Here is a 72,089-nt window from a genome sequence, read left to right as displayed (position 1 = left end):
TGTCTCCAAGCGTAATTGAGTAGGTTAGGACAAAACAGTTGTTCCCTACCTCAAGGATTTTGGTTTTTGTTTCTCTCCAAGTCAAGTATTTTAAATTAATGTTTAACAGTAGCTGAATCATTGCATGTGCCTGAGGAAACAGCACCGATGGAGGCATAGGTGGAACATTTCCATCTTGCTCTTCTTGAAGCAACTTTGGCCTTGCATCAAGACAGAGGAGCTTTACAGCTCTGTGTTGCCCAGCGGCCCATCCTGCCCCCCAGCATTTCAGAGGCCACATCACAGAATCATAGAATCATTAAAGTTGGAAAAGACCTCCAAGATATCTTGTCCAACCATCACCCTACCACCAGTATCACCCAGTAAACCATGTCCCTGAGCACCACGTCCAACCTTTCCTTAAATACCTCCAAGGACAGTGATGCCACCACCTCCTTGGGCAACCCCTTCCAATGCCTGACTGCTCTTTCTGAGAATAAATTCATCTGAATTTCCAACCTGATATCCAACCAAATCAAGTTCAGCCCACAACCCTTCCTGCTCTCAGCAGCTCACCTGCATGGGACACGAGCTGAATTACGTACCCTGGGGGGGTTATTCCATGTTGACATCCTCCAAATATAGCAAGCTTCTAGCTGGATCAGCAATCTATCTATATTAATCTCTAACCCTCTCGCATCCCCTGATATCAACATCTGGATCTATGTCGTTTATTCTGATGGGGGACAGAAAACGAATTCAAAGGGTAGGTAAAAGGGTTTTCATTTTCTTTTCCACAGGTGGAAACAAACTTTTTGCCTTCTGTTAGCAAGATGGCGTTGCATTGGCTAGGTAATTTGTTAAACATTTATAAAAGACTTTGTGTTCATTAGCAATGTGTAGTCAATATGCACGGATTTCCTTGCTGTAAGCTAAATTGCATAATAGAACTGCAGCACAGCTAACCCAAAGCACACCACCGAGAGCTGGATACGGAACAAACTGGTGGAAGTGAAACTTCTCTATGTCTGTGGGATGTCCTATCGACTGCGAACGGACTGAGCATAGAGCTGGGCTGGGCTGCTCCCTGGGTCAATTAGGTGTTAGGCCACTACCTGTAATCAGGCTAAAGCATCGTAATTAAGTGACTCATTACGGAACAACAGAGAGACATCATCGCTTTGCCATCTCTCCCCAGCTCCTATCAACACCTGGGGGCACCCTCGGTCGGGTAGTACCAGGAGCAGAGGTGCCTATCTCCCTGAACTCGCTAGCATCTGCTAAACCTTGATGATTCCCCACAACACTAAATCCTGCCACATGCACTTTACATACAGGTCTTACGGATGTAACCTGCAGGCCTGAATTTATGAGAAATTCATTGCAACGTAAGGAATATGAAAATAGCATATCGTTTGGATAGAAATCGCTGTAGCTTTAAATGCACACAAACCACAGCTGAAAATGCAATAATAATAACAACAACAGCAATAATAATATATATATATATAAGCTGAAATTTCATACATTGCTTTTTTTCAAAACAAGCTAGTGGTTCGAGGCTTCTGGTTGTGGGTGGCTTACAGTACTCCAAAATGTCTGAAATTCTGACACTTCTAAATCAACTTCTCATAGTACCATTAAAAAGAAAAAAAAAAAAAAAGAAAAAAAAAGAAAAAAAAAAACATATTTTGAAGTAATGATTCAAAAATTTTGGTGATCATGAAAAACATCTGGATGGATTTGACACAATAGTTACTATTTTTCCTCATCTTTCTACATCTAAAAATTAACTCCCATACTCTTCCTCTCATATGGCAAGACAAATCCATGTATTTGGACTAGACTCAGAGTGCAGGAAGCCAGCCAACCCCAGAAAAAACAGCCCATGCCAAGAAGACTTACCACAATGACACCAGTGAAAAAAGAGTCCAGCTGCTTCTCTCTGCTGTGTCTTAGTCAGTTCAAACATTAAGAAAAAAACTGGAAAACCAAAGTCATTATTTTTTTATTAGTTAAAACAAGACTGTAGAGACATTTTTCACAGATTTTATTGGTTAATTAAATTGTTGCTATCTCCACATAATACTAGATTTTTGAGAGACAGAGTGTATGTTAATTGGTTAATAAGTTTAATAACATCTTTTTTACTAAAAATAATAATAATAAAAAAAATGGGTGGTCAAATAATTATCAGTCTGAAAGTATACCTGTGGATTTATTTATTAATTTCCTTAAGGCAGGCTAACTAAAATCAAAATGGAAATGTTTGTTAGAGTAGCACACTTACTATGTTGGAATTAACTCTGAGAGACCATCTCAGCCAACCCCACAGTCCAGGGCAGGATCAGCTTTTACCTGTGGCAGACCTGAGAGGTCAGGCTGACCTTTAGGATGTCCTTCAGTGCAGATTTATTTCCATTCTCCTCTTTCCTTCTCCCTTCACATAAAATTGACTGTGACCCATCACCAGGCGTCTCATTAGACAGCTTTGCTAGGAGGCTAATCTTCATGGAGGCAATTTAAGGCCATAAGTGCTGTTCTGAACCTTATACATTTATTTGGCTGTCTGGAAGCCAACACAGCAGCTCCTGGAGGGGAGGAAGGCCCTTCTTGGTCTCTAGCCTTTGCTGCCTTGCTCTCCCTGATAGTATAGTTCATAAAACAATGGGTGGATATCTTTTTTTAACCTGTATGACTTTTATAAGAAGTTGAAGTCCCTACCTCTTGTGTAGCTTTGACAAAGCTCGATAGACACCCATTTTTCTAAAGCTAAATGGACAATCGCTATTATTTCCTAAATGGACAGATAAATAAAGAAGGCATAAGTTTAATTTCCCTCTCTTATTTTTAATGTAAAAATTAGCAGCACAAACACAAAACAGAAGGAGAATGGGAGGTGGGACTTGGTGCCTTTGAGGAAACAGGTTGTTCTGCAGAAGTGGAGCACATCCCCATGCGCAAATGGGCAACTACTCGCAACCCTCTGTGCAAATGGGCTGAATAGCTAGAGGAAGATATAAATACCCATGAGAAAGAAAAATGTAGCAGAAAGAGGATGCCAAATGTACTGCATCCTTTGGGCAACAATGGTAGCATCTGTCTTCCCAATGAATTCTGAAGATTGTCACGCAATTGCTCCATCACATAAAAGTTTCCAGAATTCTTCAACACAGCAAAGCATTGAACGCCATCTTCTTTCCATTGAAGTCACTGGTAAATCTCCAAACACAAACAGCAGTAACCTTGCTTTTTAGAAGGAAAACATTCCTAGATGAAAAATACCCATCTCTAAAACTTCCTAGCACACTGCCAAGCTGTTTTTTTTTCCAAACTCAGAATGGATGTAATACATTTTGCTTTTAGAAATAAAAGCACCCCTGTCCCCCTGCTCCCCAAACATTTACACACACACAAGATGGTTTCTGTTTAAGTAATGAATGAAGTTGTGATTAAACATAATTTTTATATAAAGTGTTTGAGGTATACACAGGTTGGGGAATGAGTTGCTTGCTTGCTGATTTGAAGGTATATTTACTGTCAGATTTCCAAAAGACGGTGTTTAAACATGGTGATCTTTAAAACATCAGGATTTTCCACTTTGACTTTTTTGAGTTGCTTATCACAGGTGTTTTTGTCAAGTTTTACACCTAGAAAGACAAGCACAGTTACTAGAAAAGTGAAAGGAATATGACAGAAAGCAACGTAATTAAAATCCTTAAAATAAACAAATGACATCACCTCTGGACATTAGCAATGGAACACAAACTTGAGGAGACACACAGCATACCTGAACAAGGAACACAAGAAAGCAAGACCATAACATCAAGTGTAGAAAGAAAGTTACAGGTGTATGATAGAAAAAGTACCCTGAAAGCAGTGATGCTGAAAGAGTCTGTGGCATCTTGCTAAATAACCTACAGAGCATGAACTCTAAGCATGAAACAACAGAGAGAACTGGCTGTGCCACCAGTGAAGGAAGCAAGCATTGCAATGCTATGTCCCCTGTTCCAGGGTCCATGTACTGAAAATATATTTAAGAAATTGAAAATATACAGATGATTACTGTAATACTCACTGAAGGTCTTGGGTTTTGGGCTGCTGCATGTCCAGTTCTTACTGAATCTAAGCTGGGTAAAAAGGCTACTGCCCCAGTCAAGTCCCAGCTCCTCACCATCACTTTCCTAGTCAGGAGTTACCACTGTTCTCCCAACTCTCCCTTCCATTTCTATGCTGTTTGTGGTCCTCATTTTATTTCCCTAACTACCCACTAACCCCTGAAAAACATATTGCTTTTTAAATCCTTTTAGCTAGCCTACCTCATTATTGTTTTGACTAGAATGTTTTTCCTCACCCCTCCTGTCTGTTATATAGCTCTGCCTCATATTTGTGTGAAGAAGTCCTGTAATCTCCTTGCAATGCCACCATTTACCTTCACAGTAAAGTGTAAAGCTGTTTAGACAGAGGTCTGTCTAAGGGAATGTCTGTAAGGGAATGTCCTGTCAAGTAAGATAGGCTTGGTCATTTATATGTTACTTTAAACAGAATTATTTACAAATTTACATTCTTATTCTTTTATACTATAGCTACGTTAAGGATACAGCGTCATCAGTACTTATTATCTTTGAATCATTGCTGTTTTTTCAGAGATGTTATGCAAGTGTTGCAGAAGAAAGAATAGGCATCATTAAAAGATTTCTAGACTTTCTGAGAAAGTTTTTGTCTATACCACAGTGGATCTCAGACGGTTCTTTTAAACTTCAGGAGAAAAACAGCTGTCAAATGCCCCCACATGAGCACTAACTGTAAAGATTTTCAGCCACTGGATGTCCATAGGCAGAAAAGTTTTCAAGTTAGTGCTCACTTCAGCACAGTTAGTCTTCCAACCAAAACAGAACAAATCATTGCTTGTAGCACACCATACCAATCCAAAGCACGCATACATATTATTTCAATTTTCATTGATGACAGGTTTGCAAATATACCCATGAGACCAAAGCCTGAAACACATACTTATATAAGCAATCTTTCTACATGTGGCTGTACCAGCTGGACACAACATCCACAGACCATTTGCAGGGACTCTTGGGTGGAGCTGTATTGAACACTTTCTGCTGGTGGTATGAATATGGGTCCTTGTCTGCTTTATATCCCCTCAGATGACTCTAGGTGTGGTAAACTGAGTGAATGTGAAGGTCATCACAAATATCAGCAGGAGCAACTGCCTGTTTGCTGGCTTTTATTTTAACTGAGGCTGTAATTCCTTCTGTATTAGTCATAAGTCATGATATTAACAAAATATCATAGATCATCCCATTATGCCAAAACATTGCTGGGTTGCGGGAAAAAGAAACTACCACTTCCCATAACTGAGCTTGCTTTAAACTTCCAGGGAAAACAAACAACAAAAACAAACAAACAAAAACAAACAAACAAACAAACAAACAAACAAACAAACAAACAAACAAACACACTTTTAATTATGAAGATACTTGATTGTTAAATTTACTTCAGGTCAGGTTATGTGGTCACTTCATGGTTAGGGGTGGAAGAAAGCAGGGAAAGGTCCCACAGAAGTGCCAAAGCAGGGCCTGCCCTTCACCCAGTCCCAAACAGTCTGGCAGAAAGACATACAAATAGAAAAACAGCTCTGATCCCCATTCCCACAGGCTTTGGGCTTAGAGCTGGCCAGGCTGCAAGCTGTAAATGTGCAGGAGTGCTACTTTGGCAGAGCCAGTGGCTGCAGGGGGCACGCTGGGTGCTGGGTGAGGGAGATATTTGCTCTAATTGCACACACAAACTAATAACAGTGCAAGTATCAGAGCAGTGTCTTTCGTGCATTCTGGATGTGGGAATACATGTGTACAAATCAGTCTTCTCAAATGTCCCTCCCAGTGGAGGGAAGGTAAAAGGCGTCCCCAAGCTGCATTTTTGCAAAAGGCTGCTGTATTAACTAACTGTGTGCCTGCTCCACTTAGGTGCAAAGATTTCAAGCCTTTCAAAGACTTTGGTGTTGCTATAGCCTGTGAAACATCTTCCAAACAAAATTCTTCCACTGTCCAAGATTTCTTTAACGTACAGCATTTTGAAGACAGTGATATGCTATTCTTGGTCAAAGCAAGGATTTGTTGCCCCTTGCCCTCTTAGTGTTTTACAAGCCTCCTTTTTAACACCAATACCACTATTGCCAGCAGACCATGAGTTGTTTTGGCAGTGTGATGCTCTGGAGTTCATACACGGACCCACAGCAGCTCTGCTTCGGAAGCAGAGCTCCTCAAGGAAGCCATGACTTCATTGCTCCTCCTCGAAGCCTTTGTGGGAGCTGAAAGAGGTGGTCATCGTACACATCCGTCTGTGGCCACAACCTCAGTAGTCTCATGTGATACCAATGCTGCTGTCAAACCCTTCTTTCCAGCCTCATTGCACAATGTGTAATTTTCAGTAAGTAGCGGCATTTCATAGACTTTAAATCACAATGGCTTTTCGTTTAGCTTCATTCATCTCTCCCTGTTCCTATAAGCCTGACATCACAACAGCCAGGTTCTCAGCTTTACATTGAACAGATGATCTGCAAGTAATGAACTTGGGTTCATCAGCACTGTAATTTTGTAGTGCTAAGCACAGAACAGAGTTTGACTCCTCAACATTCTTCAGGAGTTTCTCAATTATTTTAACACCACACCCTGTTATGTGTACTCCAAGGCCCTGGGTAGGATGGGAGATTACATTCCCAACCCAGACTTCCCTGAAAATTGCCTGTTTACATGCTCACAGCCTCTTCTCAGATATTTCTCTGTGACGTACATCACCACTATTTGAAAAGAAATAATAATAATAAAAAAATCCACAATTACTTGCTTGTTCTTCTAGCAAATCTTCATCAGGACTGATGATATAAAACAAATAAAAACCGCCAAAACAAACAAAAACCATGAAGATTTTCTAGCAATTGTTTAGACATCTTGGGCTGAAGATCTTGGGCCTTTCTCCCCAGCCTTTCTATCACCAGTCTGGACTCTTACAGCTTGGGGAAAAAATGTCATCAAAGCCTGTTGGCTTTGTAGATTGTCCAGGTTGCACTGAGCTTTGAGGGAAAAGACAACCAAGATAGGAATGCCTGCAGCTTTTCAGGCTCTATCACTATGCTGCTGCCTGAGTTTCAAGCAGGGTTTATTTATTTATTTATAATAAATATTTTCGCCATCACAATTGTGGAAGCAGCACGGTTTTGAGGTGCAGTTGTCACCTCTTTATTCTTATCTGACAAAACACATTTGCATGAGCCTAGACTAGTCCCAGCCTTGTGCCATCCTGCTAAACTTATTTCATCCCATTGCTCACAGCATCTTAAAGTAAACACTCAAGGTACTTTGGCACCTATTAAAAGCAAATCAGTACTACTGGCACTCTGATGAGTGCTAGTCATTAAGTACTACTCAGCACAGTGGGAAGTATTCTGTAATGCATATCCACATAAAGTGTTACAATCCTGGAAAAAAAAAAAGTCATAAAACAAAATACTTCTAAAAACAACTTGTGCTAGAGGCTGTGTTAAATATTGTTAAATTTGCATTCTCCTGTCTCACGTTAATTTACAAGTCTCATACATTTTCTTTTTTTCTATAGAGTTTAGAAATTCTTGATCAAACAAATGGTTTCATGGCATCATTAAGGTTGGAAAAGACCTTTAAGATCATCTGGTCCAACTGTCCCCCTACCACCAATGTCACCCACTAAACCATGTCCCTAAAACCAGGTTGAACCTTTCCTTGAACACCCTCAGGGATGGTGACTCCACCACCTCCTTGAGCAACCCAGTCTAATGCCTCACTGCTCTTTCTGAGAATAACGTCTCCTAATTTCTAACCCAAACCTCCCCTGGTGCTACTCGAGGCCATTCAATCTTGTCCCCCTACCACCAGTGTCACCCACTAGACCATGTCCCTAAGCACCACGTCCAACCTTTCCTTGAACACCCCCAGGGACGGTGACTCCACCACCTCCCTGGGAAACCCAGTCTAATGCCTGACTGCTCTTTCTGAGAATAAATGTCTCCTCATTTCCAACCTAAATCTACCCAGGCGCAACTTGAGGCCATTCCTTCTAGTCCTACCACTAGTTACCTGCGAGAAGAGGCTGACCCCCAGCTTCCCACACCTTCCTTTCAGGTAGTTGCAGAGAGCAATAAGGTCTCCCTGAGCCTCCTCTTCTTCAGACTAAACAGCCCCAGTTCCCTCAGCTGCTCCTCACCGGACTTGTGTTCCAGGCCCATCACCAGCTTCGTAGACCTTCTCTGGACACGCTGCAGGGCCTCGATGTCCTTCTTGTAGTGAGGGGCCCAAAGCTGAACACTGAACTTGAGGTGCAACCTCACCAGAGCAGAGTACAGGGGCCAATCACCTCCCTGGTCCTGCTAGCTGCACTATTGCTGATACAAGCCAGGATGCCGTTGGCCTTCTGGGCCACCTGGGCACATTACTGGCTCACGTTCAGGTGAGCATTGATCAACACCCCCAGATCCTTTTCCTCTGCACAGCTTTCCAGACACTCTGCCCCAAGCCTGTAGCATTGCATGGGGTTGTTGTGACTAAAGTGCAGGATGATACTGTACTTTTTGCCTTTGTTAAAAAATTCTGGGCTGAATTTGTTAAAGAACTCATCAAAAGGTTTTCTACATATCTACACTGCAAAGCCTAAGCAGGAGAAAAAATGAAAGCTAGGATTCTTTCTCCTCCTAGGTGTAGGCCCTAACCTCAGGGCTACAGACTCATGCTGCTACCTGCTCCCCTAGCCCCAGGACTTATTTGGGGTGAAAGAGCCCCAACAAGGTGTCCTGAGAGCAGTCTCTTTTCAGAAGGGCATTCAGGTATCCAGGGACAGGCAGCCTCTCTCTAGTGCTTCCAGTAATTTCTTCAGCCAATCCATAGCTCCACACACTGGCTGGGTGCTTCAAAACCCATTGAGAATAGGATTTCGTATCTTCACATCACTGTGGTATTACATGGGACAAGCTGTCACCATTTCTTCTTCCTTCATCACATATAGAGACCATCACTGCTACATTTTTGGAAAGGTCACAAGCTGAGGAACTTCCTCCCTTTTTCCTCAAGAGAAACTATCGACAACCAGCCCAAATTTGGGCTTTCAGAAGGCTTAGCCACTAGACTGATGCTAAGGAAGCCTTGAATACTTGCAAGAGCAGCACATCTGGTAAGCGTGGTACATCTTCAGTACCTGCAGTTGCATTTTGAACATATGTTTCAAAAATCAGTCTTGCCAATATTTCAAGTAGAGAACACAGTTAGGGGCAGGGCTTTTGCTAGAAACATCCCAACAGAACAGCATAGGAGTATTGCAGATATTATATCGGAAAAGGGGAATCATGGCAAAAAGCCCAAATGAAGAAAACATCTTGACAAATTAGAGATCTGGGCAATTACCAGCCGTAACAAGAGCAAGAGTCACATTCTGCACCTGGGAAGGGGCAACCCTAGCTGTAGGTAGAGGTTGGGTGATAAGAGGCTGGAAAGCAGCCCCACAGAAAGGGATTTGGGGGATTGTATTTGAGTCACGGGATGCTCTCAAATGAAACATATTTATGCCACTTGAAATTCTGAATCTGATTTAATAAAGCATCTGACTTGCTAAATGTCTAAATTTTGAGGATTAGAATATATACTTTTTTATGGTAATTTGTGCATAGCCAAACTGAATTATGCCTCCATATCTCAAATTTCTTGACATCACTACAATGCAGTTATTTTGGTCCCCTTAACCTCTTACAAGCCCTGCAAACATGTTTTGCCCCTGTTCTAGTGCTCCTCATGTTTTCACTGAGAACTCAACCACCCGAGAAAAGAACATAATTGGGAAGCCAAAAAAAAGTCAAAGATTGGAACATGTCCCTGAACTCACAACTAAAATGATTTCACCAGATTACTGAGGCCTTAGGATATGAATGAAGCACAACATACAGAGCAGCTGCCGCTTTCTTCCTCCCAGAGCAGTAAAACAAGAAGAGCAAAGATAGATTTTCTAGCTGTAGAAAAGGATAGCTTTAGAAGGCTATTCATAGTAGAGCAATTTTCAAAATTGGAGTCATCTGTATTGGGTGACAGTCAGCCAGCATCTATTGCACAGAACAATGTTCCATAGTGTTTTCAGTACAGCCCTCTGCAGTTACATGCAGTTTCTCAGACCTGCAGTTGTTATATTTATTTCTGTTCTTCTCAATAGTACAAGCTATAGAATGATCCTTTTCTGTCTCCTCTACTTCATCCTACCCTCTCAAATATTTTTCTTACTTTCTTTTAGTCTTGTGGTCTTCATGCAGCATTTATTTCAGAGCTCTTCTAGTCTATGAGCACATGTGAATGGTTTCGCAAATATTCCTTTAGCCTTTCTATCCAGAGCTGTGTCTGAAAACGGATGAATCACTTTTCAAAAAACAAAAACAAAAAACCCACAACCAAACCCATGAGGTTTGTAAGTTCTACTGAAAATCCCGAGATCTACAGTTGGTTAGAGGTTTTATGGACTTCTTACCTCTGGGGGAAAAGAGAAACTTTAGGTCAAACATCCACTGTCCTGGCATTGTTCCAAAGAAAATGGGCAGGGACAACGACAGACACAGGCCTGGAGGGTGGAATTGCAAGGCATTTCTTGGTTTACTGGGCCCTTGTTGGTTTCAGGTGCAAATCCACCATAAAATTAGAGCTGTAGGGATAAAACAACAACAACAAATCCCACCAACAGCCTCACTGCTGTGTCTGCCAGAAGAAACAGAATGAATTATCTTCTTCACCGAGATCTACAGTGAGGTCAAGGCTATGACTGGTTGAGATGTTCATGGAAGTTACTGAATTGATCATGTCAAAATGATCCATCACTAAATGCTTTTGAAACTGAGTGAACAAAATGTTTTCTCCTACTATGGATCTACTGGATTTGCAGAGTAATCACGTAGTCAACATAATTGACCTTATTTTCAGAAAGAAAATTATCACAACAGGATGGGCAGGACCTTCATGGGCTTCCAGATGAAAGCTGGAGCAGGGGAAAGTTGGGTCTCAATGCCTGTCTGCCCCCTCTGTCACAATCTGTCCCAAACCAAGGGTTATAAAAATCATATTGAAAGAACACATCTTTCCAAATTTTGCTTGTCTAAAGTTATTGCATCAAGCAACGAAAAAAATCTTATACTTGTTATGCAAGTTATATTTTTTTTCTGGATACATCTAAACATATAATCCACTACCCTCAATTTATATGAAACTGAAAGTAAAACTGTATATTTCAAAATGCATTTATATTACAAATATATTTGTAATTAGGAGATGGTGATTTTTCACCTTTTATTGAAGCACCCAGATACCAAAACCATGAAAGAAATTTCTACAAAAGGAATACAAAACAAATTATTCTTCGTTCATCTTACGACACAACAGATTCTCAAAAGAGCTATTCCAACACCCATCTGCAAAGCAACTATTAAGAGAGATAACTGGCAAGAGACTTGTGTATATTTTCTCACTGTGATTTCAGATTTCAAATCTCAAACACTCAACCATATTCCGATTTGCGATCAGTAGAACTTAAATAACTATCATATCTTGCCCCAGCACGTGATGGCTGACCAGGCTGCAAAAGAGACATTTCCCTGAGTTCCAGCTCATTCAGGCATAGAGAGGCACACATCCATTCCTCTTGCAGTGACTAGTATTTAATAAAATTTCATCCTTTAAAGGAAAAATCCACTTTTGCCTTGAAACTTGAAAATTAATTACACCTTGTATTTCTGTCTGGTCACTGTGGTGCCAGCCTGCACTTTTCCAGGGATACAACTGTGGGTCTGCAGTAGCAAAAAACAAACAAACAAACAAGTGTGTGAAAGGATAGTTGGCTATTGCTGCTGAGACAACTGTAAAGCTTGAAGATTCACAATTCTCCACTTGGAGATTTACAGACAGATTTATAAACTAATAGCAATCATGCAGATCAGGGACGAATGCTCCAGTCTCCTCCATTTAAAATTCTCTTTTTATTATTTTTAAAAAAGAATGATTTGCTGAAGACATCAAAACTGAGGATGACAAAGAATAAGAAAGCTTTAACTTGTTTTTATCAAACAATATAAAACTTATCATTTATTTTTTAATTCACAAAGACAGTTTAAATCTACTTTTTAAATAAGCATTTCTAATCTTCCAAGCTTCTTCAGCCTAATTCTCACTGACAATACAGTGGCTAGTCTCCAAGATCATATTTCTTCTTTATCTGCTTGAAGAAGAGCTGTCAAGGAACAGCAGCATACCAGACAATTATATTTCTTGCTATTACAGCGACACTTAGCAGGACAGTTCTTGAAGAGAAAGAAAAGTGAGGTCTAATTCTTTCATTTTGCTGGGTTCCAGGAACCTAATTTGGGGTTTCCAGCTCCTTCTCTGCAGAGAGAACATTCGGGCTTATGTGAGAGTGGGTGGGAGCACTCACGATGCAGATGGTAGGGAATATATTTAACTACCCTCTACACAAGGCTAATGTTCTCCCCTAGAACAGAGGAGATGCTGTGCTTGTCCCCACTCACCTCGCAGACAAAGGTCCATCTGGTGGGCAGGACTCAGGAGCAGCTGCAGTTGTAGCTGAGGCATTCACCGTGGGTCTCAAGTACAGCCGAATCCTCTCATAAGCTTGGCAATTGTAGTAAGAGCTTCAGCAGGTTTTTGAGTAAAGGCAAGAAGGTGTATTACCATTCAGACTTCTTGGATTATTCAGTTTGCCTGCTCCTTCCCACCCTTGTTACCACAGGATTATTCTTCAGGCTTCAGTCTGCATTGCCAAAGAGCAAATATCTTCTGCTTAAACATTGAATAAAGGAAAACTTCTTCATAAACCAGTCCAGGATGAATCTTGAAAAAACATTGGAGGGGGATGGGGGAAAATAAAACTGAATAATGCTGCTAGCAAATTATCTTGCTCTCCCCCTCTTTTTGCAAGGCATGCTTGAAAATGTTATATTAATAAAAACAAAGCTGCAATCTGATTCATTGTCTTGTGCTAACAAGCCTTTTAATATTTATTTTTTTTTCTTAAATCAGAAATATATCAGCAGTAGCAGAAAAGCACTGTGTTTGTGGACAGAGACATGCTTATTAAAGAGCAAACATTTTGAATTTTTGCTGTTCGGAGTATTCTTACAAGTATCAGTAATTGTGATACTTTCCCTTGCCCTTACTACCTTCCCGGTATTTGGAACAGGAGCAAAATCACTGCAGCTGTGTTCAAGCCTAGACATTCAAAACTGCCAGTGGGCAAAGTACACCAGCAATTGTATAAATAGCAAGTTATGGCATCACTTAGCGCTCTCACGATGTTCTGCTTGAGAGAATACAACACATCTTTCAAAAATGGACATTCTGGGACTTTTTTCTGGTTATTTCTGGGTTCGTAGAGTTCCTTACTGTTGCACAAATACTTGGCTTCCTTGATCACTGAATGTGTTCAGGGCACGCAAAGAACCAAGTGAATGCCTTATTATCTGCATTCTTCAGTTCTAGAAGTTACTGCAGCTTCACAAGCAACATCAGAGTACAAGGACAAAGATCAGTGTCAGGTATTTATTCTTGCAATTTTACATTGCAATAGCGCCAAGAATGGCTCTGCAGGTGGGCACCTCATCAGCGAATAATTACTCCTCACCCCAAAACAGCTTTGCGTGAGATGCTTGGACTTAATTGCAAACTGAAAGGAAAGCTGCGTGCTATTCTCTTAAGCATCACTTACCACTGCAGGTATCGTAAGAAACAAAGTCATCAAATGCTGATGTACAGCAAAACAAGAGGTCTCTGCTCTTTCCTCTCTCACTAACCTTCTGCTCCTGAAAGTATCCAATAGGTTCAACCAGGACTAAACAAAAGCAAAGCAAGTCTTTTCCAAACATGACTCTGAGCAGCACAACCAATCCTTGAAACAGCCCCAGTGATCAGTTACAAGAGCATTTGGTCTTTCAAACATCTGCTGACAGATAATGCACTTTTTAAAAAAAAAAAAAAAAAAAAAAAAAGCCTTTACAAAGCTGTCTGCCCCTGTGATTTTCAGTTCTTTAAAAAAAAAAGAAAAAAAAGAAAAAAAAAAACAGGAAAGAACAGAAAGGCACCCCTGGTGTGTGGTTTAGATAACTACAAAGAAACTATTCTTACCAGGTTCCTTCAGCAAAATGAGGAGTGCTTTGATTGCATTTTTTTGGCCTTGCTAATCTGACAGATATTGATGGATAATTTGGCACAGTCAAAATCTTTGTTCTAAAAACATTGACTCATACATGTTGTATCCAGATGTTTTACTAGGTTCTTAACAGGTATCAAAACTTTTTTTAAATACTTGGAAATTGCATTTTGTATAGTTAAGAGAGCACATATGCACAAGAGGGAAAAGACAGAGCGGAGCTCCATTAAGAGCAGCTTAAAAATGAATATTTATGCCCCCCAAAATAGGCATACTAAGCAAAACAAAACAACAACAACAAAAAAACCACACCACCATAACACTTTCTGCCTAAAGAAGATTGAAAATTAAGAGCACCAAGTTTCTTAACGAGCAATTAAGGCCTCGTGGGCTCCTCTTTCCAACAGATACAGGAGCCTGTGTATGAACACTGCAGTGCTGACTTCCCCCCTACCTCCTGCCTGGCTCAGCACGGCAGCAGCCGAGGCAGCAGCAGTCCAGCCTGCCCTGCATATCTTCCAGAGGCAAGGGCCTCCAGTGTTCCCCCTCCACTGGAACTCAGGAAAGGAAGGCTTTTGTCTTAAGGAGTATGTGGGGGAGGGACCCCAACCCGATAGGCAGTCTGTATGAACAGGAGGCATTGAATGAAGTAAGCAAGACACACAGCACAGTTTGCAGCAGCACTTCCTTCTCCCTGACAGTGCCGAAACTAGTCCAGAGAAGGGCTATGAAGCTGGTGAAGGGTCTGGAGAACAAGTCTTACAAGGAGTGGCTGAGGGAGCTGGGACTCTTTAGCCTGGAGAAGAGGAGGCTCAGGGGTGACCTTATTGCACTCTACAGGTACCTGAAGGGAGGCTGTAGCGAGGTGGGGGTTGGTCTATTCTCCCACGTGCCTGGTGACAGGACGAGGGGGAATGGGCTAAAGTTGCGCCGGGGGAGGTTTAGGTTGGATATTAGGAAGAACTTCTTTACTGAACGGGTTGTTAGTCACTGGAATAGGCTGCCCAGGGAAGTGGTTGAGTCACCATCCCTGGAGGTCTTTAAAAGAAGTTGAGATGTAGAGCTTAGGGATATGGTTTAGTGGAAGATTTGTTAGCATTAGGTCAGAGGTTGGACTCGGTGATCTTGGAGGTCTCTTCCAACCTAGACTATTCTGTGATTCTGTGATTCTATAAACTGCCAAACAGGAGAGCAGCTGAATAGATCAGGCACGATTATCTGAAAAAAAGCACCAATTGCACATGACAATAAAGACATTGACAAATCAAACACAGAAGAGCAAGAACACAGTGTGGATATGAGAAATGCAATGCTGTGCAACTCACAGAATCTCTGTCACTCAAAACCGCTGTCCCAGTCTTACTCTGACCAGCTCCTACTGGGTGAAACCTTAAGCACTGCCTATTCTGCTTTCCAGTCGCTCACTGCTGAATAAACACAATTTGCAAGATGTGACCAGATCTGCCAGGAGTCAGAGCTGAAGAACTGCTGCTGAAGTGGCTGCTGAAGTGCTGCATTTCCTCCCCGGGTACGTCAGCGGGTTCAAACAGTCACTGACAGAAGCATCGTGTTTTGCAATAGAGGAAAGGATCTCCTGGGCAAGTAGGATCAGGCTGGCTATTCTTCTCTGTGGCTGTTTGTAATAGCATAAAGACTGTTAAACATTAAGGCCAAGAAGCTTCCAAAGTCAGTTTTAGTTCACTAGTAAGGAAGCTATTCAAAGTGCTGACTGCTCTTCTAGTTCAGACCAGCGGAGCCTGCCTGGAACCAAAGAAAGGCGTCAGCACTACTAGTGCTAGCATTGCCATGGCTGCCAGAGCCCCAGACTGTTATCTGATGGCTATTCAACAAAGGTAAGTAGAGTCCTTGCCTCACTCTCAGCACAAAGGCAGCCACACAAACACAGCAGCTGGGACCACAACACACGTCCATACTGCAATTTACGTGAAAATTAAATTCCCCCTTTCAGTCTCAGAGCTGTTTTCCACATTACATAGACCACAACCATGCAGGTCCACAAGACTTATTTTTCCTCCGTTGCTTTTGGGATCCAAGAACAGCAGCACAAGTCTTCTTCCCATACTAGGGATTCTCGTCCCTCAAAAGCTTCATGCTGTGCCAAAGGATAACTTAACACCTACGTCAGCAGCCATATAGAGCAAGCATCCTTTCCTTCTAATGCTGGGGTCACAGAGGTGGGGAGGCAAGATCCATTTCTATTTCTATGTGAAGACTATCACAGGAAGAGCAGAAGAGCTGGAATTCTCTTGAGTTGTCAAGAGATTACGTTGAAGACAATAGCTGTGCTTCTAAAGACAGATTCTGAAAAAAAGGAACTACTAGAAAAACGTACTCTTTAAAAGACCTTTATTTTGGTTGCACAGTTACAATTCCAAAGTCCATTTACGCTTGCAGTTAGATTGTTCCCAAACAACATTTCATAGTTCACTATGTAAACAGTGCATTCTCTATCGGTCGAGTGTACAAGAACTTTATAAAATACAAATCAATTTTTTCATCTGTACACTTTTCAGATTAGTTCAATGTCAATTAAAGATGCAAATAGATTAATTGGCAGAAAAGTGTTCAGTTACATTTTTAATATATTAGTACAAAATGGCACAAAAGGAAAAAGGTCATTTTAAAGGCTATAAGCATCAGACTTCTTAAGCAGTTTGAGTAAGTTCAACTGATTAAGAAATTATATTTAAATATGAACATTGAACTTGGAATTTAATTTGTATTCTTTTCTTCATCTGTATGGAAGACCTCACACAACTTCAGATCTGTTCATGGAAACTGAATCCTGACAGTTTCGGAACAGTAACATTCAAGTGCAGTTAGGAAGCTGGGAATTTCTATTCTTCCCAGTAAATTAAAGAATTCACAGACTAGAACTTATTTTCATCTAGCCAAGCTCATCGATACACACTTCAGATGCAGAGATATCAGGCGTATGCACATAAAACTTTATTTTTAATGCAAAAACTGAAACAAGAAATCCAGAGAATTACATCATCCACCCTACCTACCTTTGCAGGAGGCTTCCAGGCATAACCATACTTAATGCTGAATACAGAGATATATGAAGCATCTGAAAGGTTAGAGGCAAACTGAAGGCTTAATTTGAACACTTCAGTTCAAAAGGAAGATCACACCAACTTCAGCAACCCACATTTTGTTTTTGAACCACCCATATCAAACGGGCAGGTAGGTGAGATGGAACAAAAAAAAGACAAAGACATTACTAGCTTAAAACTAAATTCTGAGCTGTGAATTTGTTGCCTCAAGCAACAATTCGGGAGTTTGTTTTGGCAGCAACATTTAGCAATATCTCAAAGATAATCCACTCCTCCCCCACCTTTCTTCAATACAATTACCAGGATTTTGATTAACCTCTTAAACCTTAAGAGGTTTTTGAGTTAACGGAACAGTTTATGGCGCTGACTGGTTTTACTGGTAAGACAGCACTCATCCAAGAGGGCAGGTAGTTACACCGACATTAGAACTGAGAACGTTATTTCTCGGGTTAAAACAAAGTCTTATAAAAAATAAGTGTGATGAAGTACAGAAGAACCATTATTTTACTTAGCTTCACAATCAGCAAACCATGACTGTAGCAATTTCCTTTCATAATTTAAATATCAATTACAACACTTACTCCAGATACTTAATTTAGAGAAAACCATATGATGATTCCAATAATCAATGCTCCAATAGCAAGTATACCAATGAGGATGCACATCTTCTTTCGAGACCTTTGCTGTAAATAGAGAAAAGAAAGTTGATTGAAAACTGCACTACAGTATTAGAAAACAACTCAAATGTTTTTATGGTCCTGCTGCTACAAACAAATCTTATGAAGTTGTTCAAGAAAAAACGAGTTACTTTATCCACGCACTTTTATAGCTGTAGTATTCAAGAAAATGATTTCAATAGTGTTTTCCGGCATAAGTAACAAACTAAGGAAAGAGAATGCAGTAACTTAGACAATGACCATTTATAACACTTGGGAAAGAAAATGCGTGTAAACAGGTGGCCTTGTACAGAGGAAAATGGACAATCCATCTGCACAGTAGGAGGCAGAAAAGGCCTTCTATAAAAATATTTAAAGAGTATAAATGTATAAACAGAAGGAGACAAAGGACTGCAGTTTTAGACTTCCACAAGATGAACTTTGCATCTATTCACAGTTATTTAAAAGTTGTTTTTGTGAAGTTTCTTAGGTTCAAATTGTTCAAAAAAAAAAAAGCATGAGTAAGAGACTCAGCTATAGAGATGTCATTACAATATAGAGTAAGTTTTAGGCACATCCAAAACTTTGTCACAACTTTCATCTCCCACACAGGCCTGTAGCTTGAGATTCCAGAGCAACCAGGACCAGGGGTAGGTTAATATCCTTTATCTGAAGCAGCAAGATATGAATTAGTATATTTTACTAGCGGGTTTTGCAGGCTTTTGCTAGTAGCCAAGGGATGACAACAAATCTTGGAATTCTAGGTCACGGCTCCAGAAGCAGAGCCAGTCTCTTCCCTTTCTTTTTAGCAGAGCTTAATCTCTGCTTTTTTGTTGTTTTTCCTGCAGAACTACACCTGTGTCAGTTTTTCACTGGAATAGCCACTTCTCTGCCCAGTACCACGCATACTACTAAGTTTCTTATCTTAGCTATCTATTCTCTTCTGCTAGTCTTGCTGTGTTGCTACTGCTTCTCCCATTGTCAGCCTAAGATTTCTTCCCCTCAGTTGTTTAATGATTTAACTTGTTAGAACTCAGCCCTTTGCTAGGGTCCCCTTTCTCTTCTCATCTGCTGGCAGATTCTCTCCCTACAACTCTTACAATCCTAGTTTCTTTTTCATCCTGGAAACCACCAATGCAGTGTTGGTAAGAGAGGTAAAGCATTTTTCCCTGTAACACTACTTAGTCAAGGTAGTGAAATAAAGACATGGAGATCTTATTTCCTTGTCCACTTAATGATCATTCCTACAAGCATTAAAGCAGAAGCAATGAACAGGGAAAGAAAGAGATAAGACAAGCCCAGTTTTGTCCCACCAGCACTGCTCTGTGCACACACCTCACATGGCAGATGGGTGCTGCAGACCTCTCCCAAGCACAAACGTGGGTCGTGAGGGTACCAACCACATGCAGCCTATTCCACACCAGCATGCCTAAGCCTCTTCCAGTTCCTTGAGGAGGTCAGAGCATATAGATACACTAGCTGCAAATGATTTTTCAGTCTTGGAACAAGGCTGAGCTTTCAAGCAAAGAAACGTTCAAATCCCAAGCATACTACCCAATCCTTTCAAACACAAGCCATTTCTCCTGAGTGTTTCGTCTCTGCTGCAAGGCACATGTGACAGAAGCTTGTCAAAAGCCTTGATAACCTTCCTTTCAGGTCAGAAGTTCATCCTTTCCTCTTCAAGAGGAATTAGCACAAAGTTTTTCATTTTCAATTTCATCCCCAAAGCTAACACCTTCCATGGAAAATTTTGACTGCTGCTACTATTTATTTTTCATTTTGAATTTTGTCAGTACCAGAATAGCCACCAGTCACAGACAATGATGCATTGTGACAATTACTACCACCTGGAATACAGTTCAAGGATGTGTCCATCCCTTAATTCTCCCACTGAGATCTGCAAGCAATCCCTCAGACATTTTGTCATTAATGTAGTATCCTAGCTACTACTCACACACAAGAGGATTATTAATAATAGTAATAATAAAATCATCTAAGGACTAACTTTGACTAAAGAAGGAAGATTTATTAGAAATAATCTTATTAGTAACAAGTGCCAAAAATGTTAGGAAGAAGTCACATTAAAAGGCCTTTTCAAAGGGGCTTTTTCAAAAAAGAGTTTGAGAGTTTGAAATGCTTTTTGTAGCATCACCATAGCAATTAACGGAATCAGGACATACACAGCTTCAAGAAGATTTTATACAGCAAAAATTAATGCTAGCTGGCAGCCTCTTCAGAGGACGTCCCTACTCCTCCACTGACCTTTAGAGACTCACTCCCCACACAAAGTAGCTTTTTCCTTCTTGAGTTGTTAAAGGATTTTGCTTGCTTATTTTTAAGTAACAGTAAAATTCCAGGTGCTCTGAAACAACCTAGCTAATTTCACAGGAAACCCAGAACTTTCAGAGGTCACTGACTTTTGTTTCAGTGACCTATCGATGCCATCATAGTCTAACACACTGTAGTGGGTTTATGTGACAAGGTTTTGGTAGCAGGGGGCCATAGGGGTGGTTTCTGTGAGAAGGATCTAGAAGCTGCCCCATGTTTGGTAAGGGCCCCAGTGCTGACCAGAGCTGAGCCAATAAGTGATGTTGTTTGAGCCTCTGTGAGAGCAGATTTAAGACAGGGAAAAAAAAATGCTGCGCCACACAGCAGCTGGGAGAGTGAGAGGAGTGAGGAACAGCCTTGCAGGCACCAAGGTCAGTGAAGAAGGAGGGGGAGAGGTGCTTCAGGCGCCGGAGCAGAAGTCCCCTGTGGCCTGTGGTGAGGACCATGGTGAAGCAGGCTGTCCCCCTGCAGCCCATGGAGTACCACGGTGGAGCAGGGTTCCACGCTGCAGCCCGTGGAGGAGACCACGGTGGAGCAGGTGGACCTGCACCGACGGAGACTGCGGCCTGTGGAAGACCCCTGCCAGAGCAGATTCCGGGCTGGACCTGCAGCCCGTGGAGAGGAGACCACGCAGGAGCAGGTGACCTGGCAGGAGCTGCTGCCCGTGGGGGACCCAGGTTGGAGCAGTGTGCTCCCGACGGATGGACCCCGTGGTACGGACCCATATCTGGAGCAGTTCTTGAAGAGCTGCTGCCTGTGGGAAGCCCACGCTGGATCAGTTCAGCAAGGACTGCATCCCGTGGGAGGGACCCCACAGCACAGGGGATGAGAGTGACCGAGAAGGAGCGGCAGAGAAGAATTTCTATAGACTGACCATAACCCCCATTCCCCCGTTCCCCTGCGCCGCTCGGGGGGAGGAGGTGGAGGAGGGTGGATGGGGGGGGAAGGTGCTTTTGGTTTCTTTCCTTTGTTTCTCACTTCTCTAGCTCGTTCATAGTAGGCAATAAATCTTACTATCTCCCTATGCTGAGTCTGTTTTGCCCATCACAATAATTACTGCGCAATCTCCTCGTCCTTATCTCAACCCTTGAGCCCCTTTCATCGTATTTTCTCCCTGTTCCTCTTTGAGGAGGGGGAGTGAGAGAGCGGTTGTGGTGGAGCTCGGTCACCCACCCGAGCGAAACCATCACACACACACCTTCAGTAGAGCTTTGAGGAAAATGAAAATCAAATTATGAACTGCAAGATTAAATTTAAATCGTGACTATTGAGAAAGGACACTTACACAGAACTAGCAGTTGGTATTGACATTACCTGGTAGTTTGCTGCTCTTGACAGCTGCTGGTTTGCTTGTTGCACATGTACATCTGCATTTTCCACATTGGCTTCTATGCTGTCTATATTTTAAAAGAAAAGATTTCAAATTTTTGTTAGTCATATCCCAGTAAAAGGTTCCGAATGCTGAAATAAACTTGGGAGCACATGTGACAGCTGCCTCCACCCCCCCCCAAATGTCGATTTCTTCAATATCCTTATGCCTGACTTCATTTCTGAAATGCCCAGGTTGAATTCATCTGAGTAAGAGCCCCCTGTTCTAGAAGCTAGGCTGAGACTTGGAAACCTACCAGAAGAGAAACTTTCTCTCAGTACCTTTCTGTCATCCAACTTGCTACTGACTTCTACCCTCTGCTCAAATTAAAACAACAACAACAAAAAAAGACTTATGAAGTCAGAGGAAAAACACACAAAACCCCTAAGAGGCATGAATAGAATATGATATCCTATCACACTGATGCATTTTTTTTCCCCATGGAAAAATCTGAGGGGATCTTGAACTTAATATGGAGTAAGGTGACAAAAAAAGCCCAGCAAATGTATTCTCGGTTTAGAAAACAGCATGGCTTAGCAGCGAACTCAGAAAACAAATTTTATAATCACGTTTATTTAAAAGAATGAAGCACGTCTGCCTGGAGGGTAAAGCAGGAATTTTTGCTGAAGCTGCATATCACTAGTCAACACACTAAAATTCCCCCCATGAACTCTAATCTCATGAACACACAATTCCAAAAACTAAACACTTATACACATTTAAAAAAGACACAATTAAACATGCATTTAAACTATGTTTTAGAGACACTTTTTAAAGTGGATCCCCCATCACCTCAGTCACTCTACCCATTATTAGGTTGTACCTGATTTGCTTTAGTGTTAACCTTCACATTACAGGAATGTTTCCAGCAAAAGAATGTCCTACACTGCTGCTCCCCAGAGACAGAGAGTAACAACTCTTCAGAGAATATTTGGGTTGGACTTACCTATCACATCACCTTGCTCATGAATCATCATACCTAAGTCTTTGAAAATTTCATTGATGTCCATAATATCAGCCTGAAAGGGAACAATCATCACATTAGTTGTCATAGCATAAAACAGGATCTCTGTACATTTAGATAAAAATACTGCTCCTTTTCCTCCTGAATATGCGCCCATGATTCTTTACCCTAAATTAAAAAAAAAAACTTAGTATTTATTTGGAAGACTTTTTTTATTACGAGTAAAAGCTTACTATAATCAAACCAACTGAAGATGACTGTGCACAAAGCAAACTTCACATCACTTCACAAAGAGGATCTCTCTGCTGTGGGCTCATCTACATACAATTTTGTCTCAGGTTAACTGAAGGAACAGGTACATGCCAACTTGGCTTAATAGACTAATTTTGATTAAACTGGTATAAAAGCATACGCATCTTTTTTTTTTTTTGCATTAGTTTTAGCACACCCATTAAATACACATAAATGTCATAAGCGACACAATTTACAGAAAACGCCTCTATGCCATGAAATCAGGATATTGTAAGCATATGACATTATCCTATTGACATCTGGTCACAATGAATTCATTAATGTCACACTGCCACTGTGCATATGATCTCTTCTCAACTAACGACTGATAGATACTTAGTTCATTGTGTATTAACGTATGAGTGACAAGGGAGAAATTGTCACAAAGTTATTTTTAGAACAGAATGGAGGTTTGGATGTCTTGATAAATCCCAGTTATAGCATCTTAGTTGTTAATGGTAGAGATGTGCGTTCCAGGTCAGCTGGAAAAGTTCCTTTTGTCTTCATCACGCATGACAATTTGGTGTACTTTACAACTTGACGCTCATTTTTTAAAATATTTGAATGAGCCCTTAATTACAACAGTTTGGATGAAGCAGCACAACTCTGTTTCCAGAAGTAGTGTTCAAAATACAAATGAACAAAAAACTTAGAAAATGCTGAACAATACATTAGGAATAACTGGATAGCAAGGCACAGCTTTCCTTCACTTATAGTTTAAAAAACAACAACACACAACAGCAATCTTTTTCCTCCTAATCACATGACCACTTTCTTAATCCTCAACTGAACCACTGAAGTTAAGCACAGTATCAAAACCTGGCTTTCCTACAGCAGCTTTCTAATGCACATTTCACATACCATATAAAGACCATATTTGTAGATTTGAAGAAAAAAATACCCACAAACAATGCCCAATCCCCCAAGGATTTATGCTTGCAATTAATGCTTATACCAGTGTGAAACTTTGTTGTCGTTGTTTTTTTTTTTTTTATTCTGAAATCTGCTGTAAAACCATTCACACTTACCTCAAGCTGCCTAATGGAAGATTCCCTCTCCTCAATAAGACGGAGGTCATCTTCTGTAATTTCTTCATCTTGCACTTGTGCTTGAGGTTGACTGTCAAAACAAAAACCAGCCAAATAAACCCAGAATTAAATAGTCACCATGAGAAATAACTCAAAATAAGAAGAGTAAGATGACAGTCAAATACATACAGCACCAACTTTATCAGTTAAGAAAATGCACTTTTTTAGCCTTGCATGTCTAGCCAACAGGGAAGGTCTAACAATCACATCTTTGACAGAGGAAGCTGCTGCTGTAGCAAATCTGCACATAGCATTGAGCTAGCTCATTGGAAATTCCAAGTATGAGTACAAGGGCAAAGTTTCATCTGAATTACAAAGTGCAGAGTTTAAATCCATTTTAGGCAAAAATAAGCTGACCAATACCAACAGAATCGGAGACTGCCATGTAGTTCTTGCATAGTATGAAAGCAACAGGAGATCCCACTTGACCAACCACAACTCAACAGTTTTACTCTATTCACAGACTGTGCTTACCTAACTTTGGGCATCCCAAAGACCAGGTGTGGACTTGGGGCAGCTTAAGGAGATGTTTGAAACTGAAGTTTGAAGAAAAAAAAAAAGGGGGGGGGGGGGAGATAATGGGAACTGCTTGTTTTTCTTCCCACCTATCCCAATGAGAAGACTTCTCCACACTTGCCCTGCGGAAAAAAGCCCCTGACTAAAAACCAACCTATTCCTACTCCCTCGTGAAAAAGGCAACTGATCAGAAAGTCAGCAACTCTTCCCTGCAGGCCATTTATTAATTTGAACTAGGTTAAGACTTAAATTCAGCTTACATGTCCCAAGAGACAAGTGTTCCTTCTTTGTAGGTGTCTTCAGGAGCACCGCCCTATATTCGGTGTATGAAAAAAATAAATAAGTAAAGACATTGTGGACCTGAAAGGAGCACTGTCAGCATTTCTACAATGAGAAAACATTACAAGATTTGTAAGTTAACTACAAACTGAAACACGATTTAACACGTTCATTGCCCAATTTTGCTTTATGCATGCATAAAGCTGAAATACAAGCAAAAGCATTCAACTCACTAAATGCCTGTTAAAATTTACAAGTACAGCAACATATATTTGGTACAGAGTAAAAGGGAAAAATTGGTATGCTAACAAGGAATAGCTCAGCTTCTCAACACTTCTCTACATCAATACTGCATAGAGATCTGGCAGGCAGTTCTTCCTGGTAGGAAAAGTCCTGATACCTAGATGTCCAGCAAGAGTATTTCAAGATGTGCTAAAAATTGCTTTTGCAAGACACAAACATAGGAGCAGTCCATGCTTTTGTGATAAAGACAAGGAAAAAGTAACAGATTTCAGAAGTTATCATTGCAATGCAATTCAGCCTTTACTATAAAATGAACTATGTAATTCAGCTATGCATAGAAGTAAGCAAAGAAAGCCACTACGCTTATATTGCGCACGTTCTGCAGTAATTGCAGGGCTCAAATATGAGTCCTTGTAAAAAGTATTACAGAGGCAAGTTTGACATTGAACACCAACACTACCACTGTAAACAGAGTATAATAGTGTATTTCCCAATACTTACAGATACCCTCGAGCTGGCTCTTACTCTGGCTACAAAGTCTTTCTCTTTCTCAGCAGCTTGCCTTTGCAGCCTTTGGAAATTTGTTAGTGCTGTGGTGAATTCCCCCACAAGACGATCTTTCTGTATTTTTCTTTGACGCTAGAGGAGAAAAAGTTTTACAAAGTCAAATGACCTAAGGCTCTTCAGAACTCTGCCATTTGCAGGCTGCACAATGCTAAGCCACAGACTCTTTTTTCCTAAATGGGTATTAGGGAATGCTGCCTCCAAAACCATTTGCATGGACAAACCTTCCTTCCCTCTGGGAACATGCAACTCTGCCACAATTTAAGCCTTTTAAAGAGGAAACCAATGTTGTAGTTTCATTGAACAGCATGGGCAGGGACAGGTCATACAGTGCTCCATACGCTGATACAGGGAAACCTTCTACCTTCCTTATTATCTCTCAATTATTAAATTAACTCAGTTAAGTGTGAAACATTTTCATAATGTGAATTCTAAAATATGCAAAACAGACTGAATGGAGGCAAGGGTACAGAAAAGAAAAAAGGGCAGGGACAGAGCACTACGCATGTATTTTACATAAACACTGGAAATTTGTATTGAATGGCGTACTGAAGTGGGTTCACACTCCCTTAGAAGTCCTTAAAAACTGTTCCAAACATACATGTTCTAACTTCTAATTTTTTTTTTTTTTTTTTTTTTTTTTTTTTGAGGAAGATGTTAGGGAGGGAATACGAACACAGGGCATTCCAGAGAGCCTCAACTGTGTTTCCCTAATTACATACATTACACCAACCCTTCCTTCCAAATTTGTAAGAGGCCATAACTTTCCATTCATCAACCCAACATTTATGTATTTGACTGAGAGTTATCTTCAGTGAAAGCACTCATTATAAAAGGAGTAAAAATCAAACAGTAAAGCATCCCACCGTCAACTTTTCAGTTTCAAGACAGAGCATAAAGCCTGAAAATGCCATGAAGAATAAAAATTAAATGTCATAAAGCATAAAACCTCTATGCATGAACTAGAGGTTAATACTAAAACCAAGTTATAATACCATTAGAAGTTCACAACTTGACAGGCAGAACACGCACAGTCTGCCATTTGAAAACAGTTTTGGGACAATTCATTTTCCTAAAGGCTCCTTGATAACAAGCCACAGACTAAGCAAGTGGTTTTAGTGACAATAATCTACATCTATGTTTTCTGGGATCCTGTTGCTCTTTCCTTATTTAAGCTATGGATTTCTTTACAGTAAGAAATAAAGGACGGCAGTCAGGAGTGTGCTAATGACAACTGCCACTTCAGAAATAACCTTCTGCCCGGATTTCACACAAACCTGGGAAAGAAGCAGCTTAAAGACTGCAGAAATTGGTTTAGTAACAGCTTCTGTCCATTCTTCCTAAGTAAGGAAAAGCCCAAGAACAAGGCATAGCATATATGCTGATCTGAGATATGCAGGGCAGAAGTTATTTGTGCACAAATTATTTGGATGGTGTGCAAGTGTGTCCAGCCACCTGCCTCACAGTTACGGCAAGCAACAACTCCTTGCTACTGGAAGCATTCAGAGCACCCAGTGAGTCAGACCTAGCATCACTGCTACAAATTACTAAGTGGCCAGCTACCAGAAATCATAGGCATGATGTGTTGTCTCTATTCCTACCCTTTCAGTCAAACTACCTCATTCCTGATACTTAAAAACAACTTTTGAACAAGTCTGGACTGCAACAAAAATACTTGCGTTGTAATTGTCTCTGTTATGCAAATGTCATGACCAGCTAAACACTGCTTTGAAAGCCTGAAGTCACTCAAATACTCTACATAAGCCAACATGATAGTCAAACAAGCCATGCTCTTTGTTTTTATACCTGTTCACTTGTTGCAGGCAAAGATCCAAACTCTTTGATGTATTTGTCAGTTTCTTTGGCAAGCTGGTTTGTGTACTGCTGCTTTTGTTGCCTAAAACCAAACGCAAAGTTTCATTAGAGGCTGTTGGTTACTTCTGTCTGAATTTCACTGGTTCTCAGAAACAGTGGAATTTCACTGAAGTACATGAAGCCATCTTTATTCTGTTCTTCACCGCAAAAAAGTGTGACAACGGATCACCACAGACTTCAGATGAGACAGATACTGAAGGAATGTTTCTTGGTTTGACAGTATGATTGCTCACTTTCATCACTTTTTTTTTTTTTTTAAGGTTTCTTGATTGTTCCTCTAACATGCAGCAACAAAGTCCCAGTTATTGTGAGCATCTAAACATGAAATGTGCTTTCCCATTGTCTATTTGAGGCTCTCAATAATTTGAAAGCACAAGAAAGACCAATTCCTGATAGTTACTGGGAAGTTTTTGTGAGGAAATCTGTATTCGTCTATGATACAGCAGCTGTGAATTTAGCTGAAAACTTTGTTTACCAATAGCTATAATAGTGCTTTAAAAAGCCTTGTCCTCAGCAGCATCACTATCTGTTTTCTGTTTCTCTTCAAAGAAACTTGCTGTTATCACACACTTCTTCACAAGTATCACTTTTTCCCCCCTAGAGTTACTCAGATTCTTTACCTGCTTTCTGACTCTGTTCCCCCGCGTATACTGAAAGTCTTTTTTTTTTTTTTTTTTAAGAAAAAAATCTGGAAATCTATTAGCAAACACTCAACATCAATGTTTAAAGTAATTAAATAACTCTTCCAGGCACCTGCAAGCACGAAAGGAAGGGCCAAATGTTCAGAAAAGTGAAGAAGTGACATATGAAAGCTCAAGGAAACTTAGCACATATGTTACCTTCATAAACTGACTGGGAAGAGTCCTTCAAACATTTTCTAGTCTTTTTAGTTGTGAAATTGTGTCAAGATCCTGCCTGGTTACTGCATAAACCGTGTATGTTGATTCAGTCCCCAGCAGGGCTTCCACTGTGGGTTGTACCTGGCTAATGTTATGAACCTGAACTCAGGCTACCACGAAGCAATTTGGCTGTTCACACAAAATGAATGCAATGCCTTCAGTCCAATACACACTTCTTCCTACTATTCAATGGCCACAGTGCAGCATTAGCCACACTAAAGACTGCCAACTTTCTCACCCACAAGGTTTGCACAACACATCATTTACTTGCATTTATGATGCTGAGATTAATGTGGTAAAGGAGGTCGATTAAAAAAAAATCATACTAGTTCATTAGACTGAGCTGAGTAGAGAGCAGCTGACAGGCATATTCATGAAAGCCCACTTTTAGGTGACTGAAGTGTAAAGCACAGCATCTGTGCTTCAGTTTTATTTCTTTTTAAAAAAAAAAATATTCTACAGTATCATTTCTTACTGTAACTTTCCTCATGAAAAGACATTCCCCTTTCTCCTGCAGTACTGTATCTCAAAAAAACACAAAAAAAAAACACAAAAAATGAATACATCACCTTGTGAAACTGATACAGACAGATTTGAAGAACTGGCTGGGGAGTGGGGTGGAAGGTTGGGGGAGTGCTTGCTTTTTCAACAGTGATACTGCTTTCTGGTCCTGCTGCTTTTCCTTTGCTGACATACAGCATAAGTTTTGTTCATGTTTTGATACTGCAGACAGCGTACATGGGTAAGCTATCTGACTAGTGTACAAAGGCTATCCAAAATTAATTTAAAGGAAAAAGAAAAGGCATCTCAACATTTAGATTTCAAATATTTCTCTATACACACCTTACTCAGTGAGATCAAGCACTCTAACAAAAAAACACTTGATCACCTTCCACAAGATTGTTTACTATGCAATGAAATTAAATGTTTTCATGTGAAGTACTCACAGCTGTTGCCTCAATTCATGTGTGTCCTGTGGTGTCCCGAGCTGATGTAGTATTCTCTGTATTTCAGCAGCTGTTTGTGAAAAGGAAGAGAAATTTTAATGGTGCACATAAATTTCCAACTTATTTTTATGCATTTTTGCTTGATGGTTCTAAAATTGTAAGAGTTGACAGAAACCGATATTCAAGACTTTTTTTTTTTAAACCTACTAAAAAGATTCCACTAAGAAGCCCCAGAACAGCTAGTAAATGTTTGTGTCAACTCAAAAACAAAGCCTAGGGTTTCTTACAAAGGAAGGGAACATATTCAACTGTCTAGGTAGAAATAGGCAATTTAAAGGTTAGCAGTTTTAATGCAGTAAGTACAAGTCAGGCATTTTAGTTATAATTTTGTAAATAAAGTAGCACAATGTCCATTTCAAGACATTGAGCTTTTATCACACTACAAACTTAAAATTCTCAGCGTGCTCTACCTTGGCTTAACACCCTCATATACTCCAACAAAGAGAGAATACATATACAAAATAACTTATGTTTGCTCATCCACAGTTTGGATCAGACTTGTTTTCCTTGTATTTCTGTGGTGCTTTCCAGGCAGACTGGTACACCACCACCACTGTGCACATCCAGGTAATAAAGATACAAACAAAATGGGGAAGTTAGTAGTCAAGTTTTATATGAGTTTAAAATCAAGTATTTCTAGACAGAAGCATTTGGGGGAAATTGAGAGGACACAAACTACTAAAAATGTATTAGAAAAATGGCACTGAAAGATGGGTTTCACACAGCTTTCACTGTTGTTGAGCTGAAAAGCACCAAAATGGAAGTGAAAATTCTTGAACCCTTTCTACAGTCAAAACCTACCGCCAAGCATCAGCTTCTGCCTGCTACCTGCTGGGGCAAGGAAGCTCTGTGCAGCCTCCTGGACCTCAATGCTTCTGCACAGCAGCTTGAGCCCAAACAGGCACCAGTGGCCACATGGACTGGTCAACAGCTATTTTGACTAATTAAGCTTTCTTTTTATGTTAAGTATAATGCATTGTTTAAAATTTTTTTTTTAAAAAAAGGTGACTGTCCTGTTATCTTTTGAATTCAATGATAAGCTTTAGCATCTATAGATCTTCAGAGTAATTTACTTTCAGTCACAGACATTCTCCCCTCTGATTCAAGAGTCAAGGTGCTCAGTTAGTGCTGATGTGTTTTTACAGGGAGAAAAAACAACCTGAAAGCACTGTCATAACATCTCTTTTTGCAGATAGAAAGAGTAGCATGTTTTACTGCCACCTAGAGGAACAGCTATTTAACTATCAATGAAGAAATGAAAACTTTTAACAGGGCTCAAACCTGAGAAATACTCTGATGCAAAGCCTGTATTTAACGTATTTGCATATCTGCTTCATTAGATATTTACCCTACTTCTAAAAATGAATATAAGTAGATGATTGAGGGGAAATTAAAAGCCAGAACAGCATAGCTGGACACTACACAGTTCTAAGCAGAGGGAAGCTCATCTGAGTTCAGGTCTTGTGGTTCAAGAATTCAGCACAAAATTAGAACACCTTTTACCAAGAATCCTGTAAGCAGCATCAAGAAACATCAAACTAACCAAGTGCTAACAGGCTTTGTAATCTGTCTGGGAAAAACAAAATAAAAGAATGTACATATCAAGGACTGAACTGACACCATTTTTTCTGAGCTTCCTTTAATTTAGGATTTTCCTCCTTAACCTTGCACAAGGATATTATTTAGGAAAAAAAAACAACAACAACAACAACTTATTTTTCAATTTTTCAGTCATGGGAACTATACAGCACTTTGAAACATGAAACACTGCTTATACAAGTAAGCAAATAGAAAAAAAGGTAAAGTGGTAAAAGTAAACTTTTGCCAGTCTTCAGCAGCAGTCTTGACACTGTCTTCGTAAGAAAGGCAGAAGCTTGTTGTTTTGTACAGACACTAAACAAAAGTAGAATAAAAGCAGGGAAAGTAGAATATAGGAAACAAAGCTGACCTGACCTTCCTGCAGAATTTACAGTACGTACCTGCAGGTTTACAAGGTAAAGAAATCCATCCTTTGCACTCTTTCACATTAATATAAACATGCTACAGTGTATACAGGCTTAAAAATGTATTTCTTATATTTTCTTGTAGATTTTGTTATTACAGATTTCTTACTGTAGCTAATTCTCACTTAGACATTTGATAAATTACAGGTGTAACCATAAAACCACCTAAACCACAGACATTTGTCTGGACTCATGAACTCGTACAAATTTATTGATAAAAACAGAATTTGAAATAGATTCAGACAGTGCCACCTGGATCATAGAGGTGAAGCATCTTGTTCCTTCAGACATACACACAGTGATCTTAAGAGAATTTGATTTAAAGCAAGAACTAGCTTCAAAACTTTTAGGTATAAGTCAACATCCCTTCCTTGACAGGAAAGCATGGTAGCCACAGCCTCTCCTCCTGAAAACCAGAAACACCTCTGCTGTCCTGTTTCAAAAGCAAGTACCGAGATGGCCTTGGCACTGAAGAGGAAAAACAAAACTGCTGGAGATCTAGCATTACTTTTTGTAACTGAGAGGCCCCTACATTCCTAGCTTTACCACTGATCATAGTATTTGCAATGCGTTCCTTGTTTAACCATCTTTTTGCCCCTGTGCAGGGAATTCAGGGTGGCACATCAAAGCATCCAGCTGCTCTGTAGGTGGCTCTCAGTTCATCAGCTTTGACGCTCGAGTGTCCCAGAGAGCTGAAGGCATAGGCCTAAATCACAAAGCCAAAGATTTGTGCCATAAATACACCGACAGTCATCAGAAACCAACGATGAGAGCACAGGTTCAACTGGCTCCTAAGTGAACTGATCCCTCAAGGTTTTTCTTTCCCTACTTCTTGATTGTTCCCGCTTCCCACACCTCGTGGCAATGACCAGGAACTGGAATGACAAGAGGAATAATCCTCCTACCAGAGGTCCTTTCTGCCCCTCTGGGCAATATCAATCCCATTACAGAGCTTGAATGTATCTTGTGCACGACTTGAATCCATTCCAGTGCAAAGCTTCACGCCTTAGCTCGTGCTCCTTGGATATGCAGAAGTAGCTGCTGGACTTTGCTCCGGAACTGCAGAAGCACACACGCTGCGTGCACAGACATTTTTTCAGAAGTCGTCAGAGGCAGGCTCACTGCTGCGGCCAGCCCTGTGCTGAAGGTCAAGGTAGGTGTTGGCACATAAGGACGACCAATGGTTCTTTCAGAGCTCAAACAGGAACCCCGGCACCTTGTCAGCCAGGGACTGGCAGCAAGCCACTGCAGCCGGGAAGTCCTGCAGGAAGCAGGGTGCACACCACCACTCCATCCAAATGCATTTTCTCCAAGCAACTGCCATCTCACCTGCCAAAGGAAGCAATCTCACTCTTTCCACCTCAGAATGAGTATTAGAAGAAGCAACACTGTATTAGTAAGAAGGCTTTTCATTTCTCTTCCAGCATTCCTAATCTATACTTCCTAATATGTAATGATTACCTGTTGAAAGCTACTCGGCCACTCTCTGAGCAGTCACATGCTCAGGAACAGGTCAGCCATGGTTAATGATGAGCCAGAGGAACAATTAAGACCTAACCTGAATTCCTACGGAGAAAATTACTTAAGAGCCAACTCGTGTTTACTTTTACTAGGCCAAACAGTGGTTCCATTTATAGGCAGTGGAAGCTCTTCCTACAGGTAAAGAGGAAAAAAAAGGGCACAGAAAAGAATAGGAATGCTGCTTTGTATAAAACGCCTCATTTTCCCTACATGAGTTGCAGGAGTAGTGAGATTTACAATTATATTCTATTTAACAAAGGTAGGATTATTTGAGAAACATGCTCCTGACCGATTTGCAGTACCTGGTATTTACTCCATAGATTAAAACATTTCAAATATTGGATCACACCCTCTTCTTATTAACCGCTGGCTTTTAGCTGGCTGGGGAAGAAGAAAGTGTTACCTCCTTTCTCCTTGTCTTCCCTTATTTTTCAAATGGCTCTGCAAAATTTTTTCCATTACTACAAGTAAACCCACATCATTGATTGTTCTGCTGCTTGCATATGAAAATGTTTAAGATCACATAGGAAGTTTCAACTTAAAATAAAAATAAATAAATAAAACAAAGATCAAATGTAGACAACTTCTTGCCTCTAACAATAGAGGAGCAAGCACAACTATCCCCAGCTGAGAACTAGTCACCACCAGGCAGGCTGTTAAGACCAGTGTATTCTTGCAGAAGAAAAGGAAAAAAAAAAAAACAAAAAAAAAACACACAAAAACAAATCCTCGAGCAAAATCCTAATGTTGGAAAGGCCTTCATCCACTGAGAGGAAAATGATGGACTAGTGGATCGTGGGGAATGGTGGGGGACTGCAGGTCACCCACCTTCTCTGGTAGGACTGAGAGATGTCCAAGCACTACGCTCATCTCCTAGCATGAGACAAGGGACACTGAGGATGGTCCTGACTTGGAAGACTAACCAATAACTCCAACTACAGGAGAGATGCCTTCCCAACTTACCTATAATCAGCCACCTTCCCAATCAGTTTTATGTTACTCAGTTTAACATTTAGAAAACCAAACTTTAAAACCCTCAATTGGCCATGAACATCTCCATCTTGTTGCAGCTTCACAGCTGAAAAGTGAGGTGAATCAACACACAAGCCCACAGAATCCTTTAAATGAAGCCACAACACAGAAGTGTAAAACTGGGGAAAAAAATACTTAGTAAATGCTGCTTATTACCACTTTTCAGCCTGAAACTCACTTCTTATTTGGATCATACACCACTGCATTGTAGCCATGGAGCAGCAATTTCCCTAAGTGCTACAGTCCAAGCCTGAACAACCACATTGCCCAATTTAATAAAGCTACAGTCTAATGATTCCACAGGAAGTGCAGCGCCCATTGGGCATGCATGGAAAAAGCACGAGCAGCAAACTCCAGGTATCAGCCTACAAAGAGGACAACAACCAGCCAAGCAGGCAGGGCAGGTACAACGAAATCTGTACTGCAGAACAGCAACGCCTGCGACCCGTCACAGGAAGAAGGAGCGCTGTTTCAGACAGCACCTACAGCTGCTCCTGAATGTGAACTCGAATAGTGAGGGGTCACCACACCACTTTTACTTAAGAGGGGACAGATTGGGTTTTAGCCACTGCAGAGAGTTCATAGATCTAAATCCAGAAGGACTAAAACTAGCAGTGGGAATTTAAAGTCACTGATTTTCAGTTATTATTCTAGATCCTGAGCCCAAAGGGAATAAACAGAATCAGCAAAGCACTCCTTTGTACACACAAAAGGGAAAGTCTGCTCCACATGAGGCTCTGGCTCAGCTATGGCTTCATATGGCAAATAAGCACCGTATACAACAGCATCACGCTTACCTTTCAGAAATGCATTGTCAGAGAGCTTACACATATCACCACTGGCTAGGTAACTATGAGGAAATCACCTACTTGTTTCCAGTTGAACAAGGGAGTCAACAAACAGCACACCCAGTTACAGACTGAGTGGAATCCAATCAGTTCCTGAGTCACCTCAGAGCATGGTATTGGAATAGGGGAATTAGTTGTAAAAATGACACCACTACAAATTGTTTAGCTTTTGCTTGGGGGTGACAGACTTCCTCAATTTATTCAAATCCAAATCATTGCATTTTCCTTCTGTGCTTTGAAGGAAACTACTTGACTAAGGACAGATGCTGCAGAAAACATTTGTTGATTGACCTTTTATAAACGCTGTTACATATAACAACCAACCTGGTGTAGTTGCAATAAAATCAGCATATTGGAGCTTTCTGCAATGAGCCCTAGTGCCTCTTTAGAACTATCAGTGTAGTTCACATTTACTGAAGATTTTAAGTAAACCGTAACAATCCTGTGCCATACACCTTGCTAACCCTACTTTAGCCAGGAATAAGAGTTCAGAGGAAATAAAGCCAAAAAACCCCTAAGCTAATAAAAACCAACCCACCCACTCCAAGAGCACACTTAATTGCAATTATCTAAAAGTCAGCAATTTGATTTCAAGTTATTTATTTAATTCTGTCTTAACTGAATGTATTACACTGATTATTTTAAAACAGTAATACATCAGTGCAGAGGAACAGTACCTGAGGTATTTATGTAATCAAATGAGGAATGGAATGAAGATTGTCCTTGGAGCTCTAAGGACTGAGGACTTGGTTGGTACAAAAGAGTGAGAAAACACTAAGTCTTGTATCCCTTCCTGTTAGGTTTTATTAGCTTCTCACATTTCTAAATAGAATCGTGCCCCCAAGTGACCAGAAACATAAGTAGGAGTGTCTGGAGTTCAGGATCTGCCTTCAAGTCTTTCAGTTCAACTGTAATAATTTCATGCTAGAGTCCCAGCATTTCTAATGGTCTTACAAAGAAACTGTCAAGTGGGATTGAAGTAATGCCTGTTCCTCTAACGTGGGTGTAGAGCACACTAAATGCACATTGTTTAAGTAAACAATATTTGACCATGTGATCAATTATTACAGCTCAGCTGAGGGGAAGTCATTAAACCAAGTTGTAATCACTTTGTATTCATATCCTAAATTCTCCCTGGAAACTCCCTGAAACCCCAAAGTCCAAACTTTTCTCTAAAGAATGATTTATATTTTGTAAGTGATGCATGATTCTGCAGCGTACAATAGCTGCACAAACACCATACCCCAACCCACCTAGGCAAAGAAAGCTTGTTCGTTAAGAGGTCAGGCCATTAACACAGGAAGCTTACTCAGGCATTGACATGGAAGCAGAGACATGCAACATCACTGCCTGGCCTGCACAAGGAAATAGCTGTCACTCAGGGGGACAATTACTGTCAACCATGGACCTGGGTTTATTTGCAGCCCTTACAGATGGGCAGCGTATTGCACACCAGCTTTATAGGAGATTTGATAGAGGGCTCTCTGGATAACCAAACCGCCATGCATTCTCCTCTCTTCTTGCCCACAGGGAGGAAAATCCAACAGAATTGAACTGGATGAAGTATTTTAACTAACTCAGAGAAAGAGGCTCTGAAAATTGACTGCCGAGATAGGAAGGAGCATGAGGAGCCCAGCACAAAAGACACTGACCTGCTGGAACAAGTTGCTCAGACAAAATTGCAAATGTCTCTACTGATCATAGTGCTGTTTGCAATTCCACAATGTTACAATCACTGTTTAAATTACTTCCAAACAAAAATGGCTTACCCTTCCCCAGACTAGTCAGCTACAGGACAGCAAAACAATGTAGGACAAGGAAAATTCTGCCTTTTCTGCACATACTGACACAAATAGTGCTCTGAGGTGTACATGAAAGATCCATTTTTCACTCTATTCTGCTACCAACATAAATAAATCCTTGTCCCTCTTGAGCAAAATCATCCACATAATGTAGTTTCATATGCCATTTTCCCCACAGAGCCATAATATTTTAACAAACAAGATAAAACATAAAACAACAAAACTCTCCAAATCCATAAAGATATCTGTTAGGCATACTACTTCAAATGTATAAGCTACTTTACACAGAACAAAGCCTCAAGGAAAAGCACAAACAATTCATGCTTAAAGTTTTCAGAGCTGGTTTACTTATAAAAGAATCGTGAGGCTTCATGACTTCACCTCATTACAGAAAGAAACACATTTAGGAAGATCTGAAGTATCTGAATTCTTCCTCCTCCTCTCACCCTCTATATTCAGAATATAATTTGTATATAGCAGATTCAAGTTCAATTCCTCAGCCCTGGGAAAGACCACAAAAGGAAATGCAAAGCACTATAACAGCTGCCTAAACCCTCTTAAGTAACCATCCCTTTCCAGGTTTTACTGAAATCAGTCAAAGAGTGAAATTTCACCCTAGATCCAAGAAGTCTTCCTGATGACAGCACCAACAATAAAAAAGGTATACTTCAACTAATTTCCACAAAGTCTAGTTCTCATTAAGTGCAGCTAATTGGAAATTTGTAGCAATACCATTGTTACAGTCTCAACAAGCTCAACTTGCTTTAAAACCACACCTGTACAAAACCACACTGTAAAAAACAGAATTCTGTTTTCTTACAGGATGTGATTTCAACACCTCAGTGATGTTATTTATCTTTCACTTGGCCATCTGTATCCTTCTTTAGCTATAATTAATAATCATGTGAATCTGTTGGTGATACAAACACAGTGGAAGAAATAGTTTCTCATGAAAGTTTCAGCCTGTAAAAGGCATAGAACAGAACTCTAATACTCCTCAGGGCTTAGTCTATGGTTTTGATTTTCTACAGTTACATAAAGCAAAACGTCATATGATGCATTTAATTCAGCTCCCATTTTAACAACATCCAGTGAAAATACTGGCTTACAGAATGCTTGGGATGCAACTGAAACGGGCAAACTTTCTGTCACAGGAGAGGCATCACATGATAGAAGAATCACAGAAGGCGATCTCTGCCGGTTGAGGTTGACCTTTTGGGAATGTGTTTTATGCGAATTGATGATTGTGCTGCCTCAACAAACAGAAAATAAGTAGTCAGCTGAAAGCAACAGTCTTTATGAGAAAGAATCTCTCAAAGCCAGACAGACTCGCCCTAGCCATATGTGATTTTGGCTATTGAATTACTATTATTATTATTATTTTAAAAACATTTTTAGTATGCAGAGCACATGCTTCTCCAGCTGGGCTGATTTTCAGTGTACACGAACAAGTCAAATACTCTATCGCTGACCTTGTCAGAACTGAGCAAGGGTAGATTATGACATTCTTACTGACTTCACAGCTACTGTTGGGCAAAACCCGACCATGACCTTTATAAATTTGGGGAGCTGGGAAAGGAGGAACAGTGAGGGAGTATGAGTGCCTCAGCTGAGCTGGTGTGAGTTCTGTAACTACTTGATTAGCTTTTATACCAGAAATTCCCCTAACTCAAAGACTGGCTGTGCGTTATCAACACCAGGCTTTGTTTTGTGCTCTCTATCAAAATGCAGCATACTGCTGTACTGCCTGTAAAGCAACAGCTCCTAAACCCAGTCTGCAGACATCAGTGGAGCCACAGTAGTCACCTATGTAGTCTGTGCTATTCTTGGTCTTTGGGGATTTTGTACAGAATTGTGTAGCTCTGTGGAAAAACAAACAAACAAACAAAAACACAGCTAGCTACTTCATCTTGCATAGTCCCTGTCACAGACCCATGAGTCAAATCTTTCCAGCTGAGGAGAAGGGGCACCTACTCCTTCAACCCCACCTTTCCTACTCTTACTGCTGTGCAACCGTCCCTGTAAATTAATGCAACTCTGCTCCTATTTGGAGCTTGTTTTAAAACCAAATGTTTTCCCTGTTTTTGCTATACACAAAAAAATTATTCTGTCAGATTCAAAGAACTGTTGACCTTCATCTTCACACTTGCAGGAAGCCTGAAATAAACATATTTTAAAGCTTTTAAATTAGGCTTTTTGTTTTACATATTTTACTCTCAAGTTTCCATTTGCTGAAAGACCAGATTTCCTTTTGTACTGAGAAAAAAATAAAATCACAAAATAGCCTCAATGCTCTCACCTTAATAGGCATATCCCTATTATATCCCTATATCCCTGGCAGAAACAGATCTGTAAGCAAGCGGGACTTGGTTTGCCATAAAGAAATATTTTTTGTTAGCTCGTCTTGCTTCTGTGAATTACTCTTTCCTTGTCTATCCAGTTGCAGTAAACAAGCGACCAACACAAAGTATTTGAGAGTGGTACATCCTGAAGGATGATAGAAAGATTCTCCTTAAGTTATAGCAGCTGTCATTGTGCTACCACAGAAGTGAGAGTGTGACCTATGAAACCAAGTTCTGTCATTACTGCTCCTTCAATAAAACTGATTAAAAAACCTTGGTAATAGGTTCACCACTTGCAAACCAGACAGGCTGGAGCTCTATACCTCTCTGCCTCTTCTGCCTAAGGCCTGCCGCTCTGCACTGAATTCCAACAAGAGCCTTGAAGCCTTGATTTTGCAATTCCAACTGCTTTTAACAAACAGCATGGAGAAACACTCCAGCCTAGTTCCCTCAATCTCAACTTACAGACAGTGTTGACAAGCAAAACATGAGTTTGAATCTTTTCAGGCTGAGGAAAGTAGACTCCACTCCCCAGATGTTGCTATGGGATGTCATAATCACTTGTTTCTACAGAAGCGTTGGAAATGCAAAACAGAGCAAGGATCCTTGCTTTTTAAAGAACAGCTGAATCAGTCTTTTCATAGAACCCTCTAGAGGCTGGGACATCTAGCTGCCTTCCTGGCTTAAGTTTCCAAGAGAGTTTGTATCTTCAGAGTCCTTAGAAATCACCAATCAGTGCACTCTTTCTGAAAGAAACTCAGAGAGCCAATTACAACCAGCAGCAACCGTACCAGCTTACCAGCAGCTTATTCAAGCCAAAAGCAATCTACAACTCTTAAAACACTTTCAACATAAATCAGCTGCATGATTGGATCAACAGATCAATAAAATCTGTTCCTTAAAGTTAAAACGGTGCTAAGCTAACCCAGCTGATACCTGATTTAAATGGTCCTCTCCATTAACACAGAACAGCCCAAACCAGAAACAGTACTTCCAATTGATTTCATTACTGGTGTGATTAACCAGCATAGACCTTTGTTGATCAACAACAGTGGGCTAAAGGATTAGGAAAGACAGCAGGTAAGGTTCACAAGTATCAATATAACAGCTGCAGCATGCAGATGCATTATGAAGTGCTTGATATTTAATATATGCTTTTGATCTTTTATATGTATGGTATATTAAAACTAGTTAACCAAGAACCAGATCAAATGCATTACTTTTGGCAGGGCTAAATAATTCAACCCAGAAGTTATAAAGTACTACTGTAAAGATTTTAATTCCAACCAATGGTGCTTCCTGTAAAACTGTTGTATCATGAAACCTCTGAAGGACGGTATTGCCTAAATCAGGAATATAGCTAATATTACTACTACTAATAATAGCTAAAAAAAGTATTTGGGCCCTTAGACAGCCCAATCTAAGAGCTTCTAAACCTGAAAACAAGTAGATAATTGAAGGGAAAGTAAAAAATAAAAATAAAAAAAAAGCTGAAAGCTGCCTCTGGAAGATGAAGATAGAAGCCATGATGCTACAAAGTGAAAGACTACAGAACTGACTGAGAAGATTTCAGGAAATAAAGCACAAGGGCTTACAGAGCCAATTTTTAGTTGAGGAAAAAGAACCCTAACGTACAGAAACTTTTCAATAAGGCAAAACTACAATTTTTCTTCCTTAAAGATTTAATGGCTTAAGAAACTAAGATTTAAAGAAATTATTTCAGCCCAACCTATGTCACCAATCTGTGCTACAAGTACCAACTCCTAGAACTTGTCTAGCGAAACAAAGATCAAAGTTTTAATAAAAACTGATACGCTTAACTGATCAGCCTTCAGATGAAGTTTTAATTCTACATGCACATGAAGTCCTTCAAAACTTTACAACCATGCATGCCAAAACCTAGCTGTTGATGGCTAGCTCCCTTACGACAAACAGTACTCTTTGCATAATTTGCAAAATCAATTTACATTTACTTTTCATATATAATAAACCTATCAAAGATATAATGGAAAATGGAGAAACGGGGAAACAACTGAGAACCTTACATGCCCTAACTTAACTCTAACACCTTAGTTGGGTGGATAAAATATTAGGTGGGATGAGTCTGAGCACAGGCATATTAACGCTTGCATAACCTTACCTGTATATTAGATATGTACTTCCAAGGGCAAGCTGCAAGGCCATGGCTTTTGTCCCTGATAGGCACTTCAAGCTCCAGCAAATATTTGAGGCAATCCTTGTTCAGCAAACACCCCAACCTACAAGCTTAAGGTGCCATGTAAATGGCCAGAACAAAACCAGCTTTTTACCAGCAGCTGTCTTACTAATTATACATTCATTCTGTGAATACAGAGCAATGCTACACTTCTCCGGTACACATCACACTCAACCACACATCTGAAGGACTCCATCTACTTTGTGGTGTGCCACGAACACGTCAAATGAGCAGGTGAGGTCAAGAAGCGAATTCCCATGAATGGATCCGAGAAACTAATATAGAACGTGGGGCACCGCTATTGAAGTTTCATATCAACATGCATAAATTCAACTTACAGCATTGTGTGATCTTCTGGATGTTAGAAGTTATGCGCTGGGCTAGCTGATTAGGATCCACAAAGCTGGCACTGTACGACATGGCTGCTGAGGAGATTTACTGTCAAGATCATCCACGATGGGAATGGGTCGCCACCTGTTAAGGACACCTAAAATTGCCCCCAGAAAAGAGTTATGTTCTGCTCATTCACTTACAAAGGTCTTCATCAGCATAAAGAAAAATACAGAGGAAAAGATTAAAGAAAACTCCATATACTAATGTTTACCCCACTTCTGCAACAGAGTACTTCAAAGCAGAATTTAACAGAAGTTTTCTTAAGTGCTAAATAAGAATGTGACACGACATCCTTTTTGAATTTCCTACAGTAAGATAACTTACTATTAAGTTTATTAATGTTCACAGCTTAAGATCTGCAATTACTCTACACCAGCTACATCACAGAAACTACTTCTGTTGTCAAACTTCTAACATTTTCCCCAGTGTAAGCAAAGAAAAAGTATGCGTTTTCATTTGTTGCCATTACTGAAAAAGTTGAACTTTTATTCTGTGAATGCCAAACCCTCTGATGAATTACGCCCCAAACCAATCGCATGGTTGTTTCCATACCATATATCATTTATCCCACCAACACAACACAGCATGTTAAACTGCTGGGAAAAACAGTGACATCTTCTTACAAGGTATCAGAGTGAATGAGGCACCCCGTGTCCCCCTAGTACCAATGACTTTATCAATTTCAGTTTCAGCTGTACTGTTTCACCTGAATTCCGTGAATTGTCATTTTATACCTTTTCAGCTGCTGTGTTTCTCAATATGAACTCATTTTTCTATAGCCTGGGTACACAAATTCATTTGTAATGGTGTTTTGTGCACCTAGAAGTATCATATCTGATTTTAAAGGCCAAAATTCCGTAACACAAATATAAATACATTTGCCCTAAAAGGGTACATATGCAATTATACAGCATGTAAGTAACTGGAAACATCTTAGTCTGCTTTCCTTCATCACGGCCCAAGTTCAGAGATGCTCTAAATCCAAATTAGCTAAGGATACATGTGCAAATTGAAACTGGCATTCATCCACTCTGCAGTGAGGACGCAGACTAATCAAGCACACGTGCATCCAACACAAACCCACAATTTCAGACAGGTCACACGTAGTTTATTTCACCCTTTCCAATCTCCTGCACTCACGAGTTCAACGTTTAACCTTGACAGTTCCCTGCATTTCCACTGTTTGACCATGTGCCTTCCATGCAAAGTGCTCTTCTCCTGGCTACCAGCTTCTCATTAAAAGGCACCGACAAAAGAGAGTGAGAAAGCCAACTGACTTGTCAAGGGTGATACTGGCTGTATGGTTTGCAAACTCAAGTCCTTATGAACTTTAAAAAAAGAAAAAGAAAAAAGGGCACAAGACAACAAACTAATTAACAGTGCTTGTTGCCAAATATAACTTTTTTTCACCTTCAGAAATGCCATGTATTAATACAGTGCAGCAATACCCAGTTGTTTTACAACAGGCCTGTTGTCATATGACTGTCCGGGAGAACAGCTGTAGGTGAAAGAAAACCAAACCTTCCTGTGTTCACTGTTTCTGGCAGAGTTGCCAAGAGATTGTGCTGGTCAGCCCCACAAAATGTCCTATGCCAGAACTGCGTCGTGGATGCAACTACAGAGGTCTGGCTCACACGTGCTGCCCTGCAGGGTACGTTACCTGGGCTAGATGAATGAGCTGCTGCTACCGTGCAGACAAACCCTCCATGTCTTTGAAAAGGCTGCTGCACCAGGGTCCCAGTTCCTGTTTGGAGGCTTCAGGCCCTGAAGTATCCCCTAGTAATAAACAATCTTGTTGCAGATAAGGAGACAGCAAGAGTATTTGCATTCTTCTACATACTTGCCGTGCAGTCACCCACAAGTCACTCTGCCTCTCTGCAGAGTATTTCCTATCTTAGTCTGTACTACATGCAGATTCAAGTTATTTTGGGTCACAGGCTAAAGCTTGTAGTCAGACAGCCTAAATCCCACTTGTCTGGACCAAAGTTAGCATAACAACTCTTGATCTCTTTGGAAACTCTAGACAATATTGCATTGAGTCTGTATTTTAAGCCCAAACCCCTGCAAAATTTATAGCAAGTGAGTGGTTCTACACCTTAGTACATTGTATTTCCCACTAAAATGATTGAACTTCTTTACTTAGTCAATCACAGACGTCAAATCCAAATAAGCCACCTAAAAGATGTCAGTTCAAAAAAGAGAAAATCTCCACTGTTGACACTGCTTTTTCCTTTTAGAAGTTACAATTGTTTATAACATGTTAGCAGCATGCTAACTGGAATGCCAGTACTGGCTAAAAATACTTTTTAGTTAAATATTATATTTAATGTTAAAAGTTAAACATTAAAATGCAGTTGCCGAGCAGAAGAGCCAGCAAGAGACCAATCATCTTCTGCAAAAACATTGCAGAACTGAAACAGTCCTTTAGGGCTGGTTTTTCTCCCCTCACATATGTATTCACCAGGCAGCTGCATGTAACATTTTTTTTTTCAGCCATTCAAGCATTGACAAAAGGAAAGTGCTTGACTTTTTAGGTCCTGAAAACGTTTACAGCTGACTTGAGGTGTCTTTAAACAAGCTGCATCGCCCTTTACTGCAGTGCTCCATCAAATGTACAGATTATACAAGACACAAGGCTTGGAGCTTTTCAACTTTATGGCTACACAGCTGGGCAGCCAAACAGAACACATAATGAGAGGATGTTCAGATGGTAACACTGTGAAGTCCACAGGATATAGGTTAGCATACGTAGTCTTCTCTAATGAAGAAACAGCACCCTATCTACAATAGGTGAGAGGAGTAAAATTACAACTGTAATTAGATTACGCTGTATAGTACTGAGTCTATGACCCACTTATAACTGGAAGCTGAGCAGTCTCCACTGCTATTTCTATAGTTCTCATTTTAAAAACACCCAAAATGATAGAAGTTGACACAACTGATTTGTATTTTCTAAATAGAACTTGGTATTTAAAAAGCTTTCCGCTTCTAGACAACATACAGCCTTGGCTTCTGACACACAAGAGCAGGTAGTGTGGAAACATTCTAACAAAGCAACTGTACATCTAAAGTGCTAACAGGCTTTCAGTTTCTCAAGTTGCTTCTTTGGGAAGTCCACTGGGTCATTAGAAAAAGTTACGGTAAAATGAAAAAGGAAGGGCGTTGGGTCAGGCAAGGAAAAACACACTTATTTTAACCAAGATTATAGTCACGTTGTAGGACAGCAGTGTAAATTCACAGCTGTCTTAACCTATACCAACTCTTCCACCCACAGTGGTATTCCAGAGCACAGGAATAACATGAGTTGGTGGTAGGGTAAGCTCCTGGTCTCTGACAAGTCTGGGGAACAGACTGGAAAGAGGGGTTAAGCAGTCAGCCATCAGCTTTCATCACTTCCCAGCCATAGAACAGCCCAAAGGCATGGAAAATTTTGTATTTACATTTATTAAAAACAAAAAACAGCCCCTACCCCCCTCAAAAAAAGAAAACACACCCACAAACGGGAAGTGTGAGCTTCTTCCTCATTCTAGTTACAGCAACGCAGGCATCCGAACTGACCGACCCCCCCCACCTCCACTCATGCACCCTTCACTTGTTAGCCCAGAGTTACTCACACCCCTCTGAAAGCACCGATAGCTGAGCCTGGGGAAGTCAAGGGGAGTCCTGCCAATGGCACCGGTCAGGGTTTCAACCACCAGGGAAGAAAAACACATACCAAGCACTTCCTCCTAGAGAAAGGCAACAGGAGCCTTCATCAAGGCTCTGCATTTCCATAGAAATTATCCCTTTTCGGTTCCACAATATTTAACTACTCCATCATGAAGCATTTTGATATTACAGCTTGCATGACTTTTTAAATGGGAACTAATAACATGGTGCAGATCAGGGAAGTATACTTTGCATTCAAACTGGAACACAGCTACTCTTGTGGTAGTCTTCAGTTCCTCTAAAAGTTTCGGCCTGGTGTGAGCCTTTGATTGTACCTTTTATCTTCTGCTTGCCATCTTTGTTTCTGATTGTGAACATGCTTAGAGGCAATGAAGCTTGTCAAACCTCTGAAAAAAGTACAAAGAATTGAGTCTGCTGAAACAAGTGGGGGAAAAAAAAAAGAATCCAAACAATTACTGCTTGAAGCAATACCTCGCTGTACATACAGGAAATTTAAAGAACTCAAAGGATCAGTAAATATTTTTCCTCATTTCTACGTTAACGAGTTCCTACTAATCACAGTCACTCCTGCTGTCCCAACTAAGGCACCTTACTATCGACTTGGTTTCTAGAAAAGTGTTCATCAGGCACAGAAAAAAAATCTATTTTTCTCTTGGCTATTTCCAGTAAGATCACTGCTGATTGCAGAGACTTCTTTCTGCTGACCAGACAAAGAAGCGGGAACTCCACAAACAAGCAGCTCCCTGGTGCCATCCTTGAAAGCTTCCTCAGGACAAAATGATGTGATTTGACAAGCAGAGGATGCCCTGGAGCTCAGCAGCCATCACCTAACTCCACTGCAGGCTCTGGTCAGCTACAGTTAATAAGCATCTTATACAGAACGGATTTGCTTTGTATTTTCTCCTTCAGGTATTCTAAGAGTTTTCCTTCTCCTACAAAAGTTACCGATACACAACACCAAGATAAAGAACATTTAAGCAATGATTTTACTATTTATGTAATACTTTAGGATCAGGACCTAGAAGTGTTTATGAGGATCTTTAACTTTCAGTATGTAAAAACTACATTTAGCATTCAATAAACATGTTTGAAAATTTCAATATGAATTAGGATTTTGTGCCTTTAAATATCTCAAGACAAGTCATGTGGTTTTCTTAGATGTACTTTTGTTTTTTAAACAAAGTCACAGAAACAAAGCTTTTCCTAAACAATTCCTAAATGTGACTTCCTTTGTAAACTTCTCTCTGCCAAAAAGGGAAAAAATAATAATAATTAAAAAAAGTTTAATCTTTCAAATAATGTAAAAATACCAAAAATGATGAAGATCTAAATATTACAAAGCTTTGAAAAAAAATAAAATGCAGCCAGCCAAAATGTTAGCTATGTAAGACTTTTATCACAGTAACAGCATTGGTTGGTAAGATTTCCACACTAGGACATAGCTCAGCCCACCTCACCTCAGCAGATTTTGCCAGCCCAATACTGAGATGAGACAGGATGCATCCACAGAGTGACTCTGGCTCCTGTCTAAGGCAGCCTAAAACACATCACACTCTTTAGAGAGCATCTTTTGCTGACCTCAGCGGTAACCCCTCCCTGCCTGCTTAAAATAAATAAATAAGCTTCCCTGATTTTCTTTTATCATCTGGTTTCAGGTAGAAGTAAGCTTAAATCCAAAGAGGAAACAGAGAAGCAAGCAAAGTTTTATGCGAGTGTTGCTGCATTAGAGCAAAGCAAGTTTTAATTGAACATGTCAAAAGATACCTTCCTATCCCAGTCTGCCCAACTCTCTCAGCCTTGCCTCACTCGTCATGCTGAAACACATCAAAAACAAACTTACACCATGAGTAGACATATATATTTTTTTTAAGATAAAAAAAAAAAAAAAGAATTATTAGACTGTGTAAGTGGTCAGTGCTATGGTCATTTCCCTAGAAATAATTATGTTCCAACAAAGACATAAGTTACATATACAGCATAAGCGTTAAAACTCTCCAGTGCAAAATAAAATTATGGAGGCCTGAAATACTATTGGGCCTATTGGGCCATACACGGCTAAAAAAAGAATTTGCTTATCATTGTCTGATTCATCCACGACAATATTTATAACGAATTAAGTAAAGGAAGAGCATACATACATACATACATACAAGCCTAATAACTCTTTAGTTCTCAGGGAAATGCCTCAGCAGAGGGAACTGCGTTTCTTAGGAGCCAAGAGGAAGCCGAACCCCGGGAACTGGAATCACACCGGTGAGCGGAGCGGTGGGCACAGGAGGGATGAGAAGGGACCAGAGAGCGGTCGCAAAGCGCCAAGCTTCTGGTGCTGGAGACAGACACACAACGCCTCCAGGGGAACCGAGGACGGACCGGCACCACCAAACGGCACGCCGCACGCCCTCACCTCCCCAGGGCAGCTGCTCGTTTTGGGCCACACGCTCACATCAACCTGATGGACTCGATGCCATGGCAGGCCTCTCCGTGGCCTACCACGATGCTGAGGACTAAATGCAGCTCTTGGTCTTAATTTTTTTTTTTTTTTTGGAGTTTCCCTTCGATGTCAGCCACCAAGCAGCATTACTTAGCATTTTTGTGTAAGGCTACCAGAGATGCCTCTTACGTGGTACTTACAAGGTACGTGTATAACCAGGACGGGGTAACTTTCTCTTTGCCTTCCATCACCAGCACCCACCCGAAAACACGAAGCACAGGGGCTGCCGTGCCCACTCCCCCTGCTCACCAGGGGCAGGACATCTCGGAGGGCACCAAGCACCTCCAGATGCCACCACCCAGCCTCGGGCAGGAGGCAGCACCCCTCGCTCTGTGCCAGGCACCGCAAACCCCCTTTCTCCCCCCCGCAGCTCCAAGCGGCTCAGCGGTGGCAACGCCGGCCCAGAGGCCAGACCGCCAGGCCGTGGCTCCCCGTTTCCAGCCTCCCTCCCCGCCGCTGCCCCGCTCTGCTCCCCTCAGACACACCCACGAGGCGCATGCCGACCCGGGGTAGGTGTCCGTCCCCGCTCGGCTCCTGCTGCCAGCCGGCAAGCGGCGAGCTCCGGGCCCCGGCCACCCGCCGGGCGCCCCGCCGAGCACCAAGCCCTGCTTTCCGCCCCGCCGAGCGCCGAGCCCCCGCCCGGCCCTCCCCGGGGAAGGGGGCACGGAGGGGGGCCCCGCTCCCGCTGCCCTTACCCGGCCCCGGCGAGCCTGGTCCCACCGGGCACGGCTGAGGCGGCGGCGGCTGGAGGACGGGCGGGGAGGACGGGGCTGGGCCGCCCTGCGCCGCCCCGTCCTGCCGCTGGGCGGGGGCCCGCCATGACGGCGGCGGCGTGGGGAGGAGCGGCCGCAGGGCTGGGCAGGGCCGGGCCCGGCCGAGGAGGAGGAAGGAGGAGGAGGAAGAGGAAGGAGAAGGGGATGAAGAAGAAGGCAGCGGGCAGGGGGCGCTGCCGTGTGGCCGCCTACGCCCGGGTGAAGGGCTCGGCGAGGGGCGGTGCGGGCAGCCCGCTTGTCGCCCTTCACACGACGTCAGCCCTGCAATGTGTGTGCTGTAAAGACCAAGACTTCCACTTCTTACCTTCAAAAATAAATAAAAAATATATATCTAACTGATTGGAGACGCGTAGAGAGTGTTTGATCTAACCGAGTGGAAGGGATGTCCAGCAGGCAGGCCTCATGGTACTTGTACCTCACGTGGTCTCAGGCTTGTAAAGGACACGCCACAGAGAAAATGCACTTGTGCACCTCGCAAGCTTCTGTAACCCACAGTCCGGCATGAGTGGACAAGAAGGGGGATGTGAGAATATAAGGTCAGGAAAAGATGGGTCAGGAGTTACGGAGAAAGTGTGCACAGGGAAACAAGCATGCACTGTCATACTAGTATCCTGTATGACCTTCAGTGCTGATCACCACTTCTGTATGGGAGTGGGCACTTAGAAGTAAGCTGAAGGTGAGCGGGAAGTTAAAATACGTTTAAAGATGCCCCCAAAAAAGCTGAAGCAATGGGAGGCAGAGCCAGAAGCCGGGACATGGGGCTGACCCAGTTACCTGAGAACAAGGTACAGATGAGCCTCTAGGCCTGCACAGCAGCTAGGAATGCTTCTGGATCCTGCTCCGTTTTTCAAAGGGAAAATTACAAGGTCGAATGTTCCCCAGAGCCCCGCAGGCTGGCCGCTTAATCTATGAGATACTCTCACACATTAAATGCTGCAGAGCAAACCACGCAGTACGGGTGGCAGGGAATGCCATCTCTGCAACACCCAGCCTGGCCTGAGGAAGCTGGAAAGTGTTCTCCTCCTCCTCCACCCCTGGAGCTGCACCACAGGCACGGGAGTTTACTTCTGCAACATCACAGATCTCGGTCATTGCTAATATTCAGAAATAACTAAAGCAGTGAAAACCTTAATAACATTGTGACCAAGTAACACTAATAGAGAAGTCCAATAAAATGCAAACTCAACACAGTGAAGTAAAGTCTGAAAAAGTACCCTTTACGTAGGTGGTTTTTAATGTTTCTCAAAGCATGCTCAAATGAGAGACAATGTAAACTCCAACACTAGTAAGTCTACATATATTTAAGTTAATTGATGCTTGGAAATGTCCAAAAAACATTCTGATGTGCCTGTCTTCTCATTTGATGCAAGAATGTACATAACATCATTCTAGTTTTAAGATGCCATTTTGATTAGCAATGATTTTAGTGCTGCATTGGAAAATTTACCCCCACACTCCTGAAACACTGGAGATAATCCAGGATTATCCCACTAGATGGTGCACTAATGAGTGTAATGCATTTCCCTTCTGAATTAAGGCCTTGCCTTAATTATTATCTCCAAGTTTCAGTCATAAAGACTTCATTGACCAAGCCAGGCCACCCTGCTTTGTGAAGTCTCAGCTGGGCTCACTGTCAGTTTTCCCCAGAAAACAATACATCTTTTACTACCTCATTTCAAATATGTCTTTCCAATAATAATAATAAAATAATAAATTGAGCAGAGTCCCCTTATCAGTAACAATGCTTTATCTGCAGACCACCATTTTGGTACCTCTTTTTGTACTTTGGAGGTAATACAGTCACAGATCAACGTTCATTCTCACTTTATGGAAACAAGGTAGCCAAATGCTTTCCTAGAGACACTGGGTGTTTTATGGAGAAAATGCTGTTTTTCACAGGGTCTTAGCTCACTTAGCATACACCTTGTATTGTTTAATAACTAAAAATATTTGTATGGTTATTCTTTAATGTAACCAGTTGCTACAAAAATATTACAGATTGGGAGGGATGTTGGATTATAAAACAACCTTTTGTCCCTACTATGAAAATATTTAAATACCCTCTATAATATAATCATACAAAATAAGATACAGTTAAGAGACCAGCCAGAAGGTCCTATCTATTGATTGGGTACTGCAAAGAGCCCAACATGTCCTTAAAACACCACTGGGAAAATGTGCTCTGTTTTACTGTTTTACCCTTTTAGATAAAACAGCAGTATTAGTTCAGTTTTTGCATAATTTCTTCTGTTAGCAAATATGATTGTTTTCACTGCTGTGTAACGTATGGGCAGGAATTATGAAGAAGCCATTTCTAAGTGTTATATTCCGAGATGCAGAAAAGGAGTGCTGCTACACAATTTTATCTATAAACTCATGCCATTGGCATGTATTTCCCACAGCTCCCACCTCAGTGTTACCTGGGTATTGAGTTCAGAACCACATGTTCACCTACCTACAGACTACATTTCCTACTTCTTTTGGAGCATGATCAACTGATTATATGAAATTGCGAAAGGTCTGGAGAAAAGGGGAAAAATGTTGAGACCATGGTATGAACAGACACAGCATGGAGGGTATTCTGAATATTCAGCAGATACCATGGAGGGTGCTCTGGATATTCACTGACTCTGAAGATCAAAGTATATTCCATTTTATATTCCTGTTATTGCATGTAAAACTGAACTAATGGGGTGTCATTTCAAAAACACACTGTTCATATTTGTCATGGTATATGATATTTGAAAGTGTTTGAAATTAGATCAAGACCAAAGTAGTATCATTTGGAAATGACACTCCTTCCTGCTCACCCAGTGTCTGAGTCCATGGTCTGCTCCACCTTCCTGCCTCCGTCCTGGAGCCCTCTTGCTCCTACAAAGTGTTGTCCCTCAGTGGAGGGTGATGGAGCACGGGTGGCACAGGCGTCAGAGCTGCTTGTGACACAGGGACTTAGCAGCTCTTCATGCCTGCATGACGCATGACAACGCAACGGGGAGGAAACCCAACCCTGTCCTTGTATTCCTAATGAGTGTCCTCTCTCTGAGGTGTGAGTGGCGTGTATGTGGTGCATAATTTACCTTACGGGCAAATCTCATTCTCTGCTATCACGTTTCATTCATGTGCCTCTGACATTAGATATAGAGAGCCATGCTACCCGTATTTTCTACCTATGGCAAATCGTCTCACAGGCCTTCTCAGATGGTTGTTGTTAATGCATTCCATCAGCATGAAGAATTCCTGCTTTTGTTGTTGTCTACATTTGCTGATTTAATTACACTATCAGCTTCAAAACCTGAAATGAGATTAGGTTCCTGTTACACCAGATGCTGTTCCAAATTTTGGCAGATGACTGTTTCCAGCCTGAGCAAGCTTATGGGCTAATTACATCGCAGAACGACCTATAAATTTGCTTTAAAAACTCAATTGACCATTTGCATGTTAATTAGACTGGTACTTACTCTCTAGCAACAGCAATTAACATATAGTACATATTTTAAATAACCAGAGAAAAAAATCTGTTCCCAGCATTGATAATGCTTCCAAAAAGAAATGAAAAAAAAAAAAAAAAAAAAAGGGGTTTACTAGCAACTTATTTTCAAATCTTTCTTTGCCTTGCTGTTTAATTCTTAAAGGTCACAATATGCTTGTATCTGCACTAGTGAAATGAGCTGACATTATTATTGCAAAGCCTAGTCTTTAATTAAGGGGTTCCTGGAAATAAACAGTCTTTCTCTCTTCAACCAGATTGTTTTAAAATGATAAAGAGTTATACAAGGCATAAAATTAAATGGCAATATTTTGTTCAGATAAAGAATTACAAATCTACAAAAGAAAAGATATTAAAAACTAAAAGCTATGGGCTTTGAGGTTAGCAACTGGCTCTGATACAATCTGATAGGTTTTCATTTTGAAAATGAGGTCATTGTTGAGCAACCAGTCTCCATCATTTTACAGCTCATCATCATTGTCATTTTACAATTCATAATTGCCTTCACTGCTTTTCAAAACCATGGAGAAAAACAAATACGTAGAAGGGTCATGACACAACTGGACTATGTAAACATCAAAGGCAAGGGGCAAGAGGTGTGATTATAAAAATGTTACCGCTTCAAAATGCGGTGACAGAAGAAGAGTACAGCGATCATGGCTCCTTCCAGATCTGCCTCACCTGTTTGCCTGGCCACTGTAGCTACCAATAGGCTGGGTTCTGCTTTTCCCTCTTTCCATTGTCCCAACCTGTTCTTTAGCCAAAAAGGAGATATAGTAACCATCTCTTTATAATGTGATAAACCTTCTACTGCAACGCAGGTAGTGGTAACCCATCAAGGGAATGAGGCTTATCCACTTTCATACAAAAAAACCATAAAGACAGATTATGCCATGGGACTCCAAAAAGAAGTAGCCAATTGAATATATTTATGACAGTAATCTGTTGAGGACTGGTAGAAAACATCTCAGAAACAAATAAATAAACAAAAACCAACCAACCAACCAACAAAAACCCTCAGTGAACTCAGTGGAAATTCCCTTTCTCTATTGCTTTGGCTGCATTGAGTTCAAAAGAAAAAGGTGTCAATGAAAGATGTTTTTAAGACACCCCTATGACATGATTCAGTTTAAGGCTTGCAGATTTCTGTGTAGCTAAATGTCTAAACTTCTATAACATGCCTTGTTTAAGCTAAATACCCCGAACATGGATGTCTAGTGCCATTTTAGATGCTCATATGTTTCCCACCTGGCTCCCTGTTGCTACTTATCCATGCTGAATGCCAGTCCTGTGCTGTCATCTCAGGTTCACTAAAGCATTTAAGTGCCACTAGGCAATTGATTCATATCCTTAGATGACCACTGACTACAGTCAGAGCTTAAACAGCCATTCTGGCTATAACTATAATCACTTCAGACATTTGCTGTAATTATAGACACCTACCTATGCACATTAAATTGAAGAGTCTTTATCTTGAAACTCGTCTCACACTGTTCATTATGTTATTCCACAACGGTACATTAAAGATATACTGCAGATTTTTTATTTATTTCTCTGGCAATTTAGCACCTGGATTTCTCTAATAGTCTGATTCTGCTTCTCTCTCTTTAGCTTGGATTTGGGACCCTTACATTAGAAAGTCTAGAGATGTATGCAATAGCGTTGAGCTTTTTACCTTCTGCTACAGCATGAGTAGAAAAGAGAAGAGTCTTTGGTTTCTGTCCTAAGAAACAATGAAGATTAATATAGTGAATGGGGGGGAAATAGCAGACACTGAGAGACTGAAGTGAGATTGCAAAATACTCTAACTACAGCTGTAAGGCTACATAAATGTCTCAGTTTAAAAACACAGGCAATTTATAGTCAGTCTCCATTTAGGACATCCCTGAAAAAAAAGTACACTTAAGTGCTCTTTCTCTTTCATTCCTTTAGATAAATGCTTGAGCTTTAAATATTTCAAATGCCATTTTTTTATTGATTTTTTTTTTTATTATTTTTATTTTTTTTCTGGCTGAGATCTTAAGAGTATAGACAAACCATAAAAAGATTTGAAACAATCAGATATCAGAACAGATTACAGCATCCCAAAACAATAGCTCATTTTTAACTGGTAGAGGAAACCCTTCTTGCCATGAAAAAGCTTAAAAATATGATAAAAAAAAAGAGTGAAGAGGCCCTCACTATTTAGTTTATTTTATTACATACATTAAAATATGCAGCTGCAATTACTTAAATCATTTAAAAATAATCACTTTATTACCCTGATTTCCTACAGAATATCTCTTGTGCAACTCCTCTCTTTTGTTCTTCTACACGTAGGCCTGATTCAACTGCCTACTGAATTTAGTAAAAAATTAATCATGCTTTTCAGCAGGCTGTTGGGTTTATGCTGATCTCTTACTACTAGTTACATCCTTTCTGTAGCTGTTTCTTCTTTTAGTGTTTAGAATCCTAAATTCTCATTCTAATCTAATTCTAATTCTAATTCTAATAATAGATTCTAATATCTGTTTCTTCTCTTAGTGTTTGTCACTCAGAAAATATGCAACTGAATATAAGACGACTATAAGAATGACTTTTTTTAGAAGGCAGTTGCACTATAATTTAAAAAATATTAAAAACTAATAATAGTTTTACATACCATTAGCAGAATAAAAAGATAAAATCTTTACAGTTGTTATTTATATGCCTATTCTTTATATATATATATATATATATAGAAGAGTTACTGCAGCTTGCTACTTTTTTTTTTCTGATTAAATATTCATAACAGTGAGGTAGAAAATAATTATGTATAGTACAAAATTTTACCATGCAACTTGGTGTTGAACAAAGATCTCAACTTATCAGACGTCTACAGTTTTAAAATTGGCCTTATGGAATCATGTAAACATAGCTGAAGAAAACTGAGAATCTACGCTGACATTTTATGCTCAGCACAAGAGCATAAGCATATGGACACATAAGCAGACCCACTCACTTTGGAAGCAAACAAACAAACAGACAAAAAGCATGTGGAATCTTAGGAATATCAGCGAAAATAATTTCAAAGAGCAACAAAAATAAAGTCGTAATGATTATTATCTAGAGTTTTAGTACCCTGTGCAGTTCCTGTCCTCCCTCTCTCCCCTTCTTCTATTCCCTTTATGCAGTAGGATTGAAAATGATACAGAGAAGGGCAAAAAGGGTGTTCAAAGGTATGGAGCAGCCACCTTGCACACACTGATGAAACAGGTGAACTTTCAATAGGATTGAATATATATGACCAAAGAATTTAGGGTGTGTGTCCCAGTTGTAACCTTTGGCTCAGGAGCATATCACTGTGGACTAGGAAAACAATGAAAAAATATCAGACTAAGCTTGTTTTATCTTCTGTTATTGGCCACTACCTTAGGCAGGCATTTGATCTCACCTGTAGTTACATCCTTATACTTTTCATTCTTAAAAACTGGCATGTAAAAACTATGTAGCTTGCTAAATCAGCACTACCTGCTTTGGTAAAAGAAAAAAAATAATAATTAAAAAAATAAAAAGACAATTGTCTGTGAAAATATCTTCAGAAACAGGCAGGAACAGTATGGAAAAAGGATGATTTTTTTTTTCTTTCTTTTTTTTTTTTTTTTTTTTCAGCTCATTACAGCCAAGTTTCAAGCACTTGTCAGCATCACATAGCAAACACAAGACCTTAACAAGGGAAGGTCATTCAGAGAACAGCATGTCTATTTAAATCTGGGATCTGCCCAAGCCAGATCTTTTAAGCATAACAGAAAATAAGAAAAACACTAGCTGACTGGATGTTATATTCCTGAGAAATACTATGATACAGCCTACAATATTTTCTACAGTGTGGACAAAAACCCTGGTTTTATTGGTACAAGTCTACTTTAGATGTCCTGGAACAAAAGAACCCACGAGTTAAGACAAGTTTCATGGCTTTCCTGAACCAACGGTAGGAAAACACATAGATCAAAGGATTGCAGGCAGAATTAAAGTAGGCAAACCAAATTAGGATGTCGAAGAGAACTGGGGGAGTAATGAAATCCAGAAGACTGTCTACCATGGTGTCAATAGTAAAGGGCAGCCAGCAGAGCAGGTAGATTCCTACAGCTACCCCAAGAGTCTTTGCTGCTTTCCTTTCACTCTTGGATGCTCCTATGTGTAGCTGAGACTCAAAACCTTTCTTCATGTTGCTTATCAACCTGGCTTGCTTGTTAGCAACAGTAAATATTTTTACGTACAAAACTATCATTATGAAGCAAGGGAAGAAGAATACTGGGAAGTTCAGCCACCCCCAGAGCTTGTTGAACAGCAGCTGACAGCTACCAACACAGGGCTTATCTTGCAAAAAATGGCCCAGCCCTTCTTCAATGGCTTTAGCGTACAGGAAGACAGAGGTGTAGACCACAGGGACTGCCCACCCCACCCCAATGTACATGCAGGCCACTCTTACGGTGAACTTGGTGGGGTAGAGCAAAGGGTCACAGATTGCACAATGCCGATCAATGGAAATGAAACAGAGGTGAAATATGGAGGTGAGGCAGAAGAGCGTGTCCAGAAAGGTGTGCAACCTACAGAAGTCATCTCCAAAATACCAGCAACTCTCTACGGACCGGATAGTGCTGAAGGGCAGCACGGTCAGCCCCAGAAGCAGGTCGGCAAGGGCAAGGGACAAGAGCAAGAAGTTGGTGGGGGTGTGCAAGACTTTGAAATGGGAAACTACGATGATGACAAGTAGGTTCCCAAGCACCGTGATCAGCGTGCCCAAGGCACAGGTCAGATAAATGGCCAGCTGGACCCCAAAGGGATGCAAGGTCTTGTAGCAGGAGCCGTTCACCTCATAGCACAAGGCGATGAGCAACCCCTCCTCAGCACCAGGGCGTGAGGCTGAGCTCATGGCACTCCCAGTGTCTTCCCCAGCTTTGCCACAAGACTGGAAAAGGAGTTCACTTCCAGCAGAGGTGCCAAATGACTACCTGAAAAAAAAAAAAAAAAAAAAAAAAGTGATAAAAAGGCAGGTTAGAGGGAGAGATGCCTTTTAATCAAATCCTTTTATTAAAGCTACTGGACAGTTTCCATATTTTGAGAAAAATATATATATATATATAAAATAGCCTGTTTTATCTCTTTTGTATCTCTGTTGAAGCTTCAGATCATTGTGTTGATTTTGGTGGCATCATTTTTCTGTATTTTTGGCTTGATTTTCTTCCATCCATTAGTAGTACTACAGGGAATGCAGCAAATCCAGAGGTGTGTGAGTAATCAAAAAGAGAAGTTCTGCCTTAGAAGAAAAAATACTGCGGAATAATAGGCATTGCAAACCAAAGCTCATGAGGCATGTTAAAGCTAACTTTAATATAATAGCACACTGATTCTTGTGAATTTCCCTGTAAATTAAGTTCCGATTTAGATACAAATCTTTTTCTTAAGTCAAAGTTATAACAAAATAAGCAATATCTGATTGCAACGGAAAAAACTCTCAGAGCAAGTCGCTCGGGTTATAGTGTCTTAGCTATGGCATATCCACTGAGGTGACAACAAATATTCAGCAAGGCAAAGAGAAATATTGTTATATACCCTAAAGGTTACCACTGCTTTTTACTTACGATATTGCTATTTAACTTTTATGTTTAAGTTATTTAAGTTTTAAATTGAGCTGTAAGAAATATAAGTGGATTATAATGGATTATTCTGGTAGTTTTAATAAATCAGATAACTGAATGGCATCATTTTTAACAGTACGACAGCTACAGTTAAATATATTCCATTTCTTTGTATGTGTCTTTTTCCTTGAAATGACTGGTATAGTAGCTGCACATTATCCTCACTCTTCTTATCCTTTCCAGCATCAACAAAGCTTTTTAATCAGGAATACTTACAGTACAAAATCTCTTTTTGTGTTATAGGTGCTGTGCTGCAGTGTACTCAAGTCCTCCTCTAAGTACACGTCTATTGTCTGAGTGGAAAGCATGAGATCAGTCAACACCTTATATAAACCAGATGGGGAAGAGTGTCTCTATAGATGACTAATACACCTCAGGGGCAGAGAGAGACTGTTGTGTATTTGGCAAAAATTGCTGTTTTCTAAAAAGCAGTTCAAATGCATGCTCAGCTGCTGCTGAATCTGTATTTATCTCAAGGTTTGTCTGTGAATTTTCTTTCATAGGATGTCCCTGCAAGAAGATGCTGATAACACCAACACATCCTGGGGCATCGCTGATCTTCACCCCATGGAAACCTCCCTGGCTAGCCTGGACACATTAAAAATCCCAATGCAAAAAGGTGTAAATGGGCATAGTTCAATATAGCACTGTGCTTAGTTGGAGACTGGCCATAAAACTTTGAAGAGATGTGTTTCTCCTTCTATTTCCCCATTTTAATAAATGAGCATTTATGTTAAGATTGTCAGAGGCTTTTGGATAGCTTTTGATACTAACAATAGCTTTTTTTTTTTTTTGTCCTGGGTGCTCTGACATTCTCATTACTTTTCATTCTTCTTGCATTATATATGTAATAGAACATCATTCTCACTCAAACATTTTGTCATTCAAATTTGAAGTACAATTGTGACCTTGTCAAAATACTTACTCCCCCTAGCTAGCTAACATCATGATGCTTCTGAAGTGATTATCATCACCCTGAAAGAGATGAGCATGTAACGAAAGAATCTGAGCTTGCCATTCTGCACACATTATTTGTTTGAATGGCTTTGAGTTTCCCCCCTCTCTTTTCATGTGGTCATGTGAAAAGAGACGAGTTCATGATTAAGAGAAGGCTCAGATGGTGAAAATGTAGGTCTTTACAGCTTGGAACAGGAAGTGCTTTTTAACTTGTATCATCTCTGAAAGAATTCTATCATAAAATGAAAAACGCCAATCATTCTCAAGATGTCCTTTCCTCTTCCTCTTTCAGACAAAATTTCTGGATATAATCTCAAACTGAATTCTTGTCGAATGTACAACGCAACCTAGTAATCAGCAGGAAAACACAAAAAAATAAGTGTAAAAGTAAGTGTAAAAATAAGTGGAAAAGTGTACTGCCTGATATGATTCAGTCTCCTGCAGTGAAGACATGCATAGACCACTATCTTTTTTATTGAAACTGCTGTGCATAACCTCTAAGATCTCACTTCCTTCAGGTAACCTTGAAGTCTGCACTCCTTAAAATAGGACAAGGCAGTTTCGAAGGTTTACAGACTTTCTAGGATAGCCTTCATCAGTGCCCCTTTGCTGTAAATATTTTTGCTCACAGCTTCAAAAAGAGTCAGTCTGTGATCCTTAAATAGAATATAATACAACGAGAAGTCGATGGGCTTACTACAGTGGCCTCCATAAAGCTAGTGAACTTAACACTCCAGTCTTCTAGCTATAACAGCTCTCCTTCATCATGGTGCACAGTGGCCATCCCAGCATATGAGTGTTTTACCATTGCTGCAGATTTTTGGTAAATATGGGAATGTATTTAGTGTAAATACTCACCCAGTCCAGTTTAAAATCCTGCTAAGGTGCCATTCCCTGCAGACAGGGGTCTCCACTGGGTACTGCATGTACTTTTTCTTCATTTTTCTTATACAAATAGCATCATTTGGCCTTCAGTTTTGTAACAATGGAAAATTCTTGTCCACAGCCCTGACAAGAAATTGCTTCATCTGCTGCATACATTTTTTGTTATTTTTGCTTTTACGCTGTTTTGCTTTTGGTTATACTGGTCCATGTTCTGTCCATTCAAGTGCCCGTGTAGAACACACCAGCAGTTTCAGAAATGGTACCTCTGTGATTTAACTGTGACAGCTTCAAATGTATTACATGTGGAAGTGAAGACAGAAGTCATTGGCATCTGTGACATCTTTGTCCAAATTCATCAGATAAAGGATTAAAATCAAAGAGCTTGTGGAGTAGAGAATGAATATTAATAATAAAAGTTCTTTTAGTTGAGGAAATTAATAAACAAAGAACGAATATCTGTATTTTATCTGTTTTCTTTGAAATGAACAACTCATATATTTGTTTTAGTCTTGGATTGTCTTAACCCAAAATATATTTTTTTCTTTCAGTTTATTGATCTTGTTATTCTTTTATTGTCTCATTTTCTCTTTGTGCCATATTTGGAGTGAAAAAACATCATAATAAATTTTTAAAAGTCCATTTAAAAGTTCATCATCTTCAAATATTTCCTCTCATAATTTTTTTCTGCCCAAGCATTTTTGTTGAATGTGATGTCAAGCACAATTTTAGTGAACTTAGTGTTTTGTAATGGACAGAGGAAGTGCAAAAGATATGACAGAACAAGTTCAAGACCAGGTTGGATGGGGCTTTGAACAACCTGATTTAGTGGAGGGTGTCCCTGCTCATGGCAGGGGGGTTGGAACTAGGTGTTCTTTTAGGTCCCTTCCAACCCAAGCCATTTTGATTCTGTGATTCTATGAAAAAGTTAAAATACTCACTTGACCAACTGAAAAAAAGTTGTATGTGACATACTGTAGTTGAATAGTTCTCTGAAGAATTCATTAATAACAGGTCTTAAAGTTAGTCCCTGGACTGCAAAAGAGGACAGCAGGTACGAACGACTGTGATAGCTCTTCCCCAGAGGTCCTGATTCCCTTTGCCGTTGTTTACAGTGAACAAAACACATTTCAGTTGGGAATAATCTAACTGAAACCTCTAAAATGCTAATAGGGCTTGTTAATTCACATTTTAGAAGAAAAACTAGAAACTTTAGATACCTGAAGCTGTCAAAAATGGAAGAGAGAAGGGTAAATAAGGTACTGTACTGTAAAGTACCAGCAGAACAAAATGAATGAAGAATTAATACTGAGATACAAGGCATCAAGAGTCCAGCCTGTAGGAAGCATCAGATGCCTTTCAAGTTTCTGGAAGCAGCCCATGCAAAGCTGCCTTTTTGTTGAACAATTTTTTAGTGGCACAAAGTGAGCAGAGGCGACCAAACTCCTGTGGGCATGGGCAGCTCCTACAGCACTGGGTCGAGCGAGGAGCTGGAGAGCACACAGCAGGTTGATGAAAACTTCCCCATCTCCTGTCTGCCTGTGTTGGGTCTGTCTGGGATGGAGTCACCTTTCCCTGCAGCAGCCCACACAGTGCTGTGCTCTGCACTCATAGCTGGAACAGCACTGGTATCACTCCAGTGTTGTGTCTATTGCTGCATAGTGCTGGCACAACATCAGAACTCCTTCCAGGCCCCCAAGAGCCAGCAGGCTGGGGGTGGGCAATTGATGGGGAGGGGACATCACCAGGGCAGCTGACCTAAACCAACCAAAGGGATATTCCATAACACCTGATGTCACACTCAGCAATAAAAGGGGGGCTCTCGTGGGGGAGGGTCTCTCCTGAACAACCGGTATGCGTTTTGAGGCCCTGCTTCCCGGGACGTGGCCGAACATCGCTCGTTGATGGGAAGTAGAGAATAACTTTTTTTTTCTTTCTCTCTGTGCTTCCGCGCGGCCTTGTTGTTTCTTTTGTTTCTCTTTCTCCCCATTCCCCTTTCCTTTAATTAAATCATTCTCATCTCAAACCTCGAGCTCTTTGTGTTGTCTTTTCTCCCCCTTCCTCTTTGAGGAGGGGAGGAGTGAGAGAGCGGTTGTGGTGGAGCTCGGCTGCCCACTCGAGTAAAACCATCACACTGCCCTTGGTTCAGGGCCTCTGCACAGCTCTGGCCTGCAGCCAGACCACTGATCCTAGACCAGGCAGATATCGCTTGCTTCCTGCAATTTCCACCAAAGGAAGCAGAAGTGGCCAATATAATTACACATGATTTCTTCCTTGTTAGTGCATTGTGCAAGGCTATGGGGATGTTCTGGTCATGTACTGCTCCCTGGGCATCAAGCATCACTTTCAAACCCTTTAGAAACACACATTTTCTTCCTGTCTGACCTGGTAAGGACACAATGTTGGTACTTTTACTTGAATGAGATATTGTTTACTTGAATGAGATATTGAGATATTTACTTAAATGATAAATTGTCACAAGGAGGAATAAAACCTCTTTTCTACTCACAATAATAATAGAAATGCCAGATGTGCTGGACTGCAGGGGTCTTGCTTCCCCAAATAGGAGCATGCTCTTTTTATACCTAATCAAAAGAGCAGTTGTATGACAGACACCTCACCATCACTTTGGTGCCCCAGCTGTGGATAAGGGGCACAGTGGGAGGACAGAATTGAACTTTTGCCTGTGAAACATTTGACAAATATGACCCCATCACAAGGAGATTTTTATTATTATTAGTAGTAGTAGTAGTAGTCATCGTTTATATACTCCTTTTTTTTAAGTACTTCCTTTGTTTTAAACTTAACCTGTATTTCCTCTGGGTGAATGTGCTCACCTTCATAGATAAAGAATTTGATGAACAGCTATTTTTATATATTACATATATTACATATATAATACATATATTTTTATGTAGGGAATGCACATGGAGAGAGGCAGTTGTTCAGATACTAGAACATCATACCCTAAATCAACCCCAATTTACAATATTTTTCTGTTACAGATTGAAAAATTACATTTATAAAAAATAAAAATAAAAAGGCTGAGGTTAGTTTACTAGTGCTTGTAATACAATGTCTGCAATCCTGTGACTAGATAAGGACTGTGGATTATTTTCATCTGGAAAAAGTGTTTTGGCTCCATTCTGTGCCCCTTGCTCATTTGGAAAGCTTGACTAAGAGATCAGCATGACTTGGTTACTAATTTTCAGGCAGTGATATCTAAATAATTACCTCATGCAGTTTAAACTTGAGAGGTCACACTGATCCTTGGTCACAATGGTTCCTCAGTGTCATGCCACATAGCTTGTGTCTCTGTGCACACAGCAGAGAATCTGCTTAATGTATCCTGTCTTTTTGTCAGTATGCTGGGTCATTTCCTAGCATCCAGACCCATTTCCTAGGATATTGTACTATCTTGCTGACTATAAGCCCACCAGCAGGATACTTGATATTTTATCTGACAATATATGCAAGTATTGTAAAGATAAAATAACCCATTTAAATATTTTCAAAGTTTTCTGAAAGTAATCCCAGGAGTTGCTAATCCATTTATAAAGAGTGTGACCTGGTAAGCAAGTGAGGCAACGGAGAGAAAATTGTGAACAGATGAGTCTGAATATTGACAATTAACCTGCCATGACAATTTTCAAATATTAAAATAAAATAAAATAAAATAAAAAAAAAAGAAAGAAAAAACACACATAAATTATGCAGGCAAAACTGAAATAATGCAGCCAGGAGGTGGCATTGCGCAGATACTTAGGTGCTGAGAAGTTAAAAAAAGATATACTACTGTAAGAAAGGCAGGTAACAAAATAGGCAAATATCCTGTGATTACACATAATGCTTCTCTTACTTTGTTCTGTTTGTCAGAGGAAACGTGTTTCTTGCATCTTATGATTCATGGAGAATTTTTCTATTTTTTCTGGAATGTTTTCTTGCTGCAGAAAAAGTATGGGTTCATACTTCTCTCACTGTGCCTGGAAAAGATTAAGCAAGGGGAGAAGCCAGCACTCCACAGCATTTGTCAAGTATGAGAGAAACACAGAAGCTACTGCAGGCAACGGATACCATATATTCTCCAATAATGGCAGTATTTAACTCAGAAAACCACGTTAAAGCCAAACAAGAATAGAACTGACTAGCTATCTAAGAAAATTACTTCTGTGATAGGGATGGTCATTCTGGTAATGTAATGCAATGGGTCAAGCAAGGTATAATTATGGCCGAGAGAGAAATCAGACAGAAAGGAGAGGTGCTACACACAGTTGCACCACAAGATATTGCAGAAGAGACCTCACAAGTACCAGCATGATTTGGTAGACCTGGCTGTACCTGGTTGGGTATAATGTAACTGTCAGAAAAAGGCAGGTATGGCCACAGATAAGACCAGAAACTTAGAAATTTAGTGGGAGTGTGGATTGCTGGAAATGATGTCCGGAAGCAGACACATATTTCCCCCAAATGTAAAGCACAGATCCACACATGTGCATGTATCCTGTAGCACAGGGGCAAAGTCCACACCTTGCATTTCTAGGCCCTAAATTGTTAATTGTGTTTTCTCTTTCTAGGACCTAAAATCTTAACAATGTCAAAGCAATGTCACCCAGTCTGTGAGCTCCAGATGGATGAAGTCATGATTCGGGAGCATGGAGAATTTGCTGAAGTAGTACAACTACTTCCTGGGGAAGAAAAACAGACAAAATAGAATTGCTTAAACATTGAAGAACATGATCTGTTGGGGAAATTTTGGGTGAAAAAATGTTTCTGAGCACACAATTCTGTCTTTGGATCAAATCTTGCCTTTCTTGATTTTAAATGTATCTATCAGATACATCAGATACAGATTACATGTATCTTCAGAAGTATTTTAGGACCAGGTGTAGAGACAAATGTGACAGACATAAGTACAGCAGGCACTTTCTGTCAATTGGTATCTAAATTGATGGTCATGGGAACAAAATCAGACTCTCAGCTCCACCAGCGTAAGGTACCTGCAGTGTACCTGAAAGTACACCTGCACCTGCAGGCTTTACCTTCCCTCTCCAGACTATGCCCCAGAGCACTCCAAGATTTCAATAACAAAGGAAAGAGTGTGAGCTTAATGGTCTACATAGCTCTTAATTGTAGAATAAAACTAATTTTACAGTAGTTATTATTTCAGAGTCCTGACATTTTTTTATTTTATTTTTTTTCTCCATACAGGGCTTTAGTTGCTCCCATACAACTGGAAACAAAGTATTATATCTAATCTATCTGTGCTTTATGTTCTCTGCAGCACTTCAAGCACTTCTTCATGCCAGTGTAGTTTCAGTTAGAAAAATATCCTGATTCAGAGCGAGACAGCACAATGTATTTATCTGTTCTGTAATTAAAATCCAAAGCTTCTTTGGTGCTCTTTTTCTAATTATTGTATTTTGTAGGAAACATGCAATTAAAACACAACAGAAAACACTCCTTTCTTACAAGAATAACTGAAGTGTACTTAATTTATATATAGCCAAAAAGACTCATGGCTGTTTCTTGAGAAATTACACATCTTTTGCTATGTCAGTCTAATGCCTCATCAATGCTTTGCTGCTGCTTGCAGCCATGAAGACAGACACAAAACCAATCCACTGGAAAGGTTGGAAAAGACCTTCAAGATCATCTGGTCCAACCATCGCCCTACGACCAATGTCACCCACTAAACCATGTCCCTAAGCACCACATCCAACCTTTCCTTAAACACCCCCAGGGATGGTGACTCCACCTCCCTGGGAAACCCATTCCAATGCCTGACTGCTCTTTCTGAGGAGAAATGTCTCCTAATTTCCAAAATGAACCTCCCCTGACACAACTTGAGGCCATTTCCTCTAGTACTACCGCTAGTTATCTGTGAGAAGATGCTGAACCCCAGCTCTCCACGGCTTCCTTTCAGGTAGTTGCAGAGAGCAATAAGGTCTCCCCGAGCCTCCTCTTCTTCAGACTAAACAACCCCAGCTCCCTCAGCCGCTCCCCATAGGACTTGTGTTCCAGGCCCTTCACCAGCTTCGTAGCCCTTCTCTGGACATGCTCCAGGGCCTCAATGTCCGTCATGTAGTGAGGGGCCCAAAGCTGAACACAGCACTTGAGGTGCAGCCTCACCAGAGCAGAGTACAGGGGGACGGTCACCTCCCTGGTCCTGCGGGACCATTAAAGAAGATTTGATTGGTTACGCAAAGGGGAGAATAAATACATTATTTTAATATATTCTGTTCACACCTATACATGCTGCTTTATCAGGAGTTTCATGGAACAGTTACTTTCATTTACTTAATATTTCATAAAGTCGTTAAAGAATTTATGGGTTGATTTTTGTGTGTGTATGAGTGTATATCAAAAAATTATAACCCGGACACTGACTATTGCAAGTTAATTTACCCAAAACTATATGAATTCTTTGGCATATTTTCATTTTTCATACAAAAATTAATGCCTATAAACCCAAACCTTTAAATTAAATCTTGAAGATATTACTTTGGAAATATAATGGCAGTGTCTTTGGGGAATTGCTTTTTGTATGTTTTATGTTGTTGCTCACTTTCTTCACCTCCAGAACACACCTGCCTTCAGAACCACAGTTATATCTGTGACCTGCTGCTAAACACTTGCTAAGTGCTCTGCAGTATTAAGGTACAACATAAAATCCAGTGCAGACCTTGAAAAATAAATCAATCTATTTATCAGAAAATTTTCAGCTCGTGTTTTTGCACTTTATTTATTTCTGCATTTATTTATTTCTTTATTTAACACTGCATAAGTAATAACAAAACATAGATGTCGTATGTTGTCATTTTTTTTTTTTTTTTTTTAGAGATGCTTTTGCGTGTAGACTCCACAAGGGGGTAGAAAACCCTTTCACACAATTTAGGCCGTGACGAAAGATTAAACCAACCAAACAAGCAAACAACAACAACAAAAAACAAACCCAAAAGAAGCAAACAAAAGCCAGTGAATTGAACTGTTCTGACCATAGCCAGGCACTGCAGCTAACAATTGCCAGTTGATGAGTTGCAAACCATTTAAGAATAAAAATACAGCAATTATTTGAGTAAAAATCACCAAATTTGAAGATGTCTCTGAATGTTGCTGTTAGATGTCAAAAAAGAGGGAGGCAGAGTCTGGACTATCTGGCCAGGATGCTCTTAAGCTGCCCTGTGTGTTCAACCTGGGATGTTCCAGAGAGGGAGAGGACCACTGGGGTGCTCTCAGACCAGGGTTCCCACCTGGATGTAGGAGCTTGAACTCCCTCCTGATTGAAGGACTGGAAATATATCCTCCAAGGCAATTCTAACATGGAACCATTCACAATAAAAAAGATACAAGAAGTCCTAAAGCTTTTGGTTGCTGCCCTGAGGAGAGGAAAACAGCCTGGATTTGATATAGACTACAATTCATGCTAAAACATGAAAAAATAAATTAATAGGTGACCATGTGTTTCATTAAAAAAAAAAAAAAAAAAAAAAAAAGCCTCCCATGATATTTAAAGAGGGGAAAAGTTGAAGAGATCTGAAGTTTTTGCATCTGAATATAAATGTGTACCTCATTGAACTGACTGTGGTGAATATTATGGCAAAAACCACACACACTAGTTCTGTGCGCCAGTAGGCACAGTCTGCAAAAACCATTTGTTACTCTGCTGCCCTAGGTTTCATGCAAAACAGTGCTTTGTTTAGCACAAGGTTTAGGACTACTGTAAAGTTTAGGAGCAGGTGGAACAGCATGGCATCCTGCAAAGTCATCCAGGAACTAAGCCCAACCCTGTGACAGATCTGCAAGACATTTTGGCCAGGAAAACTGCTCTGGTAGGTCAGCGGCAGCCTAAAAGTTGTGTAGGAAGGCTGACTAAGCATCCAAGGGCACACTCTGGATGATACAAGGATATGACACACTGAAGCCTTCCTGAACTGCAAGTCATTCTCTGAGGATCTGCAGTCTGGAAGAAATGCTGTCTTTGTAGGAGATGTATTGCAACAGGCTGACTATGAATGATTTATACTATATGTTAATTAAGTCGTTTAATCATTACTTACAATGTCTCTGACTGCATCATGTGTCACCAGCTAGGCATCTAATATGTAGGAGAATTTTCAGAAATGCTTTAATGTGGACCTAAAGACTTAATTAGACACCTAACTTTAACTTAACACATTCCTGTTGAAGTAGCAGTAGGGATTCAAACTCACTCTCCCAAATGGTTGAGTTCAGTGGTGATCACTGCTGGCAGCAAACATTATGAAGACACTTAAAAAAGGATCTGTAGTTGCCTTCAAGTCTAGTGTTATGTCACATATTTTGTGGCATGATTCATATTCATTCATATTAATTCAGGGAGGCGGTGGAGTCACCGTCCCTCGAGGTGTTTAAAGAAAGGTTGGATGTGGTGCTTTGGGACATGGTTTAGTGGGTGACATTGGTGGTAGGGGGATGGTTGGACCAGATGACCTTGGAGGTCTTTTCCAACCTTATGACTCTATCTATTCTATGTTTCTGTATCTGAATCATGACTTCACTGCTGGAAGGACATCAGGGATCTTCAGCATTTGCTAGCTTTCATTATGAACCTCTCGTGGACTTCCACCTGCACTATGTGCAGGCATGCACTCTTATTTTTACACAAAAGCTGGTCTGAAGGCACAGAAATTTGTCTAAAGAAGCCACACTGAGCCACATATGGGCATGACCTGGAACATCTGGCTGTGACACCAGCTCTGTAGTGTCCCCTGTTGCCTGGCATGGAGCTCCCTCTCCCTGCCATCAGCATGATGAGGACTTTCTGTATCGTCTCCAAACTCTGTGTATTTCATGGGGCTCAGCAGTAAGCTCCTGCATCTTCTGAGAGCATCCTAGATGGTACCCTGTCTAGTAAGTTTTCCTGTAAAATGTTTGCTCTACACTTCACCAGAGCTGTCCCAGAGCTGTCCCTCAGGAAAGCACTGCAGGAGCACAATAAGATTAAGATGAGTCTAGACAAGCCTGAATGTCAGCACTGGGCTATATTAAAGGGATGCAGCTTTTCAGAGCCATTGGCCATAAGCAACCTAGGGCTCAGCATCCTTATTCTCCCTGGGTACCACTCACAGTGCCTCACTGTTTCATCCAGAGGTCTGCATTGCTCCCTGGACACTTGTCAAGCAATGACATGGGGCAGTGTCTTATCCAACTTCTGGGTGCCTCAGTTCTTTTGGGCACTAAGCCCTGCTCTGTTCCCAGATCTAAGTGTTCAGCTAGTTCACACAGAGAGCTCTTGTATTATCTGTAAAGCCTTGGGGGCTATGTTTATTATTAGCAAAAGTAAGAGCCTTACACACCACCCCAGACAAGACTGCAACCTTCCATTTCCTTGCTGTCTCAAATGTTTCATGGTGGGAGTGATACTGGGGTTTTCCAGATCCAAAAGAGAATGTGTTCAGCAAAGAAAATGAAAAGCCACTGCTGCTATGCCATAACAACACAGCTGAGATAAACTAACAGGCGATTAAATATGGGAGTGGCTTCTTGGAAGTCCAACTTTTAAAAAGTACAGTATGCACTGCACGCGTATTGTGAAAGGTAAGATGGAGGAAATGTGCACAGCAACGGGACTGCAGTAGCTGTGTTCAATGATGACATCTCAGCCTACCTTGCTAGCAGCATGTGTTTGATGTGAACTCTGGCAGTGAGTGACTCCTTACTGACTTCAGAGGGAGCTTAGCATGGCATAGACCTCGCTAGAGGCTTCAGTTCAGTGCTCAGGTTTGCTGGAGGGGATCTGAGGGGAGCCATAGGCAAGGATATGTTATAGCATCTGGAACATGACATCAAAACTAAGAAAGCACAAGCATGTACATACAAGTGTGAGTAGCACTCTCATTCCTGGGTATCCACACACTGAGGATAAGGGCTGCAAACCTGATTCTACTGATTTCAGGGGAAAAGAGCAACTTTAAGCCAATATTATACTGAACTTACATCTGCTTGGGAATAACAGCAGACTCTATACATCTATATATTTACACCCCAGTCACAAAAGGATGGCATATGCTATCACCATATCAATGTGGAAAGTATTCAGTTTAGGAGATTGTTGATGGTGAAGCTCAAGAAAGATTTGCTGCATGCATACAGAATTAGGAGAAGTATTGGGTTTATGGACTGTATACTTCCTGAAATAACAAAAACATACAAGAATTGATTCTAGAACAGCTTAACTTCTCAAACACTACCAAGGCAGTAAGAGTCAGCACAAGTGGTAATTAAATAACTAAATATAAGGAGTTTGATTTTATTAAGGAAATAGTCATTGAGATAATTTTACAGTACTGTTTTGCAAAATTCAAATTGTATGTTTCAGACTGGTTACTGAACCATGAGTACCCAGTAATCCGCTGTTTCTTCTTCACCTTTAGATCTGCTGTCGGCTATGGAATCTACTAGTGTGACTGATCGTCAGATACAAGTTTTGTAGTACGGAATTGCAAGTTGAATATTTTGCCTGTTACAATATATTTAAATGCTTTCCGAAACCATGGATAGAAAAAGCCATATATTAATGGATTGCAGAGAGAATTTAAATAACCAAGCCAAGTTAGAGCATCAAACAAACATGCAGGAGCAGAGAAGTTTAAAAATGGATCAATTAAGATTGAAAAAAAACAAGGAAACCAGCATATTAAGAAACCCAGCATAACTACACTCAAAGTCTTGGCAGCTTTCCTGTCTTTACTCTTAGAAAGCTCATTTTTCATATCTCGTTTTGTGTGCTTGTGTGCTTGGCTCAACTCACATATGTGCTTTTGGGAGACTACAAAAATTTTAATGTAGATCGCTATCATAACACAAGCAGGAGCAAATAGACCAACCATAAATAAAACAACCCCCCACACTTTGTTGAACATGACAGGGCACAAGCTCGAGCATTTGACCAAATTTTCATAGCCCTCAATTCCAGAAGCATAAGCTTCTGAGAAAACAACACCAAAAGCAAAAGCCGCTGGAGCTGACCAGCACACTACTATTATTTGTTTTATGGCATTCATGCTCATCAGATAGGCATAATGCAGAGGGTGGCAAATTGCGTAAAAGCGATCCACAGCAATGGAACAAAGGTGGAAAATGGAAACTAAGCAGAGCATCAGGTCAAAACTGTAATGAACTTTGCAGAACGTCATCCCAAAATACCAGCAGTTCTCCACAGATCTCACCATGCTGTAGGGCATAATGGCAAAGCCCAGCAGGAAATCTGTGGCGGCCATGGATAGGATGAGAAAATTGGTTGGGGACTGAAGCTGTTTGAAATAGGAGATAGAAACAATTATGGCCAGATTCCCTGAGATGGTGAGCAGGAAGGCTGCAGTCATGAAGAGATACAATACCCCTCGTGCTCCGGGTGACCTGGAGCTGTCAGGACAGGACCTGTTTCCAAAATTGGAGCAATCTGTCGAGGTATTCTCGGAAAGCATAATCAATCCTTAATCAGATTTTTCTGTTGGATATGCAGAAATATATGTAGATATAATTTTCATGAGTTTCCAGAAGATTCCAAGTCCTAAACCGGAAGACAAGACAATGTTAGTCAAGCGCATGAATTAAATTCCTGAGGAAAATGCAGTAATTCAGAGACAAACTTTCTCTTGGCTTAAATGGAGATGAACTGCAACCTGTTATTCTTCTGAAATAGTACATGATAACTGGATGCTATTAAAAATTCATTGCAAATAATATTTAAAATAAGGCAGTTGAAAGTAAACTTAATTACATTTTAAATTAAACAAACTGCATGACAACATCAATTTTATTTAATGCATTCTGTTGTATCTAGAGTATTTTGTAAAATATTGTGATTGCATTATATATAGATGTTAATATCCATCATTTTAGAGTATTAAAAGGAAAAGATACACAGACATAGACAGCCCTCAAATTCACTTAAGTCTGTAAACACCGTACAGGAATTATTTGTCTCTTCAGTCCTAGGACACTGTTGTTTTCTAAAGGAGAAATGTTTTGCCAGCTCCCATATCTCAGCTTTTGCAGAGGTTTCAGTTAGTGAGCTATACAACTAAATGCTTATCCTATGAGTCACAAATCAGCTGCCAAAACCCCTTTTTCCAAATTATTTATGATGCTAAATTCACCTTTTGTGGACCATAACATACTAGCAATGAACATATCTGGTGGAAATCAGTTGTAACACGTTTTGCATAATTATCAGTCCACTAACTGAAAGGGTTCTATCTTTTCTCCTATAGCAGACTGTGGTCAAGCTGCAGTAGCTATAAATGAATGCACTACTGATTATTTCAGAGTAAAAAATTCCCTTAATTCCCTCTGTAGAGAACCAGACCCATTTCTTCTACGTCTATTCCTATTTTGGACTCGGAAAGAACTTAGGAAGCATCTTAGTCCACTGAATTTTCCAACAGGTATCATCCTCAAATAAAGAAAAAACAGAAACAGAGCATAAAAACAGCAAAAATAATGCTTGTCGGTCAGTTTTATAGGCTAATCCTACCTGCATCTGTTTTAGTAGCATCATCAATAGATTTTTTTAAGTAGACATTTTCCTGGTTTGTTATTGTCCAGTAATATTGCAGTATCTTTAAAAGGCAGACCCTCTTTAAAACTTGGCTTGGATTAATGAAATGTGT

At 40.4% G+C, this 72,089-nt stretch overlaps 3 protein-coding genes and 1 long non-coding RNA gene across 4 annotated transcripts in view; all 4 read right to left on the bottom strand.

Moving 5' to 3' along the window:
- Positions 1-16,552: 16,552 nt before the first annotated feature.
- Positions 16,553-48,477, bottom strand: STX7 (syntaxin 7). Its single transcript, XM_035321917.1, has 10 exons — positions 48,373-48,477; positions 41,463-41,611; positions 29,302-29,371; positions 27,387-27,477; positions 25,518-25,655; positions 24,755-24,807; positions 23,919-24,009; positions 22,582-22,654; positions 21,581-21,663; positions 16,553-17,965 (listed from the first exon to the last, which is right to left on the bottom strand). The coding sequence occupies exons 2-10, from the start codon at positions 41,542-41,544 to the stop codon at positions 17,873-17,875; spliced, it is 774 nt and encodes a 257-aa protein (XP_035177808.1). The 5' UTR covers positions 41,545-41,611; positions 48,373-48,477; the 3' UTR covers positions 16,553-17,872.
- On the bottom strand, positions 19,716-21,569 carry LOC118164403. Its single transcript, XR_004749478.1, has 2 exons — positions 21,461-21,569; positions 19,716-20,397 (listed from the first exon to the last, which is right to left on the bottom strand). It is a non-coding gene; the product is annotated as an uncharacterized LOC118164403 (long non-coding RNA).
- Positions 48,478-55,605: 7,128 nt separating the features above from the next.
- LOC118164813 (trace amine-associated receptor 5-like) lies at positions 55,606-56,854 on the bottom strand. Its single transcript, XM_035322572.1, has one exon. It carries the CDS (start codon positions 56,829-56,831, stop codon positions 55,803-55,805), a length of 1,029 nt encoding a protein of 342 aa, XP_035178463.1. The 5' UTR covers positions 56,832-56,854; the 3' UTR covers positions 55,606-55,802.
- A 12,841-nt stretch (positions 56,855-69,695) lies between these two features.
- TAAR2 (trace amine associated receptor 2) overlaps positions 69,696-72,089 on the bottom strand; it is an 18,636-nt gene continuing 16,242 nt past the window's right edge. Inside the window, exon 2 of the mRNA XM_035321326.1 lies at positions 69,696-70,987. Within this exon, the coding sequence (XP_035177217.1) occupies positions 69,873-70,901 (1,029 nt within the window). The 5' untranslated portion in view covers positions 70,902-70,987 and the 3' untranslated portion in view covers positions 69,696-69,872. The remainder of the gene's footprint in view (positions 70,988-72,089) is intronic.

This window comes from Oxyura jamaicensis, chromosome 3, assembly GCF_011077185.1.
Source record: "Oxyura jamaicensis isolate SHBP4307 breed ruddy duck chromosome 3, BPBGC_Ojam_1.0, whole genome shotgun sequence".
NCBI classification, from domain to species: domain Eukaryota; kingdom Metazoa; phylum Chordata; class Aves; order Anseriformes; family Anatidae; genus Oxyura; species Oxyura jamaicensis.
The sequence above is the reverse complement of the archived record's forward strand: the minus strand, read 5'-3'. Positions and strand labels throughout refer to the sequence as shown.

Coding starts and splice junctions, on each gene's coding strand:
- STX7 (XM_035321917.1), bottom strand. CDS start 41,544: ATGTCGTACAGTGCCAGCTTTGTGGATCCTAATCAGCTAGCCCAGCGC. Junction 29,372..41,462: donor CCAGAAGATCACACAATGCT/GTAAGTTGAATT, acceptor TTTCACAAACAG/CTGCTGAAATACAGAGAATA. Junction 21,664..22,581: donor TGAGCAAGGTGATGTGATAG/GTAAGTCCAACC, acceptor TTTAAAATATAG/ACAGCATAGAAGCCAATGTG.
- LOC118164813 (XM_035322572.1), bottom strand. CDS start 56,831: ATGAGCTCAGCCTCACGCCCTGGTGCTGAGGAGGGGTTGCTCATCGCC.